This window comes from Ornithodoros turicata, chromosome 1, assembly GCF_037126465.1.
Source record: "Ornithodoros turicata isolate Travis chromosome 1, ASM3712646v1, whole genome shotgun sequence".
Classification (NCBI taxonomy): Eukaryota; Metazoa; Arthropoda; class Arachnida; order Ixodida; family Argasidae; genus Ornithodoros; species Ornithodoros turicata.
Window position 1 is genome coordinate 181,218,039 of NC_088201.1, and position 72,089 is coordinate 181,290,127.

Below are 72,089 nucleotides of genomic sequence, written 5' to 3' on the forward strand. Positions count from 1 at the left end.
CAAATTGGAGTGCACACGAAAAGACGTCAGGAGCCACGCTGTGGCGTTGACAAAAGTTGCATGCTTTCCACAAAAAAAACGGCAACAGTGCGGGGTGCAAGTTCGGAAGCGTGATGTGGGTAAGCTTACGCTTGTCCCATCCTACAGTTTGCAATACAAAGTTCGGTCATGTTTGTGGTGTTTGCGATACAAGCGTTTTCCGTGAGGAATCCATCTCCATACGACTGGGTACCATGCATGACGTCATGCTCGAACCCCAATGTGCAAATCTGGCAAACCGCGCACGCGCACTGCCGCAACAAGACCAACAAGATTAGCCGGTCAGTGAAACCACGTGCGTTTGTTTGTGTGCAGACTACACATGTTTATCTTTGTTTGTGATTAGTGTTTCGATTACGGGCTATAAAGGCCTTTGCTTATGAATAGCGTGTGTGCATCTGAATAAAGTCGAGTAAAGTTGGTGACTGGACCGTAATACGAGTAGATGCATCAATATGGTATTAGAGAAACCGTATTCATCCAGTAACAACATAAATTGAGTTCTCATATTATGATCCAATGACATATCAATATTACTCTCTCCACCTATAAATACATGATGCTGTGACATAAATGTGAAATAATCATTTAAAAATTAAAACGAGCAGAAATATTTGACGCCTGTGGTCGATATACAACAGTAAACAGGAATGAGTGAGTTTTCAGAATTTCATTTAACCTTTCATTCTCGCAATATTTTCTGAACCGTTTTTTCCTGCTTCCCTCAAATACTTGAACCACTTCAGAAGGCTGCACACACAGTAGGCACCCCAGCTATTACCTTGTTCACGTTCAAATGCAACATTCTTGAAACTGGAGTTTTGCCACAGCATGATTCCTCAGCGTCTTAAAAGCTTGTGAACTCAGACGTGCAGTCGTTGCATTTGAAAGGGAGATGGACATTTGCACTGATATTATGCACGTTTGCTATATGCCTTCGAAGCGTTGACTGTCTCGCAAATAACTTGTCGCAAAAGCATTATGTCGTTCACGTCGTCAAGCTCGATGGTTCCGACATAGTTGCCCTTTCCACGATCCCATTTGAATGTGATTCAAACGCACGCACACTAATCACAAGCCTAAAACACAAACAAAGACAAGCACACGTGGTTTCACATGTAGTTTCACTGTCCGGCTAACTCTTGTTCCGGCAGTGCGCATGTGCGGTTTGCCAGATTTGCACATCGGGGTTGGAGCAGGACGTCGCGTATCGTACCCAATCGGAAGGAGGTGCATGCCTCCCGGCAAACGCTTGTTTTGCGCTGGGCTGCGGTTTCGCACCGACGTGGCACCCCCACACGTGCAGCAGCGCCAACTGTTGGCAACGGCGTACCCAGAAAAATACTTCAGGGTGGCTTCTCTTGGGACCGCACATGGAAGAGGAGGATTTGCCGGTATTTCTCACTCCCAAATGCACTACCAAAGGTACAATTTTGGGGGTTGGACACCCAGAACCCCCCTCTGGCTACACCAGGGACAATTGGCCAGGGAGTTCACACAGCAGAATGTGTGGGAGACCTGAAGAAAACAGAAAATTTTTTCTACATGTGCGTGCTCAATACAACTGAACGCAATGCACAAACAATGGGACAAAATGGGACATTTGTCCTGTTTCGCCCGTTATTCCTGAACCTTGCATTTCTGTAACCATTCTGGAGCGAAGATGACTTCATTCACATAATCCCATCTACGCTCTAACAAAAAGGCCATTCACTTTGGCCGTAGAAGGCTCGACAGACCCTTTCTTCCCCAGGGGCTGTTGACCCACAATTTGCATGCACCTTTAACACGTCATACCTAACCCTTTAAGTACCATGCCAATGATGAGGACGGTGCCCCGAAGAACAACAGTCTCTGCTCGAAATATCAGCGGCTCTCGTCCTGGGGCACTTCCCTTCATACTTCCTTACCGATTAGGTGGACTTGTACCCGTCTACGTTCCACATGTGAGAAGCATGTGTACAAAATATATAATTCCAAAACTTCACAGATGTTATTCGAACGAATTTGTTACGAAGCGAGCGCTGCTGGAAGCAACACGTTGCTGACATCATCCGGCATCTTCTCGCAACACTGCTTCATTTGACCTGCTCGTCCTTCAGAAGGATACAACCTTTTTCCAATGCGTGCTCGCCTCTATCCCGTTGCAATCGACGCTGTAATGGTCGGCTCAATATACTGCATCAGTGGTTCCGGCAAGAGATTCCCTACAAGACGGAAACAGCAACTACGTGGGACGTCCTTTTCTGTTTCCTTCAAGACGCAAGGATGAATGCAGGTTTCGAAGCAGACGACAATGCTGCGCGATGTCACAGCACCCTCTTCCGGATGAACCGCCGTAGTATGGAGCTCTGTTTTCTGCTCTTCGCATTTTGGTTTCGGTTTCCTATTATGGTTATTTACGAATTAATTACTCACGCAAAATGAATGCGTATGTTGTATTCTGTATCGAGGGGGTCTGCTAAGTCTCCCTTTAAAGGATAAATACATGAAGTGAAATGAAATCATGTGACCACAAACATGCAGCAAGATGCTGATCGAAAGAAGTGAGAGGGCGCTGACAAGCCTTTGAGCCCTCCTCGTCTCGGGTTCCGCCTCTCTCAAGCTGCTGAGCCATGTATCATCTGTAAAACATCCATTTGGGCTTGTTGGTACATTTCCTTGGCGATAAAAGTGCTGAAAGAGACACAGACGACACAACGTAGAGCACTTATGTGTTCTATATGAGTGCTCTATGTTGTGTCGTCTGTGTTTGTCTCTTTTAGCGCTTTTATTGTCAAGGAAATGTGTCATCTCCAACGAATGCAGGTATGTGCTGCCAGAAAGCAAGATCTCCATTCTAAGTGACTTCTGTTCGTTTGAGCTCTGCTTCATTGCAATAAACCTGCAATGCCCCACTGAACTTGAATTGACGAGATTGCACTGATTAGCACACACTTGGGAAAATGGGTCATTGAAGGGATTTTAAAAAGGAGGAGCATTCTATGATGAATATAATGAAACCAACCGAATGTTGTTGGCAGTCGTGCATCGTGGTCAACAGTATTTTTTGATAAAAATAAAGAGCATGATCATTCACCACATTCACACGCGAGAACACGACACTTTAAGTGTACACCTGCAGCATTCCTGCGTTCACACATTAAATTCATGGTCCATGATCACATACAAAATATGTTACAGCGTTGCTCGATGACCACTGAGTCACATATGAAGGGCTAGTCTGTCATGTGTTTGGACAGGTGACGCTCCAGCTGGGCACTTGTGCCGTACAATGCGGGGCAGAATTCACACCTGAACAGGTTCCCAATAGTGTGCGTACGCATGTGATGAATCAGGTCACACCTGCTCACGAATCTAGCGGGACAACGTGCACACTTGTGTGGCGTCTGTCCCGTTTCCAGGAGGATCTTCAGCTTGGTAGGAGCACAAGGCGGCGCGGAATGGAGGTCGTCCGAGCAAGGCTCTGTGGCTTGTCCCGCTGGGCAACGCTGCTTGACAAACGACGCGAAGCAGCTGCTGCACATGAGCACTCTCGCCCTCGTATTCAAGAGCGTTTTCAAACTGGGAGTTAAAAGGAATGCGGTTGAACAGATGCTGCACTTCAGCGACACAGGTGTTGCTAGTTCGGGTGATGTGTCGGGTAATCGGCCATGGTTCTGGTGGACGCTTTGCTGCTCCTGCAGGGCAGTGTGATCCAAAGGCTTTGGCGTCACTTTGGTGCGCTCACAGCCAATGCCGGCACCAGGCTTTGATTGTGCCGCTAGGGATGGACTGTCACTCGAAGATGAAGAGTCGTAGGTATCGCAAGGTTCTTGTTTTATGCGAAGCACATTGCACAACGTTGTTTCTGAAATGCAATCAACCAATTAATCAAAATAGAACAATGGCAGAAATCCATCAATTATGGGGTCACTACGGAAACTACCCACTGCAGTAAGATGGAACATTGTGTCGACTGCATGTACCGTAATTTCACGCGTATTAGCCGCAGCTTATGAGCAATTTTTTTTCTCACGGGGCACTGTGTTTCTTTTCCACCATTGCAGCTTATCTGACAACTATTTTTCCCTGCTATTTTCCCTATACTCTGGTTTTAGCAAAAGGGGCAGACAGTGTCTCCAGAAACAGCACCTCCCTGCCAATGCGGGAACAGTGCGTAGCAGGGGCGCGTCCACATTCATGTAGACTGACCTTCCTGGTGCTTTCCCCCAAGGAGCTTTAACGAAAGTTTCATTATTCATGTCTTCTGGAAGGCCACTGACCCGTCGATCCATGAAAAACACACAAGAAGGGCACTATCCGATCCTGGTAGAAGACTAGTACAGACCTCCTTTGTTGTACACCATGCCAAACTCGGAGTATGAACCGCAGGGTCTATGTCCTTCTCTATTGTCGCCCTTGTCGCACAAATCAGTTGCGTCTTATCGCCCGTCGCTTATCTGCGAGTGCAGCTTATCTGCCCGAAAATTTTCAAAACATTCTTACAAATGGGTCCTGCGGCTTATCTGCAGTGCAGCTTATATGCGTGAAATAATGATAAAGGATGGTACACTATGAAGGACATTCAATCCTGGTAAATTTCAAAGTGATTGAACATTGAAGCTAAAACCTGTCATGTGAAACCTGTACCCAAAGCTATCAAAATGGCAGTTTTGCGAAGAGGAGTTGAGGGGCTGCTCTCCAGGTGCACAATGATGATGCATTCTAAAATGAGTTTATGTTTGTTGCCTCCATGCGACAAAATGTATTTTGCACAGTGTCTCTGGCTGTACAACGGATAAGTTGGTTGGCTGTTGGTTTGCATTTTCCTCAAATGCTCCTGGAAATCTTTGTCTGAATCTGGAATCTGAAGCCCGGGTAAATGAAAGCAAATTACATGGGAGTGAAATCTGCCCCGATGCTTTTTGTTTGGATAATCCTGACAAGCGAAGTTCGCATAAACGGTGGTCGACTGTTTAGCACCTCAGATCAGAAATCGGGCAGTATCAGTTGCAACCTCACAGCTGAAACTTGTGCGTCAACAGTCATAAAACTTCCAGCATAACATTTTAATCGAAATGTGCAACTGGACGTCGAGAAGCTTCAGTGTTGTGCTCATCTGTGCTGCATAATATGTTGCACAGTCTCAGCTACTACCACATTATTTGTGCAGATTTTTTGGATGCAGGGGCATGTGCAAATATAGTACATGACATGAAATGTACAGGTTGCATGCTGAATATCATGAAGATGCCACAAATACATTGTATCTTTCACTTGTCTTTTGTGTAGTTGTTTCTGGGTTCAGTAACGTAGGTTTTTTGGCTTATTGGTAACATATAACATATGTAGAGCCTGAAGTTTTCGGGAAATATTTTTTCCAAATTCGGGGGTGTAGAAATCGCGGAAATTAACACGTGCTCTAAATTCATGTGAATTCGGGTGGAAAAACTTCGAGTATGCTAAATTTGGGGAGAAATCAGGCTCTATTACTCTAACGAACTGTACTGGTTTGGTAGAAGCGGTGATGTAATTGCGTTCACACCCAAACAAGCTAGTGTGCATTCCTTCAAACGTTTCAGTGATGGCAATTTGCTGGGCAAAAATCGGGTTTCACCCTAAAGAGGCAACCCTTCAATTCGGGGTGCAAATTCGGAGAAGAATCGGGTTAGACCCTAAAACTTCAGGCTCCAAACATATTTATTGGAGAAACAACCAGAGTGCACAGAAAACATGACATGGGCAGAGCAGACAAACAGGGGCATAGGTGGTGTAGGAACCGCACGAAAGTGCGTGAGCTCGTCGGTCCCACTGCGGACCCGGTCTTGGTCCTTTGCGCTACCCACGTGGATTTGTTTCGATGCGTCCCAATTGGCTGCCATGAGGTCACGGCCCCCCCCCCTACCCCGCTCTCAGTACGCCCATGCTTGATACAACTAAATGTTCGGCACAGCAAAGAAATCGCGTTCCCCATGAGTTTCGTTATAGAGTATAGACGTTCGACTGTAGTCATTCTGTGTAACTGCAGTTCCGCTGCTAAAGTAAACACGCTGAGATGTATCACTTTTACCATGTATACCATTGTTGTATTGTAAAAATTGTGACTTTTACAACTTCAAGTTAATGGGGATTTTAAATTGAATTCATAAATTTTTTAAAAATCGTGATAAACTTTTTTTTTTGCAGTTACAGTGGGACTGAAAGGGCAAGCCCGCAACAAAGTCCCACAAATAAATATACATGTGAAAAAAAGATAATCGCTTTAAAGTAATTTGCACTTTGACCAGTACCGTTTTCACAGCTTTTCAGATTTTACTCTAAGTAACGACGATGCTGATTGTGATGTCGCACAATTGGAGTTTTACCATTTTTAAGCGTAGTGTTCAATCTATTTAGGGTTAAACATAGCAAAACGGGCTTTTTGCATCACCATAACTTTGGGTAAAACCCAGAGATCCTTAAGTACAGAACTTGCCAAAAATTAAAACCTTGGCACGTGTATGAGCTCGGGTGAACACTAAATACTTCACACTCTGCTTCCCCCTCGCATTCGTTTTGATTTTTGCTTTTTGAGTCACAAATCTGCTCTTTCACATGGTATCACCAGATTTTTCACTGTTTAAGTATAAATCCTGATTTTTACCCTCAGACACCCTCAAAAACCTGAAAACAGAGAGGCCTACGCGTGCATCATGTCTGGCCTGCATGCTTTGCTTTATACAGGGTGTTTCACCAAACGTGAAAATAAAAAAAATATATATATATATTAAACAATCTACTTGTCTTAATGTTATGAGATCAACGCTATCCATCTCAGAAACCCTTTGCCGTAACTTCCGATCACGTCTGTCAAATATTATTTGTGAGAAATTTAATTTACGCAATTGACGTCAGAAATTTCCCAAGTCAACATTGCATCATAAAATACATTCCCTATTGCTTTAGCAATAGCTGAAGAAAAAAAAACTGAATAAAAGCTCATTTCAAGGCGCCTAAATGGTCAACCACGCTCAGTTCTCCGTCAAACTAATGCGAGATGCGGCTGTAGAAAAACAGTCACCCTTCCCTTCCTGTTTCCTTCTCGCTCTCATTTCAGATAACTGCAGTTGAGTTGCAACCATCCTTTGCAGCACAGTGTACTGAAAGTCGAATGCAATAGGGGTGGACAGTATGTGTCTTATCAATGCTCTTTAGCTTCACGAGCGTGTTCAAGGTCTTCTGCCTACCCGTCCACCCCTATTGAGCTCGACTTTTCAGTACACTGTGCTCCTTGGGCATACTGCCCTTATCAGCAGAAGCCTAGAAAAGAGAAAGTGAAAGGGCAGGTACATGGCCTCCTCGCATCGCTTCTTCCAAAGATCCAGCGAATTGCACACCTCGAAAAGACGGTTCTTACAGTTTTTCCCTGGCTATTACCATTGTGGTAGTGAATGTATTTTACAAGAGAATGCACTAAATGTGGCAGACGCTTGCTGTTTCCATAAAAGGAATGGGAGGTTGACTTGGTAAATTTTGAAGTTCAATTGGGAAAATTCAAATTCTCCCATGTTAAACTTTAAAAAGTGCTCACAAGTGATTGCAAAATCTATTCCAAGATAGATCGCGTTGACCCCACAGTATTGAGACACGCAGATTTCTTAACACGATTTTCCTTCGTGTTAGGTGGAAGACTCTGTATGTTAGCATATCTTATGTGTCTGCCCTGTAGTGCATTTCTGGTGTATTCCTCACCTGACATGTGTTCACTTGTGATTCCCCGAGTGTCTGAAGAATTTGCTACCAAATCAGGAGAGTCAGCATGGGCAGGTTCTTTCTTGATGTAACTGTAACATGTACTTGCACCATGCGTGGTTGGATCTGCAAGGAACATAAGCACTGAGCTTAATTTAAAGTGGCTGCAACACCTCGATAGATGTGGCTCACTACATAATGTTCATACTGTATCACACAATGCAGTATTGAGGGAAAACTAATTGTTGTTCTATATGTCGCACTGTGTGAGATATAAACCCAGAACACACACACTCATCAAGCTCCTCCGGCCATTCCCGTTGGTAGTCTTAAGCATGTGAACTCTCTCGCGCGTCCTTACTGGATGCTGGAGGGGACACCTGCACTGATGTCAGAGCCGCATGAGATTCCGTATCCATGGTGCCGGTTTCCTATGCGTCTAGTATTAGCCCTTTTGCTGTAAAGCTTGGAATACATGAAGAAAGAAGGAAGTCACTGAAAAGGTTAGCCAGCTGCAGGACTAGATCCCACATCCGCTGGATTGCCAGTCCAGGGCTCTGCCAATTGAGCTAAAGTAACACACCTCTCCAATGACTTCCAAGGTTGTGTCATCTGAAGGGTCAAACCACCCACTCTCTCTCATCCCCCTTTCCCTCTTACATGTTTTCTCAATCACACACACATCCATACGACGGAGAGACGCAAGCGGCATCTGCTGAACACAATGTTAGCATCAGAACACCAATTTCCATCGTGTTGGAATGTGTCAGAGTTCCTGAGAACATCCAACTTGTGGAGCGCCTGATCCTTAAAGGAGCTAGGAAAGCACTTTAATCACTAGCATTTTTTTGAACCAAGTGGTTAATAAGCATATTAAAATGCACCATGCGAAGTAATACTATCAACAGGTGCATAAATATCGCAGAATTCGATTTTGAAAATCGCGACCGTGCGCAACGGTGGCAATACCCGAAACGAGCCGTCGAGCCGCTTGCGTCATTTTGACGTCAGAAAGGTGGAGCCCCTGATTGGTTTCGAAGAACGTCGTCTGCTATTTTTCACTCGGAGCCCTGCTGCAACAGTGGAAGAGGTTTCTTTTGCTTTTTCTTTGGTTTATCGGATACAGTAAACGAAGACTGGTCTACAGACACTGTTCAATGTTAGACCGTGAGATTGTAGAGGCCTCCTCATTGAACTCCCCGAGCGAAGTCAACCAAAAATCGGTCAACCTCTCCCCGCTTGACCTTGCTTTCCCTAAAGCGACCTTCCGTAGTAGGTGGATTATGAAAATAAACTTCAGGTGCCAGTTGAACGCTGTTCTGTCCGTGTCTGTGTTTTGTATGCTGTTTGTTATCGTGGTGACTGTTTCTTGTTGTGTTGTTGGTGGCAATACGTATAAACACAGTACGGCACTAAGCGCTGCGTCACTTCACGCCTCGAAATGATCGCTGCATGGCTATGACCACTAATTCCGTCCGCTATGTCATTATATCAATATACGCTATATCACTAATTCGCTATGATCACTAGTGCCCGTCACTTTGACTAGAAACTTTGTTAGCCATTCAGTTAATTCCTTATTCAGCTGGAGGAGTGTTCTTGCCCATACGTTGTCAGATACAATCCAGTGAAATCTATCGCAATACGCCGCCGCCGCCACATCGTGGCATCAGGAGTTGAACATTCATTGCCTGAGTTACACACCAACATAGCCAAGCAGTGTCATAAGACCACAACAATTTATGGTCAACTTACCAACCATCGAGCTAAACGAGAATTGGCCGATGCAGACTACAAATGTGGACGACGCAGACACGCAAGTTTGAGTTCATCCGTGCTCGGCGCCATTTGTTTTGTCACCATATAGTGCATCAGTTTTATCCACCATATAGTGACTGACAACGCCGGTTAAGTTTGCGTCCGACGACATATCAGCGTGCACTAAAACAACACGTGACTAGCGTAAATTTTAGCTGACTATAAAATGCACATGTTGCGCGCGGAAAACTGCCAACGGCAAACTGTGACTAACCCACCCATAATATTGCAAGCACACAACTAACCAACCAACATGCCGCCCTGCTAAGCCAAATGGCTTCTAAATGTGTCTTTCGTTCGCTAAGGCGACTTGAACACACATAGAAAATTCCTGAATTTGAGTGGTTAAATAGTGATGTTATGATCGCGGCATAACATCTTACGAAGCAGCATTTCCTCTTTTCCTTGTTTCCAGAAGATGAATTTTAGAACGGGGGTTTCACGACCATGAATATCGAGGTCCTCCCTTATTCATCGCTTGACAGAGAGAAAGCAGGGTGAAAGAAAACGGAAAGAAAGAAAAGAAAACCAGTCAGCACTGAAGCGCGATCGCCGCTTTCAACTTTTATTACGTCACCAATGACGTTTTTTTCTTTCTCCTCCTCGTTTGACCCGGAGGAGCGAGTCGAGTGGGAACACGCGCGGCGATGTTCAAGTGTCTTTTTTTCTACGAAAAACATCGCGCACAGAGAAAATTTTCGTGTTAATCATCAAGTTAAGTTACCTGCTTCCACAACGCGTTCGGAACGGAAAATTTTTTAGATGGCTTTCAGAGCTCCTTTAAGGACCGACGGATAACATGTCTCAAACTGGCTCAAAAGACGGACCTTTCTGTGGGAACGTTGAACACTATCATTCATGAACACATCCAGTTTCGGAAAGCCGGGCCTCCATCACCAAAGGAGTGCTCCTCCTACAGGACAATGCACGCCCGCAAACCGCGCATCTCACGACACGCACCTTAGAGGAACTTGGCTGGGAGTTGCTACCACATCCCCCTTACAGTCCATACCTCGCTCATAGCGATTCCCATCTCTTCAGGCAACTGAAGGCTTCCTTGGGGGCCGCCACTTCGGCTGCGACGACGAGGTCTAGAATGCGGTCCGATCCTGGCTGCTACGCGCCGTTAAGGATTTCTACGCTGCTGGCATCCAAGCCCTCGTGAAACGCTGGGACGAGTGCATTAGTGCAGCTGGGGATTACGTTGAAAAATAAAACTAATTTCTCGCCTGTAAGTCCATTTTACTTTTGCGAAAAATGAAAGTCCCGGTTTGACTTGAACACCCCTCGTACTCCATCAGGACATTCTGTACCGTTTCACTCCCCTTCCTTCAAAGGTCACTCCCTTTTGGTGTGTGTGGGCACATGGTAGAGATGGTAGACGATAGGTGGAAGAGGTGCCCTGTATCCCCTGGGTGCAAGATATCAACATGTGAATATCAATATTCAGGCCGAATCGAAAGCATCGCCTGTCTTTTGCCATATGCCAAAGACATTTGCAAAAAGACAAAAACATTTGTGCACGGGAGCAACTTTCTGAGACATTATCCTTCTCGAACAGCAGGGTGACGCAGCTCGTGTCGAGGCTGTGACCAAAATTCTCTCACACACGTGCCTACAAATTTCAAGCAGCAAATTTCGCATGAATTTCTGAAGTAACGATCCATTCCTTGTTTCCTCTACTTGAGCTATAAAGAGGTCTCTCAAATTTTTCACGTTTCCTGAGAAGTTTGCTTGGTTCGGTTATCTGGAATCTCGTTATCCGGACGAAAAGGGAAGACTCCCGAGGTGTCCGGATAATCGAGACACGACTGTAGCATATAAAGTGACACAGGGCAGGAACGTGGAGGCAGTAATACGTGCTCGCTAGAGAGCAGATTTTTTCAGCACTAACAGGGAGTGCTCTTTATCACGTAAAGTGCTCTAGGCCAACCAATGATTAGAACAATATCGTTTTGTCACCTAACTGGAAGGAAAGCTGATACATAGTGTGTATTCAGGAGTGACACGCTGCAGAATACCACAGCAAAAGATGCAAAGAAACGTCACAGCTTTCCGCCATCACGTCTAACCGTGGGGAATACCCTGTGACGCAGCCATGTGATGTCGTGTAGCAGACGACAGAAAAGACGCTGAAGGCGTTTTCTGCTAAGTGCGCGGTACGCCTCTCCCAATGTTCCGCACCGTGTGAATGTTCAACATAACACGGGATGGAACTTCGGCTCCTTGAGAAGTGTTTTCGCGTTACCTTCCACTAGAATCTTCTGTGAAGATGTCGCTCGCCGCTCTGGTGATAACAGTGCCTGTCACAGTCACAAGGACACTTCCACAGGACACAGGGAGGACACTTCCGGAATGCTACAAGGGTTTAAAAGGACTCCCTTTCTCATGAACAGTCTTCATTGCATTTTTCAAGCTGATGAGGACACCCGATTAGGCATCAAAACAACCTCTTTGTTATCATTGAATGTTGTTGTTGTTGTGGACGCCAGTGTAACAAAGTGACAAAACTCATCTCCTTGCAATGACGCCCGCGTCTGGGGAGGACACGTGGTCGAGGACACATCGGACACAGGACACATTGAGAAGTCACGTGACACTGATCGAAAAAGGGGAAAAATGGAACAGATATCTTTCCCCTTCTTGTGTTTCCTCAAAGGTCGGAGTATATGTCACATGATAGATCCAAGCCACGTGGGGCTCTGTTAATGAAGTGCAAAGAGTGAGCCCCCTCGGAAGACACGACGAAGGGCAACAACGTTGCCAGGTGGGAGCTGGGCGTTCCGTCGCAGCATAACATGACGTCACAGTTCTCAAAAATAAAAATAAATTCTCTAACTTTCGCATCACGTGCAGGCAAAATATAGTCCAGAAATGTAATGTGAGAAAGAAGATTTCAGTAACATAACTTTCGTAGGATATGGCAGAATTGTGGACAACCCGGGGCTTTAAACACACAGTAAACCCTCGATAACTCGAAGTCGGAAAAAAACAGGAAAAAAGTTTGAGATAAGCGGGGTTCCGACTTAAGCGAACAGCGAAAGTTACGTTGCCACAATGTTACTACAATGCACTATGCTATGAAACGGGGGGGGGGGGGGGGGGGGGGGGGGGGAAGGCGTTCCTTCAAAGTAATGTGGCTCGTAAACAATTCTGAAACCATTTATTTTTCAGCCTCCTCCGAGATGGAAGAACTCGTTAATGGCAGTCTGCCTGCCATTCACGTCTGGCGGCAGGAAAGCATCTTCAAGCTTTTAACGCAACGCATGAGACACTCTTCTGCTCCGCTGCACTCTACCTTGTTACGGAGCAAACCAAGCATGCTTCTCGTCTCCCAACGATGTCGGAACCTTACGGGGCTGTACATCCTCCACATGTGTCTCTGGCACGTCAATAGCGAGGGCGCTCTAGACGATTTCACTGTCGCTCATTTCACCACTCACTGGAACACCGTCATCATAAAGGGCATAGCCCTCGAAGTTCAAGTCCTCTACGCCGCTCTTCCCACAGCATGCGAGGCGCATCACATTGTTGCACAATGCGCCACATCCACTGAACTCGTCTGCTGGCTCCGGTACGGCACTGAAAGACGAGAAACCGGCATGAACGAAACAGTTCACGATAGATGCCTGATGCACTTGCTGCCAGGCCTCGTTGATAAGGTGCACAACACCAAGGAGGTTGATCTCGTACGATTTGCCGTTATCAAATGCCAGCAGGACGCGGCGGAGGAGGCTCTTTCTGTACGGCTTCCGAGTGATTTCAATCGCGCCTTGGTCCATGGGCTGGAGGACCGACATCATGTTCGGAGGGAGAAACTCCAGTGTGATAGCTGCCAAGTTGTTGATCTGGCCATGCCCAGGACAATTGTCCACGATGAACAGAACTTTCCTGTTGTTCCTTGCAAACTTGCGATCCAGGTCCCGAACGTAATCCGCGAACAACGCTGCCGTCATCCACGCAGTTTTGTTGGCCCGATAGATCGCTTCCTTCGGCAGCCGTGCGCCTCTGAAGCATCTAGGATTTTTAGACTTGCCAATGATGAGGAGTGGCAACTTCTCGTCACCAGAGGCGTTTGCTCCGAACAGGATGGTGATCCGGTCCTTCCGTTGCTTAGCTCCAGTGCACGCCTCACCACTTGATGTGAACGTGCGGCTGGGCAACACCTTGTAAAAGAGCCTCATCAAGCCTCGCGGGCTCATCAAGATTGAAGACGTCGTGATCCGGGTACACACTTCTTCGCAGCTCGGCGACCCTGTGGTTGTGCCAGTTTTCCACCGCGGTTCCGTCAACAGCACCGCTTTCGCCGTGTATGCGCTTTGTAGCGACTTTGTTTCGCTTCTTAAAGCACTCGAAGCACCCCTTACTGCATTTGTAGTCAGTGTACCCCATTTGCAATGCCATGGAGTCGGCCTTTTCCATTAGGATGGGTCCCGAAACTGGAAGATTGGCCGATCTCGCATTCTGCAGCCACAGCAGCAGCGCGGCCTCCACATCAGGAAACTTGGAGTCCCGGCACCTTTGACCTTTGTTTGACCTTTTCCTTATTCTTGAGCACGGTGGATAGCGTGGACAGAGGAATTCCAAACTCCTTGGCGATGTGGTCTTTGTCCTTCCTTCCTTCTCCACTTCTTTGATAAGGGCAACCTTCCGCTCCAAAGTCAGGGACTTGCATTGGCGTTGGTCAGCCATCACGTCAGACCACGGCGAAGCAAGAAACAAAACTGATAACGCCCAGACGAATGAGGAGGAGGAGGAGGAGGAGTGACGTTGGGTGGAAAGGGGGTGCGGTGTGCCTGCCACAGCCAGCAGCGTGAGTCACTAGGACTGAAAGGCTTTGACCTTCACCTAGCCTGGGGGGCCCAAGAACGCACGTTATCAGCAGTAGGTACGCTGACCTACCGGTGATGGAATTTCGAGATCTCCGTACTCAAGGGAAAAAAAGCTTCGACTTAAGAGGTCCCAAATACATAGGAAGCATTCAGACAAGGATTGGGATGCAAAAAAAATTCGAGATAACCGATATTTCAAGATAAGCGAGTTCTAGTTAACGAGGGTTTACTGTATTCCTAATATGTCCAGGTTTTGTGAGGTGGTCACTCCTCTCAGTTGAAATCCAGTGTAGCACAAGCCTGACTTAAAAGCATGGTACTTGACAGGAAGAGATGTCAGGAATGTTGTTGGGTGTACAGTAAACTACCGATAACTCGAAGTCGTAAAAACCGGAAAAAATTCCTAGGTAAGCGGGGTTTCGAGTTAAGCGAACAGCGATAATTACGTTGCCACGATCTTACCACAATGCACTATGTTATGAAAAGCATTCCTACAGTAATAGGGCTCATAAACAATTCTGAAGCCATTTATTTTTTAACATCATCTGAGAGGAAATAACTCTGTGATAGCAATCTGCTTGGCATTCGCGTCTGGGAACAAGAAAGCATCTTCTAGCACTTCAATGCAACGCGTGAGATGCTCTCCTCCCGGCACGTCGGACCCCTAGACGATTTCAGTGTCACTCAGTTCATCAGTTACTAGAACATCGCCGTCGTAAAGGGGAGTCTGAAGGGGAGTGCAGTCTGCCTGCCACAGCTAGCGGCGATTTCGAGTGATGCATCTGGTAATCCGAGCGAGAGCGCCCAGGTCCAGTGCATGATCTACACAGGAGTCGCTCCGAGGCAGTCATCACCCGGATTTGTCGGACACTCTACCACTCTTCTACGAGGGTCGCTCCGCTCACTACGCATTGTGCATTCGTCGTATTCGTGAACTTCCGGCAGCGTCGTTGGTGTCGTCGCGCACTTTCACCTGATCACAAGCATAGCTTGCGAGAAGCAGGTCACATCATCCTCTTTGTCATTCGCATTACCGGTGTCAATTGAACTTTCATCACTACTACTTTCGTAAAGATCCATGTCGTCAATGGTAAACACAACAGAGAAACAGATGACAGGCCATGTGACAGGCAGAAAACCACAGGAGCAATACGTAGCGGACGACACTCGCGAGCTGCATATATGCGCATGCTCGCCGTCGAGAGCGGAAGACATGGCGGACGAAAAGAGCTGAGGGCGACTTTGGCTTGGCCTCTTGCAGCAAGAGCCAAAAAAGTGCTCTTGGGGCGAGCGAACTGCTCCGTAGTGCACCATCCAAACACGCGGCTGTTGCTCTGACCGCACCACTCGAATTTACCACTCGGGGCCCCAAATGCATCACCCGAAATCGTCATAGGACCACGGACCATCCTAGGACTGAAAGGCTCTGACCTTGACGTAGCCTGGGGAACCTAAGAATGCACATTATCAGCCGTAGGTACGATGACCTACCGGTGATTGAATTTCGAGATATCCGTACTCTGGCAAAAAAAAGCTTCCACCTAAAAAGTTCCCAAATACATAGGAAGCATTGGGACAAGGACCGAGATGTAAAAAAAATCGAGATAACCGATATTTGGAGATAAGCGAGTTCGAGTTAACGAGGGTTTACTGTACTTGACTTGTTGTAGATACATGGGGTAATTGCAGGGATGCATGATCGTTGCAATGTTTTATGCCCCACTACACTTAGTGGAAGTACCCCAAAACTTTGTGTTTCAGTAATGCTCCACCCAGTGGGATGTCTGCCAGGCAGGAGGGGCACGGTACTTATGTAGTCATCCATGCATCTGGTATCCGACGCATTGAAAAATGTGTACATACGGTGCCGCTGTGTTGTGTACACATGTTGCAAATAATGTTGAAGTCAAGTACATTACAGACGTTTGCACAACGTCGCAGTACGACATTGATGAAATGTTGCCGTACCATTCAGTGCTACCTGGAGTGTATTGAACAAATATGGATGTAACGCTTCGTAATGTTGTCGGAACATTACATAATTTAACCTCTGTATGCAATAAGGGCATAAGTAAAGGCTCCAACCTTCTGTGGTGGAAAATTAATTTTTTCACGGGGCTCCAAAGTCAAATCCGCGGGAGTCCGCGGTAAAAATCGCAAATTCCGCGCCATTCTGCAAGTGTGGCACAAATGCATGTCTGGAAGCAGATGCACTCAGATCAAGCCATTCAGTACCTCAAAGAGATGAACACACTTTTATTTTCTGTTAACCACGTTATTTTCGTCGACCACCACCGACACTGTCGACCCACGCAGCACGCCAAGCTTCGTGTTTCTCGAACAGTTCTGGAATTCGACGGCGAAGTGCGTTCGGCCCCGGTATCGGCCCCGTTGGTAACTCGCGTCTCCAAGAAATTCCTTATTTTGGGGCGTCCAACCTTTTCCAGCGGAATATTAGCGGCAAAGAGTGCTTCCAGAAATTCCGTAACAACGTCCATTCATGCTTCCCGGGCTGTGACCACAGAGTCCAGCGTCTGCAATCTTACATCACGCTGCTACAGTCCAGAGCAACCGTCAGCAACGTTATTGTCTCGCTGCATTTCTTCCTGTCTTCGCTTCAACTTGTCGGCGTTCATGCGGTGCCTGTTGCTCATTACGTGGTCGTCGATCGTAGATTTACGTCGATGATCGACAGACTTAGCACACACCTTGCAAAAAAGGATGCCTCCGTCCTCATAGAATACGGCGTTTCTGTATTCCCGAGTGCTATCCCGCGCAGTTTTCTTCCAAAAGTGCGACATGACATCGTACGAATAGGAAGGCGTTCGTTCTCCACCGTTCCCCGAATGCACGTGCGCACTAATCCTTTCTCATTTCTTTACAACAGCGGGGAGACGAGAACCGTGCCATGTGACTCGCGTTGGTCGCGCGTCTGCTGTCGGCGTCGTTTGCACGCATCGCTCGAAGCAAGGTTTTTTTTTTTCACAAGGCTTTTTTAGCGAAGGGCTTTTTTAGATCTAATAGGCATTATTGAGTAAGGGAGCATAAATTATTAATTGCACAGTGTATTACAGCATTCCGCGGAGTTTCCGTGGAAAAAAGGCGATTCTGTGGTAGATCGTCATTTCCACGAAATTTCGCAGAATCGCGGAAAGTTGGAGGCTTTAGGCATAAGTAGGAAAATCCTAACCCGAGAAAGGAGCCTGATCTGATTGTCTGTCCCACTGACACACACATACTTCCCGTTCCTTACTCTCCTGTAGCGGGCCAATAAATTGCAATGTAGTCCTAAATTTTCTTTGGCAGGCACATACTGGTATGTAGATGTCATTGCAACAACAATAGTAAGAAGGGGTTAAGTCGGCTTATACCCTTAGTGCATACAGAGGTTCTATTGCTGCCTACATGTTGCGTTGTGTTACAGAAATATGGCTGTATCGCTGTTATAATGCAGCGGAAACTGTACCCAAATGTAGCCTCAATATTGTGTTTGTGTTGAAAAATATTGTTGTAACGGTGTCACAATATTGTGGAAACATGACGAAAATGTTGCCTCAATATTGTATTTATGTTGGGGAAACATGGTTCTACTGCTGTCACAATGTTGCAGAAATGTTTTCCAGCAGCGTTGCTGCAACAGATTTTCAATAGGACATTAGTAACGTTTTTGCAACACTCGAGTAAAACATTACCACAACGTTCCGGCAACAAATTGTGCTACTAGGGCAACTACTGGGCAGTTTCCAGGTTGGTAGAAACCCTGTTTATCGGAAATTAGGAGGGTTTGGGTCCCCCACGACCTGCTATTTAAATTTTTAGAAAAGCGCATGCACATATTGACTGCACATGGGTGTCGAAATGAAACAGTTGCAAAGTATTCGGAATTTTATTGAACCTGATGCTCACTGGATAGAGCCTGAAGTTTTAGGGCTTAACCGGCATTCGCACCCAGAATTGAAGGTTGCCTCTTCAGGGTGAAAACCGATTGTTACCCGTCAAACTGGCCTCACTGAAATGTCTGTAGGAATGCACACTAGCATGTTTGGCAGCGAACGCAATTACATCACCGCTTGTATCAAACCAGTACAGTTTGTTTGACCAATAGAGCTCAGCTTCTCCCCGAATTTAGCATACTGGAAGTTTTTCCATCCGAATTTGCATGAATTTAGAGCACATGTGGATTTCCCCAATTTTTATCTTCCGAATTTGGAAAATAATATTTCCCGAGAAACTTCGGGCTCTAATAATGGAGAACAAAGCGGTAGAATGCAAGCTGACCTGGTGGATGTGTGAAGTGGGAACAGCAGCATTTCCTCGTGTCTGAGGTAGGGGGCTTGGACAACACAGGCAACAACGATGGACAAAGTCTCTGCGTCCACTTCATCTGTCGTCGTCGTCTCTCTTGGCCATGACCTATACCTTGTGTTGCAATTTTGAATTTGTGAATCTGATGCGTAATACAGACCAAAGGCCCTACCTCACATTTAAGGGAAATGCTGCCTACTTCACATAATGGAGGTTTTATTCTCCACAATGCACTTTGTGTGTCCATAATGTATTCCATTTTGAACCCTGTACTGTACTCCTCACCTGAGCAATTTTCTTCTGCACCACGGTAGTCGATGTCTATAGGTTCTTTCTTTATGTGGAATAGACATGTACTGAGAGCCATGGCTGGATCTAAAAGGGAAAGGACGAACACACTCCCTGAGAAAAAGAACATTTGTCCGACCTTGCACTTTCATGTAACACTTTAGCAATAATGCCTGGAACCATTGAGCGATATTTCACAAAACGTTATCCAGTGGGGCGTCGCAGTTTTTTTATATCGACAAGATACTTTAAAAGAGGTTAATTGCACAGTGTTAAAAATTCATAAATCCACAAGGCGAAGGGGATATTTTGTGGGACCAGAATCTTGAACAAGGCAGGAGTGTGGGCAGGTCAGTCGATCGTATACTTAGGGTTCTTCGTTTTCACATTAAACCCGATTTTTTATGATGGTTCCCCCGAAACAAGTTTCCATGAATTAGGGTAAAACACAGTGATGGCCACTAACTACTTCTACAGTAGTTTAACTATACTACTAACTACTTTGTGATTGAGTAGTTTACCTAGTAGTTCCAACTACTTTTCAGGGGAGTAGTTAGAACTACTTTTTTAACTACTGCAATATAGTTTAACTACATCTATAAGTACTTAATGTTGTCCACCAACACCAATCCCTTGTAGTGTTCTTGGACAGCTAAATATGAATCACAAGCAATAATAAACTTTGGCTCAAGAAATTGCTACGATCGTCAAATACAAAGCTTGCGGCGGGATTCTTTCTGTGCCTACGCGATAAACTAAGTTGCAGAATTATTTCACAGCAAATGAGGCTTCACTAGACAAGCATTAAAAGTGAAGATTTAGTACACATGCACGACACAATTGCTCTGCACCTGCAACAAGTAGCTCAAGGTAAATGTCGGAAGCACAATCGTGCCGTAAAGCTGGCGGCAAAATCGGAAGTAGTTGGCGCCTTCAGTAGCCTAACTACTGTAGTTAACTACTTAAAATAGTAGTTTAACTAGTAGTTGCCACTACATTTCTGCAAGTAGTTGATAACTACTTTTTAACTACAATCAGGTAGTTTAACTAGTAGTTTAACTACATGTAGTTAACTACTGGCCATCACTGGTAAAACCAAATATCTACCCGAAATCCTTGCAGTCCTTCAACTTGTCGTTCTAGGTAACCCAGTAAACTGCTGGAAAGGTGAGTCATAATATCCCAAAGAGAGCTATTTGTGACAACCTATTTGTCCTCCTTTTATAATCCACTCCCTTGGCGTCAAAGGCGAGCTTTTGTGGAGCTCGGGCAAGTGTTTGAATACCGCAGTCATTCACTCCCCAATTTCGGGGGGGGGGGGGGGGGGAATATAAAGATTCTTGTTTCTCGTCTAGTGTCACAGCAATGGCTTGTTTCATGTGCCTTTCGTTTCACCCGAAAATTCCCGGATGAAATATCAAATAGAGATCGTAGCGCCCGATTACTTCCTGAATTCTGGTGTGTAAATAGCACCCGATTCCTCCCCACCATCCCCCGAATCGGAAAAATTATGCAACCCGAAAACGAAGAACCTTAATCATACTTGCTGAAGCCATTAAAACCCCCCAGTACTGGCAAAACATGCAAAAAGGACAATGTGATCTGTGGTGCGTCGTGTTGTCCTTTTGCATGTTTTCCCGGCACTGGGGGGTTTTAAAGGGGCCGTAAACAGGCCACCAAACATTTCTGAAATAACGATACCCCATGAAAGAACGCAGATCATAATACCCAAATATACATTTCGTTCAGCTCGTGCCAGCTCATTGACCCATATAACTGCTTTCAAACATTAGTAACCAGCGAGCCTCTCTCCACCACGCATACGTCACATGGCTACGTAGCATTTTGCCGTCCAATCGGGGGGCCGAGCTGCGCACATGATGTTTCAAATTACCAGCCAATAAACATACTTCATTATCAGCTGTGAGTCAGAGCGCTCAGTTTGTTTGTGTGAAATGACGTTTTGCACTCCGTGGTTCCGAAATTCAACGTCATGACATCTTCAACATCTCCGGCTGGCGCAAACGTCAACAGTTGGGCTGCTATCACATGACGCGATTCGAACCCGGGTTCCTCCCAGCCACGACGTGACATGGCCAGCACGCTATCCACTGTACCACACGAGCTGGTGACAGGTGACGCGATGGCGCGTGGCTCAAGCCAAAGTACGGCAGCCCAGTTGTCGGAACCATTCGAAGATGACGAAGATGTTCCATCGCGCACCTACATAAGATTCCGGAACTGTAGCCCCGGATATTCATTCGTGCTCGTGGTTTGCTGCGTGCTACTGCCCAGAAAACGTAGTGCGCGTATGATACCTAAATTAAACGCATTTCTTTTTCAGTTTGAGGCTGTAACTGTTTAGATTTTGAATAGAAGAGGATTCACGTTCATGTAGTCCAATTCCACATTTGAAATAAAATCATACGCGGAACACTCGATCGTAATTGGTGAGTACAGCGCTACGTCAAAATGACGTAAAGTTAGAGCGCGGGGCGGAGCTAAAATGCGAAAGAGTGCAGTTAATATTTCATCCGTATGCAAGCGCCTTTTGTTTTTGAGCGTTAGTAATTGCAAGGAGTTTTCACTGCCTAAGTTTCAATAATATACATAACACGAAGAAATGTGCACCTTTTGTACCTGTTTATGGTCCCTTTAACAGTTTTACAAACTTGAGCTTTTGCTATGCATGTTCCATACGCTTGTACCACGAAGCTCAGTTGCATCAGCATGCTGGAAGTCTATGGCTTTGCGAGGATATCACAGCCTCATGGTGCTTCAGTGATACCCACATAGAATGAAACCTGGTGAACTTGACGATGACGATCGAGCATACACTCTCGAGTTGAGAACAACGGTTAAATGATGAAACAATGTTCGAATGAGTGTAGAAATTATGTCCGGTGGTGTGAATATTAAACACTGTTTCATAGTTAACACTAATGTTAGCTGTGCTAAACATGCGCCAAATTATTACTACACCAGTAAGCAGTGGCGTATCTAGGGTGTGGCAGGTGTGGACAGGTGCCATGGGCGCCAGGTGAACAGGGGCGCCATTATGTGGTCGTGCGTGAATGTGCCAGGTCGGGCACTCAACCTAGCACATTCATAAATGATCTAAAGCACCCGCCATTAGAGAGGTTGTAGTGTGAAACCTAGTGCGGACCACACGAAAACGCATCCCCAAGGACATCATGTTAACCATGTTGCCATGGGCGCAGGTAGCTCTAGATACGCCACTGCCAGTAAGTCGCATTCAGTGTATCGAAATTGACTCGCTGGAAATTAAATTTTTTTAGTATTTTGCTACATTTTGTGAGACTTTACATTTGCAGAAATACAAAAAGAGACACATTTGCAAAAAATAAGTAATTGAATGAATAAATAGTAAATGAACAAAAAGTCACTTGCTGTTTCAGTTGGACTGTGACATAAGCACAGGCCACCACCGGACATCATCGTGGCACATGACTAAGGCCCTTGGTTTTCTGCTGCAGCAAATTCAAAATTCTGCGGCACCGACTTCTAAATTCCGCGATTTTCCGTGGCAAGCATTCAACGGCTGCTTCAAACAGGAAACAATTTATTTTCTTGGATAATGTGGGTACGAAAAATATTTTTAAAAATTACAGATACAAAGCACTGTTGCGCCTCAGCGTTACATACATGATATCTTGTGTTCTCCTCTGACAAAGGACGCCGTCCGTCGCCTGTAATCATTTTATACCTACTTAAAGATCATTCGGCACCTACAGAGTTTATAGGAACATTATAGGAAGATTATAGGAAGGAGCTAACAATAGATGCCCTGTGGAACTTACATCTTTAGCACACCCTATTTGCTTCTGGGATGTAGGCGTTATTTAAGAGCCTTTAAAGGCAAACTCGCAAACATAAAATCAAAATCCCCCCACTGCCACCGTTAAACTACACAGAGGAGGGACGCTGCCCCTTCCTGACGTGGAGTAGGCTTAATAGACTTGGAGTAACGTTACCTTAAGCTGAACAACATTCTATGTTGGTCCTGCAGCATGGGCAATTTCGTAAAGCAGGCTTCACCTCATGCAGAGAAGTTCCAAGTGAAGCCCACATTCGGAAGGGGTCGTTCATATTCGGCGAATAGTCAAATATTCGGAAATCGGAATATTGGGTATTCGATTCGTGAATGAAATACTTTGAGTGATTGATATTTGATTCGAATTTGAGAACTCGAATATCCGCACACTCCTAAAAATAAGGGATTCCACGATATTTCGCAGAATCGCGGAAAACCCAGGGCCTTATACATGAATGGTCAGTTCATAATGTGAAAAGCCTGACTCTGTGACAGTCACACCGCATCAAATACTGTAAACGTATTTTTGTTCGCGATTTATTAATTTTCGCAAATCGCATTTGGGAAGTTATTCGCGACTAGTATTTAATTTTGTGATACCAGGTTTGTTTCCTTCCGCGGGATCAATGTCAGGCTCTGTTTGTGAGTACACTTTCTTGCGATTTTATAACGGTCACGAAATTCGCGAAAATTAATACATCACAAATAAAAATACGCTTACAGTACACTGTATGCCCTTGTGGAGCTTTACTATGAGCTCACTTCCACTAAAGTTTAATTTGTACCCCACTGGGATGATTCACCTGAAACTGTAGAAGTGTAAACTATATGTGACAACCTTTCCCTCATCTCTGCATACTTGATGATTCCCTGCATACTGTATAAGTTGTAAATTTCGCGGTCTTAATTATTCACGAATTTCCAAAGGTGTCCCTTCCAGGAATATTTCGCGGGACCTTATTTTCGCGAATCTTTTCTGGTCTACTTGAAGAATTCCGGGCTTCTGGAAAATTCCGGAGCACAAAGCAAGCTGTAACGTACACTAGTACAAAACAGGGCAACCGGATGGCTGCCTTTGTTCTGCCTGCCCCCCAGTGTACCCGGGTCAAAGGGCGTAGTGAATTCTGGGTTTCGACTGGAGTGCTCGGTGACGTGGCAGTAATCCGGTCACTGCCTTCTTGCTGTCATTCTGGCGAACGCACTCGCACGGTAAAGACCGCAGTAGCTGTTGACCTGTTGTGCGTCGGCGACTAGCAGCAGCGATGTCGTTGCTACGATATTTTAAGCTGACGTCGTCGCAACCGTCCTCAACCAACGACCACGTGCACGGACTGCCTGACGCCGGGGTGCTCGCAACCAGAGGTGAAAAGCTTTCCTTTTCCTCCGCCAATGCCAGTGTGTCTTGCGAAGTCGTCACTCAGCAGCTTCGGAGACGGAAACGCGGACCCTACAGCAACTACACTCCTGAAGTAAGGTGCAAGATCGCGAAGTATGCTATCGAAAACGGCAACAAGGCAGCAGTGAGGAAATTTTCGTCGGACCTTGGCGGGGCAATCAACAAAAGCACTGTGCACTCAATACGGGACTCGTTCAAGAAAAGCCAACGTACTTGCATTGATGTGGATGTGGAGCTGTCCGATTTTCCAAGAAATCCTCGTGGAGTCAAGCCTTTGCTTGGGGAACTAGACTGTGATATACAGGCTTACATACGTGAGTTACGAAGGTGTGGCGGGATTGTGAATGCGCAAATATGCATAGCAGCAGCATTAGGAATCGTCCGAGCCCAGAAACCGACGCTTTTGCCAGAGTTCGGTGGCACCCTCGTCCTGGACAAACCATGGGCAAAATCATTTTTGAAGCGATTGGGATTCGTTCGACGAAAGGCAACAAAAGCTGCGCGAAAGCTTCCAGATCACTTGCACTTGGTGAGAGACAAGTTCCATGAGACCGTTACTTCTCTCCGGAAGGAGTTCGACATCCCGGACAACCTCGTGATAAATTTCGACCAGACAGGTGTGAAGTTGGCACCGGTAAGCGCGTGGACAATGGAAGAGCACGGTGTTTCTCAAGTCGGGGTAGCTGCTTTAGACGACAAGAGAGAAATCACAGTCGTGTTGTCATCAACGCTGTCTGGTGACATGCTGCCGCCTCAAGTTATCTACGCCGGTAAAACAGAGAAGTGCCATGCCAAAGTCACCTTCCCTGACGGTTGGGACGTGTGGCACTCAGAGAATCACTGGAGCAACGAAGCCACGATGTCTCGTTTTGTTGATCGCATCATCGTGCCCTACGTGGAAGCACACCGTAACCAGACGGGCAACCCTGGTCAATCGGCACTCTGCATTTTTTATGTTTTCGCGGCTCACAGAACCAAAAGCTTCCTCCAGAAGCTCACAGACAACAACATCAAGTACGCTTTCGTTCCTGCCAGCTGCACAAGCGAGCTCCAGCCAAATGACCTCGTCCTGAACAACATTTTCAAGACGCTACTGCGGGATTTGTTCACGCAGTGGTATGCTGAACAAGTACGCATTGCAATGAACAGAAGTGACAGTCGCGAATTCACGAAAGCCAACCTCCGCAGTAGCGTCATGAAGCCGATACATGCTGGCTGGCTAATTGAGGCGTACGAAAGTCTCAAAGCACGTGTCAGCGATGTGCGTGCCGGGTTCCTGAAGGCCGGAATCAACGGCACCCAGACGGAAGAGAACCACGGACAGCATGAGGGCATCAGCGAGTGACCAAGAGCGGATTGCTATGTAACATAATTGTGACTGCATTGCTCGAAATTCAAGTTATCGCCATTCTATAATAAAAGCGTTATGAGTTACTTTGCTTGTGCATTTCCTTATAGAAAATTTTCATTTTGTTAGTTACCGCCTACGAATTTTTTGCGGGATTTTGAATTCGCGAAAAAAATTCAATCGCGAAATTTAGGTCCTCGCGAAAATTACTACTTATACATAGGGCCTGACTTTTTCGGGTTTTATTTTTGGCCAAATTCAGGGGGTAAATATCGGGTGATATCTTCCATTTGAAAATTCGGGTGTATTCGGGTTAAATCCCATTACGGCATATTCTGTCGTCAGGAATTCGGGTGTATTCGGGTGATTTTTTTTTTAATAAAAATTTGTCTTAACATGGAACTAATGCTTAGCAATGTTATCAAACTTTATTTTAATGCACGCTTATGAGTGTGCCACGCGACCCGGATGTTTTCGGGTAGATTCGGGTTAAACCCGAATTTTACAGATTTTGTTCGGGGGGTAAATATCGGGCGGATACGGGTTTAACCCTAAAAAGTCAGGCCCTACTTATACAGTATTTCTGTGATCATCAAAGTGTAGTTGTGTGTGCTGTATGTGCACATTACAGAAAACAGGGCCGCTCAAAGTCATTATTCAATTTGGTATCCAAAGTCAAATATTTGAAATATTCATATGCGATTCATATTCGACATTTTTACTATTCGCACAGCCCAAGTTTCCAGACTTTATATTTTTCGAAAATCGGGGGTAGAAATCGGGTTATATTTCAGGAGCTGTAAAGTAGACCAAAAAGCAGGTGAGAAAATTGGGTGAAAAAGCATATTTTTGGTTGGAGAACAAATCAGGTGCGTGTTTCGCATTTCAGACAGATGGCAAGAGTGCAGGGGCAGTCGTGATTCTGCAGTGCTTAGTGTTCTCCAGCGCTTGCATCGATTGCAGACTTTGAGGATTTTCCGGTTTTACCCCAAGTGTACTGTGGGGACACCATTGTCTAAAATCGGCACTCCGTGGTTTATCTCATCTCAACTATCCAGGAGTTGCGAGGCTATCTCTTTCAAGTAATAAACACGTGCAGCACATGGTCCACCTTCAGAAACAATATTGGCACAGCACTTGCAAGCGCAACAGTACGAAGTACTGGCAGGCAATTTTGAGCTAACAGTGTCCCCAACAGTACATGATGCGAATAAGGGTTTGTGCCGGGATCAACCCTGAAACACTGGGCCCCGTGTATACTACACACAACACAATTTCGCTTAGGTCAAAATGTATAGGGTTTGCAAAGATAAACTTTGGTGTTTGTAATGGAGATAAAACAAATTTAAATAGTGCTCAGAAGCTAAAACAAATGTTAGAGGACATATTATGCATAGACCCTGATGTTTTAGGGTTAAACCCGATTTTTCCCCGAATTTGCACCCCGAATTGAGGTTCACCCATCTGGGGTTAAACCCGATTTCTACCTGTAAAACTTCACCTAGGCTAGGCACCTCAAGGCATCGACATACTAGTTCCTCACAAAATATGCGACTGCCCCTTACTTCTGGCACTCTGGATAAGCGGTACAGTGAACGTTTATTCTACAATAATGCCCGATTTCTCCCCGAACTCAGTTTGATGGTAATTTTTCTGCCCGAATTTGCATGAATTTTCGACATCAATTTATTGACCCGATTTCTACTCCCCGAATTTGGAAAAATATAAAACCCGAAAACTTGAGGGGCTAATTATGCACCAAAATCTTATATCGGTACTGCCACTTTTCCAGTTTCTGTGTGGGCAAATCGCGGAAATTAGAAAACCGGCTATACCTGTGTTTCCAACCAGCTATACCTGTGTTTCAGCTCCTTCCTGTCAGATGGAGACACGGTCGAATGTGGCACTGCAGACAGTATCGAAACCATATTAACGCAATGTGAGAAGAGAACAGAAACATCACAATTTTACTGCATTGGGGTTTCGGGATGCTTGGGCTCTGTAGCACCACTTGGTTGGCCCTGAAAAGGGCCCTTGTGGCCTATCTCTTATCTACAACGCCGCGTTCGACCGTGTCACCATGTGAAGGAAGGAGCTGAAATACACGTATGATTAGCTGATTAGAAACACAGGTATAGGCGTTTTTTTTTAATTTCCAGGATTTATCCGCAGCGAAACAGGCCAAGTGGCAGTATCGATATGAAATTTTAGTGCATAACACGCCCTCTAACATCTACTTTAGCTTCCTGAGATGGTTTTTATTTGTTCTATCTCAGTTACAAACCCCAAAGTTTATCTGGGCCAACCCTGGACATCACTCAGGATTTAAAATAATGTCTGAAAAAGTGCGTCTTCACCCTGCATGCTCACCTGGGAGGTCCCCTGTTATAAGCTCCTCAGTGTTGTCATCATTTCCTGGCAAGCCACAAGAATCGGTGGGCTCCTTCTTGATGCAGATGCTGGTTGCACTTCTTCTCGTGCTTTGTTCTGAAATAGACAAAGCATGATGAGAATTTCATTTCAGACGACAGATACACAAGGTATGTAGTGAATTAAATCCATTGCCACTTGAACCCTCAAGGGCACTCCATCTGTTTCAATAAAATTTCTGTATGCATTATACACTTGCGTTGCTCAACAACATAGTCACATTGATGGGTATTTGGCTTTAGGGCTTCTTTCTGGCTTTCGGTTTTTTCAGTTCTGAGGCACGAAATACTTCGAAACTTCCGAGCACAAGAGAAGTAAACATTTTGTTTCATTCGTATTTGTTTCCATGATGGTGGATGATATTCAGTGTGTTACGGATTTTCTAGCTGTTATAAAGCCTTATTGAAGCATCAAACACAAATCAAACAAGAGCATACGATCCAATTAGTGGTTGCCATGCATGTTCACATTTTAAAATGTCACGACTGCATTGCAGTTTGCATGCAAGACCACTAGATGCTTCGACTGTTGACAACACACAACACAAACTTGCATGGACACTATCGTACGTATAGAAGGACTGTAAGTGTAAACAGCAAAGCTCTTGTGCATGTGGCAGGCAATTTTCTTTTCTGACAAATCTAGGCATGTTCAAACAAGAAAAACAGAGTGGTATCACTTTGCAATCAAAAGATGAAAAGACCAAACCCAGCAATGCCTCTAAGCGAATCATTAGCATGCAATATACAACGGAATCTCTTTAAACGGGGCCTGAAAATACGCTCCCTTTAACAGGAGCGCCATTTACTGGGGAAATATGTTGCAAGATACAAATGCTGTCTCGGGTTGGTTCCGAAAGTGGACATGCTGAGGCAATCTTGTGCATATTGCTTTTGCAAACATAATTTATAAAAACATAAAATTGCTGGCTTTTTACTTCTGGCCTTATTGGACTTTTATGGACTATTGTTGGATTATTTATTGGACTATTATTGGCTCAAATGCTCAGTTCATCCCTGAGATGATGCCCCAATACCTGAAGACAGGAATTCCACTACGAAGAATGAAGACACGTGCTATGTTGGTGACCGACATTTTGAACGTTACCTTTGTGTAACTTAAACAAGTGGACGTAAACCACCACATTTTTCACTAGAACTGAGGGCAGTTCTACTTTTAGAGGTGTACAGAAGTCCATCTAAAATATTTTCAGTTCAAGAAGTGTGATGAAGGTACATATGTGCATCAATTTGCACAAAAGGCCTCGGTGTATGAGTTTTCCTTCTTTAAAAAACAGCCGCGCACGTTTGCTGTGAACTTGCCCGGCGGAGTGTAACGAGGGGGAGAAGGACGACACACACAAGACCGATGATGGCATATTGGCACATTCCCGTTCGCTGGTCAGTCATAGTCAGTCGAGGAAAGTCCTGCCATTTTATTTTTGTTTTGAGGACTTTCTCCTCTTGTAGTCAGTATACATGTTCCCTCGGGGGGGGAATTAGGGATTGAAAGTGTGACCATGCACATGGAGGATTCTATTGTCCTGCGACAGTTTGCCTGGTGGCAATGCTTGCCCTGAACAGCTGACTAGCAGACAACAGCATTGTAGCAGATGACATTTCTCTGAACCAGTCGGCGAGCGCTGACGGTATAATGTCAGCATGCGATAGAGGATGCTACTACTCTCCACTACTGTTGCTTTCTGCGGCACACTTTAAATTCCAATTCTGCAGTAATAATGACTCTGTGGGCTGAATTACTTCTCATTGTGCCTATTACTGGCCCGCTTAACAGTTGTACGGAAAGGAAACCGCGTGTTGACTCCTGTGCTACTTTAAAATGGGGGTCGTGTGAGCGACAGTGTCATTACCAGTACCTCCACTGAAACACCATCATCGATATTGTGGCAGCAACGAGTGCCACGACGGCCCTGGAGTCCATCGGGCATTGACCGCATCGTCGACAAGTAACCATCTTCCATGTACCCTTAGTTCGGCACTTTACCTCCCAAAGGCTCATACAACACCTCTGTCTTGCCATTCTTAAACTCGCCCGCTGATTCCTTCCTTCATGTCAACATCTCGTATGGCTAAACAGCTTCCACCATCACCGGCCATCAACAACCAGCGGGTCCCCGTCGTCTGCCCGTTTGTGCCTGATACTTCCCAGTAACACTTCACTCCCAAGAAGCAAAAATGTGTTTTGAGCTGTGTTTGAGACTTCGTGTTTGTGTCTGTCCCTTCGTGTTCCCTAGTCTCGGGGTTTTACGTCATGCATCATCTTCACCAGCTCGCTTGCGTCCTAGCCATTTTTTCCTAGCCATTTTTTCATTGCAAAAATGTGCCAGTCTTTGTTTGTCACATTACTCTCTTTCTGTATGATGCAAATTCATGGCTGAGAGGTCATGCAGGAAGGGTTCTGAATCTTGCTTTTGTTCAGAAAATTTGTGAAAAGTCTGCAAACTTTTATTGAACCTAACAACAAAAGACCACAAAAGTTAATACCGTATTTACTCGCATAATTTGCGCACTTCTTCTCCCAGAAAGTCCGAAAAGTTGGGGTTGCGCAACTTGCGCAGGGGCGTTCATAACAATATTCAAACCATGCAAAATTTCAACGTTTTAGAATGACGGTTGGTATAGGCTCTCGGTAGAGCTGATATTGAAGTTATCACTGCATTGTGCAAGCGCGAAAGTACCTAAATACCGCGCAACCGCCGACGGTCGGGACGCAAAATGCCAGCCCACTACCGCTCATATACCGGTGAAATACGTCGAGATGCTGCTGGAAGACGTCGCTAGTCTGTACTTAACAACCGAAAGCAAGCTATGTTTGCCAACTTTTCACTTTGCACTGTAAAGCTAGTCACAGCGTGTTTGTCCAGCATTTATTTCCGCATTTTGTAGTTCGAGTGACAGTAACAACCATCGCGTCACTGGACTATCGCCCGAAAGTGTGCGCAAATCAAACAAAAGCACCGCAATAACTTCGGTAGCACTGACGGCATTGCGAAAAACAATTGCTACGGTCGGAGAGACGCGCATGCCAGATATCCGCGGGCGAAAACGCGGGGGCGCAAATTGCACGACTTCTTGATTTCTTGACATTTTTAGTGCTACACTTGGGGGTGCGTAAATTATGCGCTGCCACAAAATATGCAAGTAAATATGGTAATGTTGACCTTTGTAAGTGTGAGCAGAATCAAAAATAACAAACACGGTTAACAGCATCAACTTTTTACTATATACATTAAAAACAAGACTTTCGTGCAGTATGCTGCACTTCTTCAGGTTTGAGGGCCTGTTACAAGTGGTGAAGCATATATCAAAATCCAAGTCACATGGTACAAGAGAAAAGGGTAAGGGTGAAGAGAATTACAAATGCAATACAAATATCAACAAAAATGAAAAACAAAACGCAATCAATAGGAGGTGGCTGGACAAGGTCAGACAGACATACAGGCGAGTCGGAGTTGTACGTGGAGGAAACCAATGAACATCACATGAATAGGCACAGCAGCCAGTTGGCACAAAAGCTTTAAAATGCGTACGGGGAATTAGGGCTCAAGGGCGAAGGATTGAGGACACACAGCACCTTGATGGCTAAGAGCTTCCAGACTCTGGGAAAGTAACGCGGAGTTGGTGTCTTACTTATTGTGTACCATCGTCAGGGTTCTCCCCAGAAAATTCTGAGTGGTGGACATTTGACGACCGGGTGAGAGAGGGAAGGTGGAGAGGGAAACAGATCGGATGCGTGGTTTGCATGCAAGTACAACGATAACTTTATTCACTCTTTTGACACTCAGCTATCACACTTTCAACCTTCTGTTTTTCAGCTTTGCCCATTTCTCCACCACTATGTCATACGGGAAGTCTTTCACTGCTGGTCCCTCGAATGCAATTCGTATCAGACAGTCCAGGGAATCTTCCTTCAGTCAATTTCGCAGCTGTGTTTTGATGAGCTTCAATGCAGAGAAGTCCCTTTCACAGTCTGCTGTGTGTGGTGGCAGGACTAGGTAGGCACCCGCTATATGTGACATTAAGGGATACAGCTCCCTGAGGTCTGTTGCTACACACAGCAGAAATTCTGCAGCCTCTAACTTCTGCATCCTCTCAGACTCCAGAACAAAATTGGCAAAGCCCGTCCACTCTGCTAGCATGTCGCTGCTATAAGACTTTCCAAGCATGGAACACACTGTCTGAAGCGCAGCACAAATTTCAACCCCATTGCCACACACCATTTGTTGGTAGTCAGCTCTGGCTAGCAGGAGAGAAAAACTAGCCAGTGTTGGATGGTCCTCAAATCTGTCCTTCACATTTTCTATGAGCCTGTCTAGAAATGCTCTTTTTGTGGCCTGTAGCCATGCTTCGGACTCATGAGTTACTTTCACTGGGACATCCTGGGCAGCACAAAATTCCTGGACCAGTGTTTGGTGATTTTTCTGTGCCTCCAATGTCCTGATTGTTGAATTAATCATTCCTTGAAGCAGATCCATCTGCAGTGACCTTGACTGCAGTGCTCGTGACAGCCTGTCAAGAGAGGGCAGGACCTCGCACATCATGAGCAGTGTGCCCACAAACTTCCCCTCCAAGATGAACTTCAGTAGTCCTGCAGCCTTGATGTCGCTCCTTTCTTCTGCCTCTCGTGACAGGCTGACTATGATTGCTGCAAAATTGTTGCGCACAGCTGCACATGATCCTCCAACACTCAACCAACGTGTAGCAGATGGCTCCACAACTTTCTGTTGTTCCATTTCCAGTACTCTCTGGACTGCACTGAGCCCAGCAGTACGCACAGAACTTGAAGCGTAGAAGTTGTACAGCTGCTGCAGGAGGTCCTTGAACTTGGCGACATAAGCAACTGCCTTAGCAGCCTGGTTTGCTGCCAGGTTCAGCTTGTGGGCTGCACAGTGGATCCCAATAGCCTGACAGCACAGGGGAGATGTTGCAGTCCTTTGTTTGTCTGTCAGCAGTTTCACTGCACCACCCTTTTTTCCTGTCATGACAGGTGCACCATCAGTACCAATGCCACGAAGGCTCTTGAAATCAAGACCGTTTTCCATGATGAACTTTTCAACAGTGGTTGCAATGTTGGTGGCATTAAGAGCTACTACTCGTTCGTCACTCAAATGTGAATCGAGGCTTCCCAGCACATCAATCATGCAGAGAAACTTCACTTTCAGTGCACCATTGAAGATGTACCTGCAGTGGATTACCAGCTGTTCTACAGTGGTGCAGTCTGTAGTCTCGTCGAACATTAGGGCGTAATGCTCGCTTTGTCGAAGTTCGTGTAGAATGTCATCCTCGATGACACCCGAAAGGCAAGCTACCATTTCCTGGATCGACCTCTGATTGCAATAGGTAGCGTTCCTTCCAGTTGTTATCTGTGCCTTGACATCCAGTCCCAGCATTGCGAGCAAATCTAGAAGAGGCTCATAATTCGTGGTGTGCGCTATCCTGTGTTTGCAGAGATGGTACAGGCTAGCGAACGCTTGTTTCATTGCGACCCGGAAGTGGTGATGCAGCCACCTTGCTGTGCGCCTCAAGCGCGACAGAATCCCAGTGGGAATTGCATGTTTCGTGTTTGCGGATGCTCTCCAACCGAATCCGTTTGCATGGCTCCTCGTTCCACACGGATCTGTCGAAGGACCGCTTGTCGTACTTTATGCACAGTTTGCAGAACATTCCCCCTCTTGCTTCGTCGTAGATAAGCCAGGGATACTGACGAAGCCATGATCCGCTGAAGGACGATGACTGCTTGTTTCCGGCGCCAGTCTTGGGTGTACCACAGCTCGGCATTCGAGGGTTCGAATTGGCACTGTCCGGCGTGCACGAAACCGTGGGACGCTTCGATGTTGGCGTAGCTTCGACGTTGTCCACGGCGTTCACATTCACTGATGCTGTATTTGCCTCACGCTCAGAGTCACGTTGGTCCGTGTTGCAAGACGCGTGCCCCGTTGCCTTCGATGTGAAGAAAGGAAGCAGGGACACCTGTGACGCTTTTCATTTCATGGCCATAACATGGACGACACAACAACCACGCGGGATGCCGGCACGTGATGGCTGTGACGAAACGGACAGTTAACGAGCGCCTGCGCAGCTCTCCCCACCCGGTTACTGACTCCGCGCTCGCTCTCCTCCTCCTTTTTCTGCCTTTTCTCATGCGCAGAGGCGTAGCATACACGAGAACGGGGACAACGAGAGGAAAGTTGAGGGACAGCGAAGGAGATGCGGGTGAAATGGCTATGAACACGGTAGAGGTCACGATAGAAAGAATGATGACGCATTCTGCATTCTCTTACTGTTTCCCTCTCATTCCCATCTCAACCACCGTTTCGCGGACGGAGAGCACGTGTCCTTGCGCCTAATGCCGGGCGTCAGTGCCAGCCATGTGTGGTTAGCATGTGATCCACGGCGCAAATGGGTGGTGGGCGGGTTGTTACGAGTGGTGGGCGGATGGATGGACTGGTGGGCGGCAAAACCACTGCCGCCCACCGTGGGGAGAACACTGATCATCGTGTATGATGTGAAAAATGGCAGACAAGTGATAATACAACAAATAGACTCATAGTATAAAGGACTGTAATGGGCCGCCGTACACGTTGATACCGTGCGGCTGTAACGTTGCAAATTTCGAAATGAAAAAGGATTCTCGATTTTTGCGTTTGATGTCACGTGTGAGCACACAGCATGAGCATTTCTTTGCTGACATCAATAATCTGTAGGGACGCCGCTGCGTAGTGTCAAGCCTGGTTTCCTGGGCCCAATGACAAGACGCCATGTACTGAGCAACACCAGTTTAATTTTAACAAACGGTGTCATCTGCTTATAAAGAAAAGGCAACAATCAGTTCAGTGGCGACATCGCGTGGCATGCCACCCTCGTGCCCTTTCTTCGTTGTACTCGTTGTCTCCTTGACTCAGGCAATGATGACGATGATGGCAAATACATAACAACGCGCATAGCGATGGCGCCCAGAAACAGTTGGAGAGCACTTCAAAACCAACGACCTGCCCAGTGAGTTCCGTTTTTGGCTTAGTCTACTCGGAGCTGTCAAAATTTTGATTCCAATTAATGGGAACATTTTTGGATTGCGTAAATACAACAGTAAACAACTTCAGTTTAAGCAAGCCTCCAGAAATGGCGTTCTACACGGAGGTCTTGACAGCGTTTCTTGAACAAGTAGTAATGATAAGTAAAATAATTTTGGTCGCACAATGTTTATTAAAACTCATACTTTCATCTCATAACAAATTATTATATTAGCATTGTAGTGCTCCTTTGACATGCTACTATTCACTATTTATGTAATGACAGGGGTACCAACACTCACCTGCAAGGTCAGGTGTAAGAAGCTCCTCAGCTTTTGCATGGTTACTTTGTAAAGCAGGAAGGGTGCTGTCCACAGGCTTGTCATTGATGGAGATAAGTGTGCTCACCACAATCGCTTCTAAGAAGATAAAGGAAAACATCATGTTCATTTCACTTCAGACATATGCAATGAAGAAAAGTATCAATGCTCCAAACGAATACCATATCAACAAGATCAGTCCAATTGAACTTAGAATTACTCCTAAATACAGTAAAATCTCCAAAGTCGGACACCTCCCTACCTCGGACAACTCCCCATGTAGGACAAGATTTCATTGCACGGGCAGGTTCCCATTGAAACTACATAGGGACGAAATTCTCTATGGCAGACACCTCCCTATCTCGGAAGAAGGACAGGGTTTTCCCTGCTAAGTCGGACAAAATCCTTGCCAAATTACGTCAATATGAGCCCATCTTTGCACCAAAAACACCCAAAATGAGCCAGTGGCAGGGGCGGATCCAGGGAAGATCCTCGGAGGGGGCCCCCACTAAAACAAGAGAGCAGACGGGGGGGGGGTTCGCCATGTAAGACGGCGAGCTGCTGCGCTTTCATTTCACACCAGAACTTTATTTATGATCTACATGTTGCGAAGTTTAGCAAGCTGTAGAGGAACGCCACCTTAGTCCCTTACAAAAACATGCTCTGAGTGTTAGCGCTGAGAGGAGGCGAATGTGATTCCTCCTCGCACCACCTGCATCTTCGCTCCTTTTTAGGCAATGAAGTGTTCGTCGGCGAGTATATGTCATGCCCTTCGCGCAATCTTGGGGCGAAAGGCGCACGGGGGATTGGCGGTACAACGGAGCTTGCGGCAGGAAAATCTGCCAGAATGGGGGGTAGAGGTAAGCCTCGAGGGGGGGCCCAGGCCCCCCCCCCCCCCCCCTGGATCCGCCCCTGGCCAGTGGCCTTGACTTTCGCACCCTTTTTCCCCTATACTGGTCTCAGCATTTTGTTGCTTTAGTTTTTAGAGTCCAAAAACAAGTGCTGTCAGTCTACATTGTAATTCTTTGTGTAAGCACTTGTTTTCGGTTTGTCTAGAGGCTTTGAACGTGCACTGCACCAAAGCAATGAAAAGCGGGCTGACGCTTCAGAGACAAGTCCTAGCTGCTCGAAAAGCTCCACCGGTAACGCCATTGAGTGGAATCTGAACGGAATTGAATCTACTAAAATCAGTAATAATTATCAGTGAAGAGTGGGTAGAGGTACCACCACAACCAGTTACCACTAAGGACCATAAATTGAAAAAGGGGGACATTTCTGGCAACACAGCTGTGACCTTTTCCATTTTTTGTTTCCCTCATATTCTGTAACTCGGACACCTCTATAAGTAGGACACACTTCGGCTGCACCACGGGTGTCCAACATAGGAAGTTTTCACTGTATGTGTATGAACTAGGTACTTTTATTTTTAGCCCTTCTAACCTTTTGTCAATGAATACATTCATTGACAAAAGGCCTAATGTAGGGGACCCTGTCCCGATGTGATGCATCTCCCTGTGTCAGTTTGGCATGTTGTCCCCAAGGGGGACTTTGTGCTCTCTTCAGAAGCACTATGCCCACAATTCAAGGGGGGATTCATACGATGCCTTCTAACTTACTCAGCACTTTTCCGCAACTCAAGATCTGCATTTTTGCTCTTCTTCCTCACCAACGAGTCCCTAAGAGCCCAGCTCATAATGACGGAACAGTTGGAGCAGACTATGGAGGTGCAGGAGCTGCACATTCCCCAAAATATTAAGGCTAAACATGGCTGAAGCTTTGGCGCAGTTTGAACGTGCTATCTTGAAGTTTTGGAGTGGAAAGATGCTTAGAACATATGCCACATAGTACATATGCCGCAATAGATTACTGTAATTTCACGCACATGAGCCGCAGGACCTGTTTTTAGGAGCATTTTGAAAATTTTGGGGCAAATAAGCCGCACTTTCATGGATCGATGGGTCAGTGGCCTTCCAGAAGACACAAGTCACTGTCACTGCTTTCGTTAAAGCTGCTTTGGGGAAGGCACCAGGAAGGTCAGTCTATTCGAATGTGGACGCACCCCCGTTACGTAATGTTTGTGTATTGGCAGGGCGATGCTGTTCCAAAGACAATGTCGGCCCTTTCGTTAAAACTGGCATATGAGGAAAACACCAGGGAAAAACAGTCGAGATTAAGCCACAGCGGTAGATAAGCCGCAGAGTGCCCATGAGAAGAAAAAAAAATGTGCAAGAACCGTGTGAATTTACGGTGATGCATAAGTGCCCCATAATTTTACTGGCCGATGGGGGTTGAGGTGTCGAAGTGACCTGTGGCAAGGCGTTGCAGAGACGAGAAAGAGTACGAAGGGGTGCAGTTAATATTTTGTCTGTTTGGAAGGGATTTTGAACTGCCTCGCACCAATAATTTATGAAAAGCGTTCAACCGTCGGCAACACACCCCACTGCACTACAAAAAAAAGCACCTTGTATAGCTCCGGTCAACCCTAATAATAACACTGGAAAAAAATAGAGTCTCGCTACTTATGCGTACTTTCTCTTATGGGTCTGCAGACAGCTCTGAGCTACAGTTACAAAATGTACAGTCACCTTACTGCCTCAGAAATGCGCAACTTTCATTTCAGTGCCCTTTTCAACTAATTTTGGCTTCATTTCAATCACGGCTTTTGGTACTCGTCTCAGGAATGAGCATCCTATTGCCATACGAGCCACATTAAGTTTTCAATATCAAAATGTTTGTGCCGAACTTATTATCGGGATAACTATGTCGAAACTCGGGTCTGAAAGTGTTCATTGCACATTTCTTTTTGTTTTCTCTCGTTTTGTTCTTACCGTGATATGACCGGGATAACAATGTAGAAGGTCTGGTCAGAAAGTGTACATTTATTGCACATTTCTTTTTCTCTCTTCTCTCTTTTTACGTGTATAGAATTGTGTTCTTGGTGTGACAGGACCGTATCACAGGGCTCGCCCTCACGGTCCAATTCAACTTTGCATCTTTTACGTAACACAAATAAAATAAATCTTGAATCTTGAAAAGGCTCTGCTTAAAGAAGCAACGAGGCGAGATTCAACGCTGCTCAAAATCCTGCCTAGTCTGTCAAACTGTCCGCCAGGAGTCACTATGCAAAATATTTGTGCTCTGTGGTGCATTATAGCAATCAAATCAAATTTAAGGACAATCTGTCTTAAATAAATGAATACTATAAATATGGCGGCTATTCCTGTGTATTCCATCAAATAACAGTCGAACTACGCTTCTTTGTATGGGGTTGCCTTCATAAAAAAAATGTAGGAAAGGAAATCTTGGAGGGCTTCCTTGCCGCCACTCAGGAAGAGACGATGCGTGAACGAGGCCACATTAGGTGACGTTTTTCAAAGGGGAAGTGACTTGGAAAAAAAATGTCGAGTTGGTCGAATGATACAAGTGGGAACGCACAAGACAAAAGATGTTCATTTTTATATCGCATGCTCCTTCACCAATTATTTATAGTTATGTAGCGTGCTTACGTACGTCATGACAGGTACGACATAAGCAGGGGTCTTTTAACAGTAAAGATAAGCTGAACGTTAGGGCACGAAACGGATAACGCAAAATACTTGGAGCAGCTTACAGCTGAATTCATGACTGTGCCGAAGACGCACATCCCAGGACTTCACGTTTTTCTATTTGTCAGTGTCCATTGTCGGCAGCGTGCAGACGCGAACTATACGTAATTCCCGCCCGTCCCCACATTTTAAGCGGAACGCTACCGAGTGTGCGCCTAGATCGCAACGCCACGTCTCACTGATGCAAAAAATACATCAAAGTGTTGTAGAGGCTCCGCACATAAGGCTGGTTTCAAGACAACCACTCAATCATTTTCACATCTGTTTGACAAGCGCTGTGCCTGCATGAGTCTTTGTATGGGGTTTTCAAAGCCAAGGTCAGTGGTCCACGAGGAACAGAATGACACTACAGCTTCGAAATCAAATGGAACAGATGTGACCAGCCCTTTGAGCAGGAAAACAAGGGAAGCATAAGGAGGCTGCATGAGGGACGTGTTACACGTACAAGCACCAACTTGTATGTGCCAGGAGGGATAAAAATGCTGTTGATGACAATGGTTCTTCCTCATAGCAGATTTATCATGTTAGATGAAAACATGATGCAAGCCCATTCCAACATGCAGCTTCGCATATACGGCAACTTGATATACAGTATTCTTGCAGTATTTTGTTGTTGTTATGAGCAATTCAAGATGCACATCAATTTACGCTCCAGGTGTTCTATAACAAGAGCGCAGTTGCTCACCAGGCTGCAGTCCCCGCCCAAGAGCCTCCAGGGCAAGTTCTGTCTTGAAAAGATTCTTGCTGGGGACAAAATCTGCCTCAAATGGCCTTTTGGATGGCTTGCCTGAAAGCAGAAAAGCCGGGCAATTGAAATCTCAGGTACCTAAACTTATTGCAAACCCAATTTAAGGTGTGACTCATTGGAGCCAATTTCAAAGGGAGATCAGTCTCAATTTCGGGTTTATGCAAGCAACAAGTGGCTGGCTCGGGTGCATGCCCTGTGCTGCTTTGCATGATTTGCAAAAGTAGTACTTATGCTCAAGACAGTTCATCACGACAGTAAATAGTCACAGAAGAGTAAGAGTAACAGACATCACAACAGTAAAACCACAAAAACTGTCTCGTCACTTTGCAGTAACCGAATGAGCTTGTTAGTGTAACAGAGAGAAAAATCATTTTGTTACTTTCAACCTTTAAGAACCAGTCATGTCAACAAACAGAAAAAAAAAAAAAAGATGAACATATACTTTGCACCACTTAGCATCGCTACACTTAATTCCTTTTTAAATTCCATGTGAGCGCCACGCAACAGCTGCAACAGAGTACGAAGGAGCATCAGACAGTGGAGATTAAGTGTGCATCCTGGGCAAACTTCATGGGACCAAACTGTGCTCACACAGGAGAACCCAGGGAAAATGTCAGCTGGTGATGAGATTTGGCCTTTAGTGTGACCCCAAAGCTATCACCGCCCCCAAGCAGTTGGCAGAGGCACATAAAATTAAGTTACAGTAATGAATTACTTTTCCAGTAACTAATTACCTTTACAGCAGTGAGTTACCTTTAGAGTAATAAAGTACTGCATGCAATTACTTTAAAAAATAAGTAACTGCAGCTGTAATTTAATCACAATTTGCCAGCAACTTGTACTCAAGTCTTTCCGAGTGTTTTACAGAAGACAGTCTTCATTTAATTTCTTTGTTTAAATTTCTGCCTGTTTCTCTCTTTTCAATGTGTGTTGCTTTCCTAAAGTGTTCAAGTTTTCATTCCAGTTTCCCTGTGTCCAGGTCGATGCTTTTTTACAGTAAATATCCTAATCTGCAACCACTTCACCACGCCGCTGGTCCAAAGTGAATGGCTCTCATGCCCTACTCATTCCTCTCACCCAGGACGTTTAGGTTTTCAAGTCGGTCCAGTGAAGCCTCTTTAGACTTTGCAGAATGCGCAAAGCTCTCTTAAAGTTTTGCACGAGCTCAGAGTCACCGACGCTGTCACTTACGTACGCAAATTCGACAGAGTACGTTGCACTAAAACTTGCTGTTTTCAGTACAGGTCAGTACTGTTCAGTCGCCATCTGCCACCTGACCTTTAGGGCAAATTTGTCTGCTGCTACGCGTGGTGCGATGCGGGCGACGCTGGTGCCTGGCTCTCAGACACTCCGGTCGAATTATACGATGTGGGATGCTTTCACGTTTGAAATGACTAATTTATTTATCAGTAGAAAAATATGATAATTTGATGACAGGGTGTCGAACCGAACCCGAACCGAAAACCATACCCCAACCATTATTTCTACCAGAACCGAACCCGAACCACAGTTTTCATGACACTGTTGAACCCAAACCAGAGCAGAACCAGAACAAAATAATAGCGGCAAACCGGTTCGCAACGAAACGGTTCAGACATGAAAGAAGTCAGCATAAGGGTTCAAGTGCCTCTCAATCCCTGAACGAGAACACACTGGTCTCCATGTTATGAATTTTGGAAACTTTCATCTCGCAGCGAAACGAGAACGTATAATATGCTTTCGGCACCTTTTCTTAACATGCTGAAGCGCATTTGTCCTTGTGAGCTAGTGCCCCACGCACGCGATGCGGCCTCTCTTCTTCAGAGAGGAGGCGCCATGCGGGCGCTTGTCAGACACTGCGTTTCCAAGGAAACGTCGCAGTCTTCCTCTGCTAGCAACTGCTGTATTTTCTGAAGGGTGAGCGGCCTGCCATCGTCCACCGAATGAAGCAGGGATGCAGTAGGCCAGGGTGGGTTAAGCAATCGCCCAACATTTCTCTTTACAAGTGAGCAGTAAAATTTGGTGGAGCAGCATATGCAGAATGGTGCCTCTATGATTGGTGGTGGTTTGAAAAGTACATATAGTCCTGCTTACTGGTAGTGCAATTGTGTCCTGACACATTGCCTTTGCGTTGTGGGTTAACTGGTACACTGATGCGACCTCGGACAGAGAAACGCTGGCAGACTTATTTTGGACATGCTTCAGTAGGGTGCCAGATTGATTCCTGATTCCTGATTGATTGATAGAAAGCGAAATAAGATGGCCAGTGTGCCGGCTCAGTACCGTCGTTTATGTAAAACGCTGGCCATCTTATTTTGCTTTCTATCTTGCTGGCACTGTGAAAAAAGTAGTGTTGCATGTAACGCCGTTACAGTAACCGCTACTTTTTTGAAATCGTAGTGCGTATAAAGACACTTTTTTAAACCATTATTGGAAAAGTAGATCTGTTACAAATTTATGGTAATGCGACCTCCATATTGTTAGCGATACTTTTTTGTGTGTGCCACCCTTTCTTCACCGATATTTCTTAGTCTTATTTATTGTCCCTGCTTCACGAAGCGCTCGACAAGAAGCCTGTGGGCACGTCTACGTGCTCCGTAACAGGAGTTATACCAGACACTAGGGGTGTGCGAATATTCGAATTCTCGAATTCGAATCGAATATCAAACGCTCGAACTATTCGATTCGCGAATCGAATATCCAATATTCGATTTTTCGAATATTCGACTATTCCACGAATATGAACGGCACAACCCGAAAGTGGGCTTCACCTATACGCTTCCGTGCATGAGGTGAAGCCTGCTTTACGAAATTGCCCTTGCTGCAGGACCAACACAGGCGGGACGGTGTTTAGTTTAAGATAACGTTACCCAAGTTAGTTTTGTGGACATCGTCTGTGGAAGGAGTGGCGCCCCTCCCACATGCAGTTTAGCGGTACCGACGAGGGACTTAGATTTAATGTCTGTGAGGTTGCCTTTAAAAAGTTAGGACTCTTGAATAATGACTACAGCCCACGAACAAGAAGGGTGTCTTAAAGACGTCCTTTACGTCTAAAAATTCAGTAGTGCAACTTCCTAGTAGTGCAAAGAAACTAAAAGGTGTTCATGGCAAAGCTCAGGCAGGATGCCGATTCATTTGTTTCACAAATGGCCTGTGGTGGTCTGAAACAATTACAGCCTCATCCGTATAACATGCTACTGCCTTTCATAAATTTTTTAAATGAAGGTAACCACTCCAGTACTCCAGTAAGTGTAGGCTCACCTGAAAAGCAGGAAGCACTCTCATGTAAAATTAAAGAGTAGGGGCTTTAAACAGAAGAATTGCGTGTCTCTCTTGTGACAGTTAATGCCAGAAAAATTACACTAAAGCCATGGGCTACAAAATGGGAACTTTTAGTGAGAAAGTCATATATTGTAAATTTTGCACGAATATTCGATATTCGATTCAGTATTCGGAATTTTTTCCCCCATTCGATTCGATTCGACTTAAAATATTTGGATTCGCACACCCCTACCAGACACATGTTCACTTTTTTCTTCGAATATGGAGAAAATAACCGCGGCTCACTATACTGTGGTATTTTCAACTTCAGATAGGTATTCTTGGTCAGGGACTACAAAGTTTATGTGGGCCTGACACTAACGCAATTGTAATATTGGTCTTTGTCAGCTACCTTAGGGACCATGGCAACGATGGCAGAAGAAGACTTTGAGAAACAGCTATTTATAAAAGTCAAGCAAAGTGTCCGAGCTACATAATAAATATGTTGTCTTTTTACTGCTAAACTGTCTCTTCCCAATTTGCTACTATACAAGTGGGATGTTCACGTAAGCGAGATTTCCATCTTACATCATCTTCGTATTTCCAACAAAAATATCGAGCAAAGTACATCTCGTTACTTTTTTTTGTATCGGTAGCGGTACTCCATTACTTTAAAAAAGAGACATCGATATCGGTATTTCGATACGTTTTACTGATGTAACGAGTATCGCTATCGTGTTACCGCGTTACAGTAAAGGGTACAACACTGGAAAAAAACGATTTTGACTACATCGCTTCATCAACGTGGACGCTATTTGGAAGTGTGCATCCATTTCTCCTTTCTCTTGCTAAAGGGCGTACCTGAATGCTAAAAATGTCAATGCAGACAAACAGTAGCAAGCTATTATCCACGCATTTCCTGATAAAAGCAGTTTTATGTGAGACGTAAAGCAGAAGCATTGAACCGGTTCAAAAAACATGTCATGCCTTCAAACCGGTTTGCGAACCGGAATGAAATCTAAGCAACGTGCACCCAAATCTGAACCCGTATTTTGTGCAGTTGGACACCCTGTTTGATGGGGCCTTCCAATTTGATCGAATTAGGCAACAAAACTAATAAACAGAAGTCGTATAATGGAAGCCTACTGTATATGTTATTTCATGGATACTGTCAGCAAGTATTCATTGCTCATGTAACTGCCAACGGCCCAGAAAGAAGAGATTTGAAAAGGAATTCGCTATCACTAATATTCAGAAACAACAGCATGACGCTGCAATAACAATTTTGTTTTTGAAAGCCTCAACGTGAAATCCGAAGTATTTTGAAGATGGAAGGAAAGTGGTTGGAGCACAGCTATACTGCGTTTTTATTTACTACTTCATATTTACCACTTAATACTACTTACCCTCGGAGTCGAAGTAGTATTTGCTGAAAATAATTTTCTTGTGATAACAAAAAATTGTTCACCACTGTACATAGGTACATGTACAACACCTTCAAGACAGTGTAATGTCTGTCCGCAAATGGTGTTCCGACAACTCGTTCAGCCCAAGTGCAGCTAAGGCTTTTGCAATATCCTTCATGAAAAGAGGTAACTGGACTAACTGTGCGTATATATGGCTCAATAATTTAACGTGTAAATGTAATCCTCGTAATTTGCTATCTTTCAGTCTTCATGTCAATTACATAACATCCACTGCCATGAAGAAGCTCAGTCTCATTGAGCATATTACCTAACCCTTATCAAACTCCTCGTGTTTGCTTCGCTTGTATGTATAAATCTCTAGAGATGAGTGCAGGTACTAAAATTCGTACCTGCAACCGCACCGCACCCGCGGAGCCACGGCCCTCCCTCTCTCTCTCTCTCAAAGAGTAAGCGTAGAACGTGGTTCCAGTAAATGGCGAAGCTGTCATCATCTCGCACACCACGGAAGGACTGGATATGGAACGTCTTGTAAATATTTTGGGCACAAGGTTCGCGGTAAATCGGGTTGTACGCAAAAGCCGACAGGCTGGTTTTGTTCCTGCGGGTATTGCAGGTATGCCCGCGTAATCTGCAGAGGCAGTGCATGTCTACCCGTACCTTACCCGCAACGACACATAAATGTGCACCCGCGAGGAGCAAACTTGCTCGGATACCCGCAGGTATACCCGCACCGCACTCATCTTTATAAATCTCTAATGTTACCGTAACTTGAATTTGCTTCTACGTACCGTATTTTCACGCGTATTAGCCGCGGCTTATGCGCGATTTTTTTTCTCTCACGGGCGCCCTGCGGCTTATCCACCGGTGCGGCTTATCTGATGACTATTTTTTCCTGGTATTTTCCCCATACGCCGATTTTAACGAAAGGGCTGACAGTGTCTCTGGAACAGCACTGCCCTGCCGATGCACGAACAGTGCGTAACAGGGACAATTCCACATTCGAGTAGATGGATCTTCCTGGTGCATTCCCCCAAGCAGCTTTAAGGAAATTGGTGACAGTGATTCACGTCTTCTGGAGGATCACTGACCCATCAGTCCACGAAAAACACCCGGCAAGGGCACAATCCGATCTTGGTAGAACTCCAGAACTGACCTCCTCTGTTGTACACTGTGCCGATCCCGGAGTATGGACCACAGGGTTTATGGCCTTCTCTATGGTCTCCTTTGTCGCACAAATCAGTCGTCTCGTATTGCCCGCGGCTTATCTGCGGGTGCGGCTTATCTGCCAGAAAATTTTCAAAACGTCCCAAAAAACACGTCCTGCGGCTTATCTGCGGTGCGGCTTGTACGCGTGAAATTACGGTACTTGTTGGAATTCGATCGAAGCCACGTGTCAGCAAATTACTGAAACTGTTCAGCATCATTTTATTAATTTTTTTTACGGCAGGCACATTGTCATCACCACATATTTTGACTATTATCAATTAAGAAACTTGGACTTGATAGTTTGTTTTCTCATCACCGATACCACAACTTTATTTTACTTAACATAGTTCTGTCTTTTGTTCATTATCCCGATATTCTCTCTCATCAACTTGTTTTAACGTCCCAATGAAGGCGCAAAGATACACCCCCGGCATTTTATGTTATAATGTATCACGATCAGAGTCCTTTAACGTGTGGTATGACCGACTTTGATGATATTCATCGACAACACGATATCAACATTTTTTCAAGTCACAGGTTTCCTTTTTTTTAAATCTGACATTCAGATGCTTCTTTATGTTTTTCATGGTTTTGTGTAATAGTGTGGTGCACCGTCATTAAGACTATGGTTGTTCATGGTCACTACGAAAATAAAAATTGAATTGAATAAGTTTTACTTCCCATTATGCAATGCCCATGTAAATCTTCAGAGCACCACGTACAGGAAGGAGCCCGGTGTGTACCAAGGTCTTTACACGGGTGTCCCGACTCCATCTACCCCTCAAGAAAGGGGCAGATTCGGCACGCATTTGGGAGCGCTCTGAGGCTCGTACAACATGAGCAGATTGGGTTCACTAACTCGATTTGGTTCCATCTACGTGATGCTGTGAAGACTGGGCCACTGTCTATGGTTAAAAGGGTTGCGACATCCCAGGTTGTTCGAGGTAATGTAAAAGACTGTTCTTTGCACCGACGTGAACCTGCCTTGAAAGTTTCACAGCGAAGAGGGTAATAGAAGCGGAGAAAACGGGCACCGCCAATACCGGAACTCATCTGGCTTTGACATCACAGCCCTCGCTGTCCGTCATGTGCTTACGGACGCCAATGGGGATGAATGCAGCTCTGAGCTATCTGACTTCTCTTCTTTGAAAGAAGGAAGTAACTGAAAAGGTTAGCCAGCTGTAAGACCCAAACCCGCATCCGCATCTTCAGGGCTGTCGGTTTAGGGCTCTACGAACTGAACCTCCGTACGCAATAAAGGGATAAGTCGACATATCCCTTTTTTTACTATTTTTGCTGCAATGACATCTACATATATTCCAATTTATTGGCATGCTACAGGAGGGTAAGAAACGGGAAATGCATGTGTGTCAATGGGATGGACAATCAGATCAGGACACTTTCCTCAGTTTGGGATTTCTCGGCTTACCGTATTTCTCGATAATAAGACGACTTTTCAAAATCCAGTGTTCCAAAGTCTGGGGTCGTCTTATATTTCAATATGCGCTCCACAACGAGGTCACGGGAGAGGCGGAAGTGGGTGACAAGATCAGCCAATAGCGTGGCACGACCGATATCACATGTTGCAATGTCAGCGCGATGCAAATACGGCAAGACGGGCACAATGGCGACGGCCGGGACGGCGTTCATTTTCTGTCATGGCGTCGGTCTCTGGCATTTTGATGAAAAGTACAGTCAAACTCCTTTATAGCGAACACCTTTTTAACGAAAATACCACTACAGCAAATTTTTTTTGCGGTCCCGCTGGAGCCTATAGGTCCAATAATAGACATCCTTTTTAATGAAAATACCTTTACTGCGAATTTTTTTTGCTGTCCCCTGAGTTTCGTTGTGAAGGAGATTGACTGTATATCCTTTCGTAAATACAGCAACAATTTAGCGGTGGCAAGGTGGTTTCAAGTATCAAGTGTTACAATGTGGCTAAAACAACAGGGAGAGATCAAGAATTGTGCCAGCACAGTGAATTTTGGACACTTGGTGCAATGTGCCTGACGACGTTGTCAATGTTAGTCTAACTTTTTGCACGGAACGGAGGACAATGAGCTGTGTGCAGTCAGCAACAAAGAACGCAGTAGCGCAGAAAGTGACGACAAATAAATGGTATCATGCATTGATACCAATTACTATACGGCCTCCCAATCCCTGTTTACCTTTTTTTTTTCAAATTCGTGTACCCTAAACTCAGGGTTTGTCTTATATTCGATAAAATACGGTATCCCCTTATTGTGTACAGAGGTTCGACTGACCTAGGCTAAAGTCCTTTCTTCTCTGTTCCAGCCTCGGAATGTCAATTTCTATCGTATCTGTGCTTTGCTTGGGAGTGCGTTCGAGGGATTGTATCTCACTAAGTACGACACACAGTACAGTCGAGCCCATTTATTACGATCTTCGATAGAACGATAACTCCGATATTGCGATCGAACTGTTGGTTCCCGTCAGCTCTCCCATTGAACTACATGTAAACATAACATTGACATAACGATCGCCGCGAAAGCGCTTGCTCGCATATAGCGATCGGAATTCTCCCGGCGGCCGCTAAAACGCGTGAAAATTAGAAAGCAAGATTGCACCATTTCACTGAAAACAAATTACACTGGCATTTTCAAGAGCCTTCGCCTCCGTGCCCGCTAGGTGAGAACGCGATGCGCTTATCCGCGCATGACTGCCGGGGATTAGACGCTCGTTGCAAGGCGCGCGACTTCGAAAGGGCAGAAGAAGCTCGCGATAAGTAGACGAGGTTGCACCCTCTCCACATCGTTCTCTCGTCTTCATGCTTTTCCTCTTCTTTTGCTGCGTGCTTGCTACGATGGCGTCCGCAGTTCTGAGACGCTTTTTGACGAGGAAATACTCGTGGCTCGACCCTAAGTTACATGCGCTCTACGGGTTTCGTACTGGTGCAAAACCACGTTGTGAAGCACCGCGGCTTCGAAAATGTGTATTGGCAGATAGTAGCGTGTCACCACCCAAACACGCGTCGACCCGTGGCGGAGGCGCATTCTCATGGACCTCGCAGTCCCGATCGTGAGAATGATGATGACTACGGCATTGGATGACGAGCAATGGATGAGGTCGTCGATCTCAAAAAGGTGTGGCGCATCACACGATATCGGCGGTTATGTTATCAAAAGCTTTCGACGCGCAGCTGCGTCAGTTTAAAGCTAGATAAAATGTTTCTGCGCTCACGACAAACGCGCATGTTCAGCGGCATTCTACTTGTGGCTATCTACTTCGTTTACGCAAACCCGAGCGGCAATTTCTCGAAAGCTCGTTTCTAACGATACTCTGATATAACGATCAGATTTCGCGTTCCCGTCAATATCGTCATAAATGGGCTTGACTGTAGATAATTCTTTTTTCTTGAGTATTCTGGCGTACAGTAGAACGTATCCACGATGTAATGAGCCACATCTATGAATGAAAGTGTCCCAACCCCTTCACCTTCTGTACCGTTGTTCTAGGACCAAGCCGCTTACCGGTTACAAAGTGGCGTCCGCAAATACGAGTACCCACGGCCGGCTCCCAGTCTTCACCGTTGACAGAACGAATGATTCGAATCCAGTCCCTCCGCTGCCTCCGTTTTGCCTCCCCCGGTAAGCGGTGGAAGGTGACGTTGTCGGCGCGGTTCTGGACCGCCCGGCAGCACAACAGGGAGCATCGGCACGGCATCGCTCGGCAGCATCAAGGCAACACGTGGGGATCATGAGGGGATTCAAGTTGGCAGACGACGCTTCTAAAATGACAAGGCAACACGTGCTCATGAGGGGATTAAAGTTGGCAGACGACGCTTCTAAAATGACAACAGAACAAACGTGTCACACGATTATTGCATGATTATCGTTACCTGCTTGATGCACAGGTAGGGTTGCCACCAGGCCGGTATTATACCGGCACGGCCGGTTATTTGCTCGCCCTGCCGGTTGCCGGTAGGGAGGTGATACCGGCACCCTTTTGCCGGTATTTGTGACTCAAGACCTTTCATGTGGGCTTTTGCGGGGTTTTCCCTTCAACATTCCACTACAGCTTGAATAAATCTGGAGCATAGCCCCAACTCCACAGTCACCACTTCTTTCCTTAATTATTCATTTAAATTATTATTATTACACACAGGAACATATGTTTCCTCGTATTATGTTGAGCTCTCTCTCTATCTCTCTGTTTTTTGTGTGTGCTCTTCCACCCCTCACCCACTTCCCTTTCCCGCAAGCCTTTCCCCTTTCCCTCTATTCCACCTCCTCTCCCTCAGCCGGTATTTTTCACTACGAAAGGTGGCAACCCTATGCACAGCTTGCTCTGCATACTTTCTGTATTAGATGTTGCTTCTAGCTGACGCAAGGCATCCTGTTTTTACTTGTCAGTGCATGCCACTGTGAGGTGAGCTCAGTTACCTAACATGCAATGTGGGATACAGGTCGTGTGGGAATATTGGTTGGCCCTCAACACTGGAATAACATTTTTTTTTTTTTTAGGTGAAGAGTTAACGTTTTGATTTTAAAAAAGTACTCATCCTCAGCTCAACCGTAGCTTCAAAGTAGCTTCAAAGGAGAACATGACGGAAATGAAATAAGGCTCAATAACAATTGTAAATAATAAACAGGGAACCGGGTTTCCGGTGTTCTCATTGGGCAAAACTTGGGGTGGTCTCTACCAGAGTTTTCATTGTGTCTTCGGAGGTTTCAAAGAATGAAAACTCCAAAGCACTCCGATTTTCCCATAAATTTTAACATTCAACTACACACCCCGAACTATATGCCAACTGAAAACACTGCGAAATCGGAGCCCTAATAGTAAACAAGACGGTGACCTCTGCCACCTACTGTTGCGAATCCCATAGTTAATTTTTAGTTGAATTACAATGGCAAGAGTATCGGACACACTTCGTGCTACTGTGTTACACTGGATCTGCAGGATTTTTTGGTGCCGACAATAAATTTTGCTCTAAAAATTTGTTTTCTTCCTTAGCGCTGCAAAATCACTGACTACAGTTCATAGAGGTTTTTAGAAGTTCCCACTGTGTCCCTTAGAACAAGGGTGAGGTAAAAGTTACCACAGGCACATCCTGGGCAGCGTAAGGCACCACATACACCTGGATTTCTGTAACTGCCAAAGACAACGGTAGACAACATTTCTGCAACTGCCAACGCTTGCAGTACTTAATGTGATGCTCTAGAAGTACTTTAAAACCCACAAGGCACATTTGTAAGCACTCTAAAAACATTACAATTGACAGGTTGCAACTGTACACATAAGTAACACGAAGTTGAGTTAAGGAGCAACAAGAAGAACAGCCTCTGTTCGAAATATTGACGGCTCTCGTCCTGAGGCAACTCCCTTCATACTTCCCAACCGGTTCGCTGGATCTCTACCCGTCTGCATAAGTAACATGTCTTTCCTGACATGTATAGTTTCATGAGCAACAAGTATTTGCATACTACCAAGATTTTGCACGCACGTTAGAGTTCTGTTTAGAGAGCCAGTAGTTGAAGTCATCACGTCACCTGAGAGTGTTTGCTTTGTCTTTGCATCTATTCCATATTAGCTTCCCTTGTGTGTCGAAGCTAGAAAACAATGGGCATCGAAGTCGAACCATCTTCCGTTGTAGGCGCTCGTCTAGTTGGTTGGTTTAGTCCCGTGCTTCGCACGTTACGGATCGCGGATTACTACACACTTCTGCCCTCGACATTGTATGCCAGTAGCCAACATGTACATACTACCCCTTCCAACCTTAAAGGGAGGTGTCAATATATCAGGACATCCAATAACAGTACGGTGAAATGAGGGGTTACTACCTCATAGTTACGCGTTCTCCCGATTTCACCGTAAGAATTTCAATCACACAATGTCGGTTGCGAAAGGTATCACCATTGGTGCGACTACACTTGAGCACTGTTGATTTATATCCAACTAATTCATTGCAACACCAAAGTTCAGGTCCACCAATTTCAACATACTGCGAGCCCGAACCATCGCTTCCTCACAGGCATTCGCCATCTTTGACGCGCGGTTGCCAGCAGACTAATGTGCATAACGACAGATACCCCTTCGCCAATCCGCTGTGCATAATACAAAACAAATTCATATAAAAGTAAACCACTTGCACAGGTTGAGGTAATGCATAATATCTGGAGGAAGTTATCTCATGAAATAACCGCCTGTGTCACCTCACACCAGATTTTGTCGACTTTAGTGGCACTCTACGCCAGTGCCAAGAGACCTCTCCCTGTTTGTAAACAAATGACGTCATAGTGTTCAACAGCGCCACCAATTTGGTAGAGTTGAACTACGCTCGAAGCTAGAAGTGAAGAAGGTCGTGCCCGAAAGCCGCGGTTTTGATTGGATTACGATGGTCCCAGGAACGCGACCTTCGGCCCATTGCTGGAACCCAGCCTTCCCTTTACGATTTGTTCAGTTTTCAGTGTGTCTAACAACGTCATGATGAGGTTTCTCGGGTAGAAGTGTAGTGAACACGGATAAGTTGCACCCGAGCTTTAGCTGCTAGACAAAATTCGTGTCGGAGTTCAACTAAGGTGCTGTACAACAGTGTTGGGATTTGAGGGAACAGATCCGATTTAAATCAAATCCAGAGCAGGGATTTCCCTACACCCCCCTCAGGGGGGGTGTACACCCTCCCTGCATTTTTGCAGCACCCCCCCTGAAATTTCTCAGGTGACTCCACCCAGCTCGGCCACCAACACGTTCTGGTAGTGAGTCCGGAGCAGCGAATTACATCCTGTGCTGTCAAACTTGGGCTGTAGGACCGCAGTCATGCAGATGATCGTACCATGCATTTGTCCAAAATCATTTGAAAGTGACTGTGCAATGCATATATTGCGCGTATGTACGAGCAAAAATGCGTGTGGGCACGCAAACTCAATGTGGATCATCAAGAGCCATTTGCGCAGAACTCAACCAAGCGAGGTATTCTAAGGTTTCCACCGTTGATTGCTAGGTGTTCGTTGACAAGATGGTAGTCTCTTATCTTTGTCGGTCGTGTGATTATGTTGAGATGCCGTTCACAATGAATCTCTATTCTAATGTACTGTGTTCTAAAGTAATAACGTGTACAAATAAACCGGGAAAGCTGTGCAGATATGTCACCATTGTGCCACGATTCTTTCCGTGTCTAAGAAAAATTCCGTAAGTGGAACCACACCAAGCATGACCCCCCCCCCCCCTTGAAAGCTCGGCACCCCCCCCCCCCCCCAGTAGTGAATTTCTGGGGAAATCACTGATCCAGAGTTTGCAGAAGACGCTAAATCATACCCAAATTAAGTCCGGATTTAAATTTATTCGGGTAAATCAAATTACTTTAAATCCAGATTTATTTTCTGCACGCCAAATCAAATCCCTTTTTAATCCCGGAAGAAGAACTAACACTGCTGGGTAGCTGCGACCGCAGTTTTTGAAGCCGGGATTTTTACACAGAATGCCTAATTCCTAACACGAATTCCTAACAGTTGCGCAACTAGGAAAATGACATGAAAAACATCTACTTCAGTGGAGCTCAGTGAGCAACTGCGGTAAAAAGAAATGGTTACTTGATTATTGGACGAATATTGTGCTGCAGGAAATGCACCACAATCTTCGTCCTGCCATACATTTCCTGATACATTTCCTGATGTACTGTTCGTACGAACGAATAAAAGAGTTGGGATACAGCACTTGGTGGGGAGTTGGAAGGATAGTTGAGTCCTGGCGCTTTTTCTTCGTTTCTTTTTCTTTTCTTTTTTTTTCGCCCATGAAGTATAGGCCGCAAATTGACGTAAGCATGCAGAGTGCCAAACCGTCGTTGCAGTGTTCTGGCTGTACCACCGAATACCAACCTTTTCTCTGATGGGTCGCCGAGCTTTTCTCAGTGACCTCTTCGCCGAATATCGAAGTGTATTGGATTTAGTGTCAGCATTACACAATATAACAGAGGCAGCCAGAGCAAGCGTTGCGCCACAGTCGCGCAAGCATGCACATTGTTCATACATATAATTTCGTGGCAAATTATGTAAATCGAAATCTTTGACAAAAAAAAAACAAAAAAAAACACACACACAATTCAATCCAAACCGAAATCTATAAAAAAAAATATGGGTCAATCCAAATCCGAATCCCTGAGCAAAAGTGTGATTCAATCCAAATCCAAATCATGTTCTTATGGCGAATTCGGGTGGTCATTTCGGAGCAACTTTTTTTGCCAGATCTCGAGCAGTCGTGTTCGCTTGGTCAAAATGAAGCAAATCTCGCATGTTCGCGTGGCGCTTTCCGAGCGCTCGGAATTTGCTAGCTAGCACTTTTTTTGCCCGGTCTCAAAACGATCGAGCAGCAGATTGCTCAACTGTATCCGGTGTCGTCACATCCGCACTGCAACGGTGGTGAGTGCCCTCATTGGCCCGCATGTTGAAATCACGTGGTTTAGCAGACGACAGAACTCGAGATTTGCGACCGCGACGCCCCTAGCGTGATCCAAGTACCTAAAACCGCTAGATCTCTAGCAATCATGTTCGGGTTGCAACGGTCACGTGATCCACCTCGGTCGCCGACCTAGCAATTTCCGAGCGCTCGGCCGTTTTGCTACGAAATGACCACCCGAATTCGCTATTAGCACGACCGCCTACACTATACCAGGGACCTGGGCGACTGGCAATCGCCTATATGGGAGAGCCGGGTCATGGGTTAGTTACACTAGTGACCGCTGCAAGCGCCACATAGCATTATTGGGGAGAGGGAATGACACTATCACCCTTGCCACCGTCGTTCGTCTGCTGGCTACACTAGCTACACAGGCTGTTGCTAAGCACGCGCTACCCCCTTCCGTACCTCTTCGTCGTTGTCAACACAGCCCACCATACATTGCCGCGATTTCGTCAAATCACGTGGTAACGAATAGTGCTAGCTAGCGTCAAATCCCAAAGCCAAGCGGCGATTGCCAGTACTACAACCCCGGTGCTGGGAGCTTTGCGGATGTCCTGGTCTCTACAGTATAGTAGTAGGTCGTGGTTCATAATGAGGCCGCCAATCAAATCCCAATCAAATCTGCCAGTCTCTTTTGTGGATTTAAATCAAGTCCAGGATTTCTAGTCCCCAACGCCGCTGTACAAAAACCCAGGTGTCAGAGCCTGCAAGGTGTTGCTAGACTGCACCCTATTCACCCTAGACTGCTTATTCCTGCTGTCCGCCAAGTGGATGGAGAACAATCGCCTACATCTGTTTGTACACGACAGAGCCGTATAGCGACGGGGGTGCGAGAGGGGCAGCCGCCCCTGGCGCCCTCACAAGAGAGGGCGCCGAACGGCAGGCCCTGGCAGGTTAGTTGGACAGCATAAAGCGGGAATGAGGACAATTCGAATTTACGATCTCGGCAGTGCAAATAAGCGTTCTGTTTTCTTTGTTTATAGAGCTTTTGGCGACTCGCGTCACGACGGCGCTTGAAAATATTTTTTCGATGCAGAACATGATATACAGTAGTAACATGAATAAATAAAAAATACAATGCTTCTACTTTTCTTTTTCTTTTTTTGACATTTCAAATTGTTCAGTCTCACCACATCGAGGCATTCGAACGCAATAAAGTAATTGTCACATCACGCAGTTCTTTCTGAATAGTGGGATTGCGTTCCTTTCCAAATACGAGTTTGTTCAGAATAGACCTCTACCCGAGAGACGTCATCCTGACGTTAGTAGACAGACTGAAAACGAGACAAATCGGAAGAGGAGGGCTGGGTTCCGCGAAGGCACTTGTTCGCTGCCTTCTATTGAAAGAAAATTAGGACCGATGGTCGCGTCCCTTTCAGGGACCATCGTAATCCCCTCAAGATCGTGGCTTTCGTGTGCGACCTTGTTCGCCCCTACACTCTTAAAAATGAACTTCACCACATAGCACGCTCCTAGCCAACCATCACCTCGAATGACAACGTTCTCGCCTCTGATTTGTTGAAAACGGGAGGAGGAGCCTATTTTGTGCCGTGCATAATGGGCACAAAATAGGCTCCTCCTCCCGTTTTCAACAAATCAGGGGCGAGAACGTTGTCATTCGTGATGATGGTTGGCTAGGAGCGTGCTATGTGGGGAAGTTCATTTCTAAGAGTGTAGTTTTGAGCGTAGTTGAACTCCACCAAATTGGTGGCGCTGTCGAACACTATGACGTCATTTATTTACAAACAGGGAGAGGTCTATTATTACGGACAGTCATATTGGAGGTGAGTGAAACTCTTCATGGTACTGGGTAACCCCTCCCCCCCCCCTTTATGCACAGAGATCGGGCAGAATGTCTGGAATTCCGTGTTATGAGGCATGCAAAAAAATATACAGGGTGTTTCACGGTGATAAAAAATTTTAACTAGCTATGTACTCGTCGGAGGATTGTCGGACTTCCGGCAATTACATTCTGGAAACTTTTGCCACCATTGAGGAAGGCTTTGTACAATTTTTAAATGCGGGAAATTTATTTTTTCAATTGAACTTTGAAAATTGCCAAGCGAACCTTACTTTTTGTTTTACAGAAATATGAAGTCTTCCACGGATAACAACACACCCACCCGAAACTATCCGCAGTATCGCAACAGGAATAGTCTAAGAAAATTAGTAAAAATTCGGCTTTAGCCCCGCCTAGCAAAGAAAAGCGCACGGTATTTGCGTGGAGAGGAGGAAGTGTTCCCTCATGTTGTTTTACCTTTTGCGCCGCGTTGGCCTTGATGCTTGTGACAACCGGCTTATCAACTGTCTAAACAACCGTCCTATCACAAAGAATCCAAGACAAATGAAGGCGGGGACACTTTCTCGTCTAGACCCAGATTTCGCGCGCGCTTCTCTGCGAAAATCAAGCAGGCGGGGCTAAAGCGTAATTTTTAGTAATTTAGTACTAGGGGGGTCTGGATAAGTCAATGGTCTTACCCACATGCAACAATCACTGCATATCAGCAAGAGCAAAACCGTGCTCACACCACGGCTTACACATCCAAGTGCATAATCTACTTCGATGGAATCCAATCATGTGAAAGTAAGTAATTAAGTATTATGTGAAAAAAAGAAAGAAAGAAAACATTATTGGAGAAAGTTTTCGTTCAATAAATGTCTTGTAGGCGGCAGCATCGTAAAAATAAAGCTATTAGACGGGGGCGCTGCTGAAATTACTAGTAAGCAAATGTTTGTGATTCCGCGCCTCGTTTTGGACACCTTTCTGAATTTCGAATCTCTCTTGTTCAGCCGCAAAATTATTTGGATGCTGGTTTAAATCATGCCGAAGATCAGTGATTTAAGTCACGAATAAAATGTTCTTCTTTTTGTCGGAATCGTTTAAATGATTTCATCCTGGTCTCGAGTAAGTACGAGAAGAAAAACAAGGGCCTGGCTACACACGTGGACCTAGAATGGCGCCTCACATCACGCCATCTCGGACGCTCCTTCTCCTCCTTCTGAACTCCTTCCGGTACCGCCAGTATGTGCCGCTGACGCTACTCTTCGCATTATGAGGTTCGACGTAGGTTTGGAAGTGAGCGGCGGGTGTGTGTGTGCGTGTCGTCGGAGGCAATGTGAATCGCATTTCGTTCAGTTAACAGGTAAGGTGTAAGAATTTCTCATTGTGTCTTTGATGAAAGTGGGGTATCTTCTGCTTCCATAAGTTTGTGTCAAGCATGAAAACGGCATCCTATTTTGACGATATCAGATCTAGGCGGGAGGTGTCCTGCATAGTTTCGTTTTAGCTCGTGATGCGTCAGATAAACCTATAGAAATGCCAACGGGCGCGGATTGAAGGGACGAGGTCCGGATATCCTCCCCTCACCCCCCGAATTTGTGTTATCGCCGTGTGCCCCAACTATAAAAATCTTGGGAGGTGCATATGTTGCACGCTGTATCGAGTAGGGTTGTCTGCAGGGCCGGCGTCTGCCTCCGGTCTCCGGAAGGCGGCAAGTGTGAAATATGCCACCCCCCTGTATTTATTAATTTTGTTTCTCACTCTTCTGCCGACATGAAGCCGCTTTTTCCTGCCCGAAATGTGTCTTTTCAGCGCCCCTTCATGCGGACTAAGGTGGGGGATGGGGGGGGGGGGGGTTCTGCCACGCGCTAGACGTCGAACTATATTTCGTAATTAAAAAGTTATCAAGTCAAAATTAATGGGGACGACATCGCAGGAGATTCCTACTGGTATCGTAGGATATGGCCAACTAAACCAATAATATGTCGCTTGTTTTGTAATTAAAAATCCCATTTTGTTTAAAGCAATATACATTGTTAGCGCGGTTGCACAGCATATGATAGTTAATATCGTCGATTAAGAATTCGGCGGCATTAACATAGGAGTGTAGGAACGTAGTGGCAACATGGTAGCCCCCCCCCCCCCCCCCCCCCAGGCTGTGGGGACGGAGTCACCCTTTCATATATTGAACGTGGACACGGTACCAGGTATTCCGACTTATCGTGCCCATTTTTAAGGGATTGCTATGCTCACTTTGCACGATTTCGGATTTCTGTAGGTAATGTATATGTATCGTAGAATACTAGAATAGAAATGGAAGGCAAAATCGTCATCATTGTATCATCATCGGTGCTGTTCGCCAGGGCTTGCCCTCTCAGCCCAATTTTCAATGTATTTCAACTATACTGTTGCTTAGCAATAAAAAAAAAAACATCTAAATCATTGTATCATTATGTATTATTTTACGTACTTCGGGTCGTGTTGTTATTATTATTAGTATTTTTCTGTAGTGTACGTGGAACACCTGTTATTTCGCATAATACGTTCACGAATATGCCTGCACTTCCCGTGTGACACAACACATATGAACCTCTCCTTGTTTGTAAACAAGTGGCGTCATGGTGTTCGACAGCGCCACCAATTTGGTGGAGTTGAACTACGCTCAAAGCTAGGGGGCGAACAAGGTCCCACCCGAAAGCCACGGTCTTGCAGCCTGGATTACGAAGGTCCCTGAAAGGGACGCGACCTTCGGTCCTACTTTTCTTTTAATAGGGGGCAGCAAACAAATGCCCGTTCGTGGAACCCAGCCCTCCCCTTCCGATGTTTCGGTTTCAGTCTGTCTACCAACGTCATGATGACGTCTCTCGAGCAGAGGTCTATTCGTTATCTCAGAGATGTCTGTATATGTTATTCGCGTATTAAATAATAAATTAATGTTGATTAATATGAATAAATAATGTTAAATAAAAATACTTGTAATCAATAATGTTGATTAATAAATACTAGTCACTGCCTAATTGAGCGAATACCAGCGGTCATGGCCGAGTGAACTCCCAACTTCCCCCGAATGCGACGCCCCTAAAATTGTTCGAAGCTTTTGCCGCCGCGGGGCAGCGTTCGCGTTACCTGGTACGCAGTGTCGTGCGTTAAAAGGGAGTCTGGTCACTAGGAGGAGCCTAAAAAAGAGGCTCGACCTGTCAATCAAACTTAGGCTCCTTTCCACTCCTTTCATTGGTTGCCGTTTTCCATGGGGGCCGCCATGACACCGAATTTTCTCCGAAATGGAGGATGGTGCTTGGAACGGCCAAGCGGAGATTTCTTGACAAAAACTTTTCGCAACCTGCGTACTTTAATTACATAGCTGTGAGTATACAGGGTGTTTCAGTTAAATCCCCGGGCTAAATAATTCGCGAACCGGTGCACCAATCGCATAACTTTCTTTTTTACAAGTATCTGTCCAATACCGCCTACAAGATGCGCACCGCGTGAATGAGCGGGAGGCGCTCATTATTTAAATAAAAATGCAAATGAGTTTCGTAAAATAGCGTAACTTCTAAAGCAGGGCGCTGTCGGTATTAAAATGGGTACTACCCCTTTTGGGACCTTCAGTGGACACTTTTCAGAGAAAAATCTGCCACCGAAGCGGGTCATTTGTTGCAGTAATTAATTGGTTTCGGTTTACGTATTTTTGTCGCGGCTGGTCGCGGCGAAGCGCAAAAGGACGTAATTCATTGGTGTAATTCATTGGTGTAAGGACGTAATTCATTGATGGATAAGGGAGTGAAAGAGCGTCTTTTTGCGCTTCGCCGCGACCAGCCGCGACAAAAATACGTAAACCGAAACCAATTAATTACTGAAACAAATGACCCGCTTCAGTGGCAGATTTTTCTCTAAAAGGTGTCCACTGAAGGTCCCAAAAGGGGTAGTACCCATTTTAATACCGACAACGCCCTGCTTTAGAAGTTACGCTTTTTTACGAAACTCATTTGCATTTTTATTTAAATAACGAGCGCCTCCCGCTCATTCACGCGGTGCGCATCTTGTAGGCGGTATTGGACAGATACTTGTAAAAAAGAAAGTTATTCGATTGGTGCACCGGTTCGCGAATTATTTAGCCCGGGGATTTAACTGAAACACCCTGTATATCCTCATGCACGCATCTGGAAAATCAGCTTCAACTTTCGCTCCGCCGTCATTGTTTACCCGAAAATGGGATGTTTCGTCGCCAACGTTACGCCTAGGATATGCATACGTAGGATTATGCATTATAATATAATTTAATTTATACATCTTTGCTCATTTTTGATTCGATGTACTTACATTACGTGATTTAAAACTTCATTTCGGCAGTCGTCAGCTCTGCACGGGTACATGCACGGGTGATTTGCACTTGGTGCGACGTAGGAATGACCACAGCGACGGACACCTACCACATGTGACGTGCGCTGCTGTGAAGCGCACACTTGAAGACTTGCAAGACAGGGCCATTCAAACGCGAGAGACACCGTTTCAAGTCATCGCTGTAAGGACCTCATTTCAATAATGCTTTAAGTACGCTTGTATGTAAAGTAAAGGAAAAGTTTGCATAATATGCTTGCTGTGGAGTGACGGTTGCAAGAAAAACATCGACTTCGCTCGAACCAGTAACCAGAACTATTTCCATTTCTGCTGTGCTTACCTCCTCTTTTCTTTTTTGATGTTCTTCGGAGCTCGCGATACCAAAACAGAAATCTGCTCTCTCTAAAACGGTATTCGCTAAAACGTGACCTGTTCTCTAAAACGCAAGGGTGCATATTCTACATAAACTGACCCACTCCCCAACGTGTGAAACACGTAAAAGGCTTTCCTGACCTAACCTTGGTCAGTGTCGACAAGTACCAGAAGTCCATTTTCCTCGTCAGCCAACTCAAAGAATGAGACTTTGATTGGCCTGTCCTAATGATTTTTATTAGTGCCCAAGAATGAATAAATAAAGCAGTTGCAAAAGAAGAGGCAAGTATCGTGAATGGATAAAATTGAGTAAGGCACTTTTGAAACAAGTGAGCGTGGCTACGTTTCTGATATTAATGAATTCCATGCCTTAGTGGAAAAGCGAACAAATTGGAAGACACCATAGCTGGTCCTACAAGTTGGAAACCCCCTCTCGAGTTCCAATATTGCGCTTTGTCTGCATACTCACGTGTAGTATTTAGAGCATTACGGGGAATGGAGTCATCAAAATACAAAAATAAAACAAGAAGTCACTCAAATGTCATCGCACAACAGTAGTAGCCATTCTCCGAATTCTTTTATGAAAAGGTTTCTGGTACCATCAGACTAAACATCCAAGGATTTACTTCGTTTCCTATTCCCTTGTGTAGTCCATCCTTCGTTGTCATGTTCAACACCTGAATTCCTTGGAACACCACTAAAGGTATAGAGCTGGACCCTGCAACGCTGACAGTCATGTTCGCCGGGCGCTCAGTGCGACGGGTAACATATGAAAACTTCGCAGCAACGGCGGGTACCACAGGACAGGGTGACGGTTGTTGACGCAGGGTTAAGGCCCCTGGTATTTCTGCTGCGGCAAATTCAAAGTTCTGCGGCACCGACTTGTAAATTCCGCGATATTCCGCGGTATGCAATTAACGGCTTCTTGAAATGGAAAACACTTTATTTTCGTGGGAAACACGCTTTTCTTGGGTAATGTGTGAACAAAAATATTTTATAAGATCACAGATTGAAAGCGCTGTTGTGGCTCAGCATTACATACATGATATCTTGTGTTTTCCTCTTCCAAAGACAAAGGTCTGCAACCTACAATCACTTCATACCTGCTGAAAGACCTGCATCTGCAGAGTATAACGTTATGGGAAGATTATGGGAAGGAGCTTACAATACATGCCCTGTGGAAGTTACAGGACACCCTTTGTGTTTCTCGGCCGTAGACATTATTTGAGAGTCTTTAAAGGCAAACTTCCAGACATCAAATCAAAGTCCCCCACTGCCACCGCTAAACTGCACAAGGGAGGGACGCCACCTCTTCTTCAGACGAAGTATGAGCAATAAACTTGGGCTAGCATTACAATCTGTCGTACTGGTCCTGCAGCATGGGCAGTTTCGTAAAGCAGGCTTCACTTCATGCAAAGAGGCTTCACGTGAAGCCCACTTTCGGGAGATGTCGTTCGTATTACGCGAACAGTCGGATATTCGGAAATCCGACTATTGGATATTCGATTCGCGAATGAAGTACTTCTATCAATCTACACTTGATTCGAGTACTCGAACATCCGTACAACCCTAAAAATAAGGGAATCCGTGAAATTTCGTGCCAGACGAAGGATTCCGTGATGAATTCCGCGATATTTCGCGGAATCGCGGAAAACTCAGGGCCTTATGCATGGTATGCATCACCAACTTAATGGAAGAGAGCTCTGACTGCAGCTTTCCATTTACAGATGTAAGACGCTACACTTCTTCAGTTAATGCATCAATTGGACGACAAAGCTTCCAAAAGCCTCAACATTAGCGGAAACATTCCCTCCGGCGTTCCGTCAGCCGACTTCGCGGGCGTTGCCGCAACGTTTGCCTGTTCCCGTGAAGCCAAATCTTCCACCGTGTGACTTTTCTGACCATATGCCATACACTTGTAGGTCGAAGTATTTGATTTCATATGAATAAATTGTATTCTTCTTTCCCCACGCTGACACATTTGTAATGAAAGCACTTGAGGCAGACAGAGCAAATCAAGCACTGTTGTTTGCCATAAATGGGCAAAGAGCAGCTCGCACAGTCGTCTCTCGTAGGCGCCATCTTGGCGAAATGCGGAGAAACAGCTGAATGAACCCAGCAAACCTCCAGCGATATCTAGAAGGCCTCTAAAACTTCTCTAGCACCGCCCGCTTCGAAAACACCCGCTAAACAGAGGGGAGCATCCACAGGCCCTACGGTGAAGTGCAAGGTGTTCTGATGGGGGTAGCGGTCGGGACAGACACCCTATGTTCGTTAAACAGCGCTCTCACAATTCGTTTTAACTCCATGAGAAAACTCTGCTTTCCCGTATCTGGCGCATGGCCAGCACTGAGCCACGCGAGCTGATCATACACTGTGTTTGTTTCCATTGTTTCATCAAGTTCACCTATTCTCCACTAGGCTATACTATTAGCACGAGTCTGACTCGATGCTTGGAAAGGTCGCTTCCTCCTCTTTCTTTTTTATTTCAGTTTAGCGCCGCGAATCGACTGTGGCTACGAGCGGCGAACAGATGTGGACGGATGGAGAAAGGACAGCAGCAAGGAGTGGGGGACAGGGGGATTAGTATGCGCCCTGGGCCGACTTCAGGGGGAACTGTGCCGACATTCGTCTGGAAAGTATTCGGAAAACCCAGGGGAAAACCCTCAGACAAGCGCAGTCGGTTGATGGATTCGAACCCACCGCCTCCCAGTCTTCAGCACAACCTTGGCTACCACTAACGAGCGGACGCCTTAGCCCACTCGGCCATGCCGCTGGTCCTTTCTCTTTTGAGCTGCGGTCCTAATATACAGGGTGTTTCACGAAAATCCCCGGGCCGAATAATTCGTGAACAGGTGGCGCTATCAAAGAAATTTCTTCTCGGTAAAAATGTTTGGGACATCGCGGCCATGAACTGAGTAATGAGCGGCTCATTTCCATACGCTCACTAATTAGATAGACATCTTAACTCTTAACTTTTACTTCGCACGCTTACGGAACCTCTGTTTTACGCATCGGGACCTTCAGCGAAAAATATTGCAAGAAAAAGACCGCATGGACACTTATTTCTTTTTTCGAGTAATTAATCGGTTTCGGTTTACACATGTCTTGCGCGGAGCAGTGCACCAATGCGTTCTTTGGATCAGCTATCCGACTGTCAATTTCCTGTTCATCCGCCTAGTTGACACACGGGGGTGACGGAAGATAAGAACAGCCGCAATACCGCAGGAGACGCCTTTGATGTTCCCTTTCGTTCTCTACACTCTTAAAATGAACTTCACCCCATAGCACTATCCTGGCCAAACATCATGCCGGATGACAACGTTCACTCCTTGGATTTGATGAGTATGCGAGGCGTGCGCCTTTCTTCTTCTTCTTCTTCTTCTTCTTTTTTTTAATACCAGTGATGCCGTACATAAGGACCACGGAGTAAGAAGACTAGGAGATGAAACTTCACTCTCTTCTGCGACCAGAGAATGTACGAGGAGCGCGCGCTCGGCGGCCCGGCCCGCACTGCCATCTGTTACACGAGGACGCAGAATTTCCGAAGCATGCGGTCACGTGATACTGTCGCTTGTCAGGCGGCGTGACTAAAACACGTGAAAGCACGTGAATTAAACGCTAGGAAAGAAGAAGAAGATGAAACGCTTACGCGATCACCGTGCTCCTGTCGTCTGCTCAACAGAACCGAGAGACAAAAGAATGAAATTGTTTTCCGTTGGTTTCGCGAAACAAGAAGCGTTATGTAGTTGACAAGCATGATATTTATTGCCAAGACAAACATCGGTCACGTTCGTTAGTTTGTCATCATCCGTAGAGGCTGCTGTACGACTCGCGAAAAGCACTGTTTTCCCCCATAGCCTTCCATGTAAAAGCGCAAATGGAAGACAGTGCCGCCGTGCCATCTGTCGCGTGAAGTCAGCAACTGCCTTTTTTCTCTTCCCCAACGTGACAGTCTCTGGTCGCGCGCCGGCGCTTGCTTCTATGGGCAGTGTCATCTCCTAGTCTTCTTACTCCGTGATAAGTACAAAAAGAAAGGCTCCGCCTCCCGTCTTCAACAAATCCGGCAAGAACGTTGTCATTCGGGATGATGGTTGGCTAGGAGCGTGCTACGTGGTGTAGTTAATTTTTAAGAGTGTACCACTAGTTCACAGCGCCCGCGGTGCATCCGTCATCATCCATGATAACAGCATGCTATGTCATCTACGGAAACACAGAACCTGCAGTGCTGTTTACCAGTCGCTTTGAGAAGGAATATCACAGCGTCTCTTGCGGCTGTCCTTAATCTTCCGTCAACCACGCGTGTCAAGCAGACGGATGAACCCGAAATTGACAGTCGGATAGCTGATCCAAAGAGCGCATTGGTGCACTGCTCCACGCAAGAAATATGTAAACCGAAACCGACTAATTACTCGAAAAAATCACTAAGCGTCGATTCGTTTTTTTTTTCTTGCAATATTATTCGCTGAAGGTCTCGATGCGTAAAACTGAGGCACCGTAAGCGTGCGAAGTAAAAGTTAAAACTTAAGATGTTTATCTAATTAGTGAGCGTATGCAAATGAGCTGCTCAATACTCAGTTCATGGCCGATGTCCCAAGGACCTTTACCAAAAAGAAATTTCTTCGATAGCGCCACCTGTTCACGAATTATTCGGCCCGGGGATTTTCGTGAAACACTCTGTAGATATACATATATGCTATTTACCCATGCTGATTGCGCCTGTAATTTCTAATCCAGTTTTATTTTTATTTCTTTCAGACAGTAGCACGTGAATCCTCTCAGAATGCGCCGCTATCCAGCCAGAGGTACAGCACCATGCACTGGCGACCAATTCAGACCGCCCTCATGGTGCGAAATACTCAAGCGCCCTACCGGTCTATCGGATGATCTCTTGCTCGACTCACTGTTGGACCCCAGAAGCGGTTTCAAGAGCTTCCTCTCCACTTGCAATCGCGACTCCGAAGCCATTCGTACCGCCGTCATACTCCTGGAAAAAGCTTCTTCAATACCTTTGCCTTCACAGAAACTGATGAAGCTCTTCAGCGCCGTAGCATTTTCTGAGTCATTCATGGTTTTCCAACTACCCTTGCTGTTTTCAGACTGCAAGGCTAAAGCAGGCCGGGATAACGTAGATGTTATTCAGAAGTCGATCTCTCTGCTGACTCGACTTCAAGCCTCACTTCCAGCAACGACAGCGCAGCATCTGGTAACACTTTTGCCATTAGTAACAGACCTCGTGAGATCCACGGAAGAAGCGTTGCCCAAGGAACTCGGAGATACACTTTCCGAGCTGGAAGCTATGAGGGATTCCTTCCTGACAGAAACACACGCAAGGGAGATGGTAAAGCAGGAGCGATTGCACGCATCGTCGCCACCGGACAACTTCAGAGATGTTCCCGTGATACCGTTAGTGTCTGAATTGGTCGCCTCCACGAAGCCATTCTTGAGGCCGAACATCGTCCGTGGAGCTTACGCTGACATCGACCATTACTTAGATGTCCAGTACAGACTTTTGCGGGAGGACTTCGTGAGGCCCTTGCGTGAGGGGCTGCAGAAGCTCGTTCGGGCAGGCATGCAGATCAGGCGTACGGATGGCATGAATGTTTACCATAACGTCCAGGTAGGGCAGTCCGAGATCACAAGGATTGGTATTGTTCACGAACTCTTGTTCAACGCCTCTGCTTTTCGAAGGGTCAACTGGGAAAGGACAAAACGGTTCATGACCGACAACTTGATTTGCTTGTCGAACGATGGCTTCCAGACTATCTTCTTCGCCACAGTGAAGAGGAGAGATCCCGAGAAGTTAAAAGTAGGAAGACTCATTGTGATGTTCGAGGATCCCTTCGTTGAGACTATTATCTGGAACCGCTACACCATGGTGGAAACACAAATTTACTTTGAAGCGTACAAGCACAACCTTGTGGCGTTGCAGGCTATTTCTCCATACGCGTTGCCATTCTACAAGTACATCGTAGAAGCAACTCCCGAAGTAAATAGTCCAGCGTACATGGATGGGAATACGACGTACGACATAAGTCCCCTGTGTAAGAAATCATCCCAGCCGAGGCCTGTAACCGTTTTGGACGAGAATCAATGGCCATCTCTCGAAGACCTTCAGCTTGATGCATCTCAGCTGGCTGCTGTGAAGATGGCTCTGCTCAAGGAATTTTCGGTAATCCAGGGCCCACCAGGCACTGGGAAGACTTACATCGGTCTGAAAATTGTGGAGGTGCTTCTAAGGAACATCAAGTTGTGGCGAAGAGACAGTCATCCCATTCTCGTTGTCTGCTACACTAACCATGCTCTAGACCAGTTCCTGGAAGGAATTCTGAGAACAACTCGTGCCATTGTACGCATTGGTGGGAGATGTAGCAGCAAATCATTGGAGCCATTTACACTGTCTAGTAACAGGATGGCCGCGGCGTGGCTTGACGATGAGAGTGAAGAGAAATGCAGAGAATTGCAGGAAAAGCTCCAAGTATTATCAACAAGGATGTCCGGAATATATGCAGTAAGCTGCGATTATTTTGATCTCGAGGAACACATGTCGCAACGTGTGCAGGACAGTTTTAGTCGGTATTATTCCGTTGTGGCAAAGGGATTTGGAACCTGGCTTGAACTCAGTGCCTTAAAAAGGGATTTCATTGAGGAATTGGAACATAGGACACAGAATGAGAAACCGCAAGATGAACTTCGAGATGACAAGATTGAAGAAGAAGAGTTAGATGAGGATCTTGAAATGGATCGGTACGATGACGATGAACTCTATCGTAGAATCGGAGGTCCTGCGGCAGCTGGAGCCTCTGCCGCGTTGAGCCCTAATGGAGCAAACAGTGCAGAGATAGAAAAGGAGCATGCATGGTGCCTTCATTTGTACCAGCTAGTTTCGAATGGCGACAGGGCTGAGAATGACTTTCAAGTGACTGATGTGTGGAACCTCCATGTCCAAGAACGTTGGAAGCTTTACCGGTACTGGGCGTCAGCGGCTATAGGTGCCATGCAGGAAGTTGTAGCTGAGGCCAGGGCTGGTGTAGCAGAAATAAAAGAAATTTTGGTGCAGGAGCAGTTACATGAAGAGCTCTCTGTTTTTGCAAAGGCTCATGTCGTTGGAGCTACCACGACGGGAGCAGCAAAAAATCGTGCTTTGATTCAGCGGTTGCAGCCAACAGTAGTCATTGTGGAAGAGGCGGCAGAAGTGTTGGAAGCGCACGTGGTCACAAGTTTAGCCTCGACTACGCAGCACCTGATCCTGATCGGTGACCACAAACAACTAAGACCCTCGAGCGCTGTGTATGAGCTTGCAACACGGTATAAGATGGAGGTCTCACTCTTCGAGAGGATGCTAACAAATGGCATGGCTTGTCAACAGCTCGAGGTTCAGCACAGGATGCGACCGGAATTTACGAGGTTGCTTGTTCCACACTTTTACGAGACGCTAGAAAACTTCCCGAGTGTTGAACGCTACCAGAACATCAGAGGCATGGACAACAATATATTCTTCGTGACTCACAAAATCTTCGAGGCCGACGAGGCCGACACAAAGAGTCACACTAACGTTCACGAAGCCGGATTTGTAGTGTGTCTAGCCGAGTACCTTCTGAACCAGGAATACGATTCGGCTCAAATTACGATCCTTACACCATACAGCAGTCAAATGTTTCTCCTGAAAGACTTGGCCAAAAACAGGGCTTGTCGCGGTATTCGCATAACAGTGGTGGATAATTTCCAGGGTGAAGAGAACGACATCATCATCCTTTCCCTTGTTCGTTCCAACCCAGAAAAAAAAGTCGGTTTCATGAAGATACCAAACAGGGTTTGCGTTGCCCTGTCGAGGGCAAGGAAAGGACTGTACTGCGTAGGAAACTTCGACATCATCGGTCAGTCTAGCGAAATATGGGAGAACATTATGAAAGAACTGCAAAGTCTACATGCGACTGGACCCGAGCTACGACTGCGCTGCCCGAACCACCCGGAGACTGTTACCGCTGTGAAAACAGCAGACGACTTTGCGAAGGTTCCAGGAGGTGGTTGCGGCATACCATGTACGGCTCGCTTGGACTGCGGCCACACGTGCGGCTTGCTCTGCCACGGATACGACACATTCCACGAGGCGATCACGTGTGAAAAGAGGTGCGAGAGGAAGTGCCACAACGGCCACGACTGCAGATTGCTCTGTTGGGAGAATTGCGAGGATTGTACCATACCAGTCCTTACGCAGTTCCAACCCTGTGGCCATTCATGCGAAATTGCTTGCTGCGAAACCCGTGCACAACTTTGTCCGTTGCCGTGCGACAAGATATTAAAATGTGGTCACAAATGTCCCGCGGCATGCAGCATGTTGTGTGATAATATGTGTACAGTTGTCGTAACCGTAAAGGGTGATTGTGGCCATGACATCCACCTCCAGTGTTGGTACTTGAGGAGGGGCAGCGTGAGCGCCAGGTGCGAGGCACCCTGTGAAAAGACGCTGTCGTGCGGTCATCGTTGCTTGCAAGAATGCGCAGAACGTTGTCGCTGCACTACGAGAGTAATGGCCACAAAAACATGTGGACATAAAACTGAAATCGATTGCACCCTATTGAAAAGCTCTACTACTACTGCCTTAGCTCTGAACAGCTTCCGCTGCAATGATCCTTGTGAAAAAACGCTTCAATGTGGGCATCGCTGTCCCCGAAAATGTTTTGAATGGTGTTGGGCTGATTTGTGTGAAGTACCGGTAACTGCAAAGTGTGAAGGAGGCCATTCAAACGAAGTTCCGTGCTTCATGTCAGAAAGCTATAATTGCTTGAAGGAATGTACCAAGACGCTAGACTGTGGTCACCAGTGCACACTTCCGTGCGGAGAACTCTGCAGTGCCACACCATGCAAAGTAAATACATTTGCAGATCTGCAATGCGGTCATCAAGTGTCCGTTCCTTGCCACGTGAGATTCGGACTTGAATATTTGAAGGAGAAACCAGGTGATCTCGAAGCATTCTACGTGGAACACAAAAATGTACTTACATGCAACCAACAAGTACAGGCGACTTGCGCAGCAGGACATAAGATAAAGGTACCTTGCTCTTCAGTGGACGGCAGCAAAGTGGTACCCAGATCCCGCTGTCACGCTCCTTGCAACGTTACTCTTGCTTGTGGCCATCCCTGTGCATCTGCTTGCTCCAAATGTGCTGAGGTAAAGGATCATCCGCCATGTACCAAGCGCTGCGAGAAGAGGCTGCCATGCGGACATACCTGCACTGACACGTGCACACGGCCTTGTGCAATATGCAACGAGAGCTGCTTGTTGATTTGCGTGCACAGACCATGCAGCCTTCCTTGCGGCTATCCCTGCCTCCCGTGTTGTCTGCCTTGTCGGTGGAAGTGCGAGCACGCCCAATGCACCGCTACGTGCTCGGAGCCATGCAACAGAGAGCCGTGCAGCGAACCCTGTCCGAAGAAGCTTCCGTGTAAACACCCTTGCTTAGGATACTGCGGTGAGCCATGTCCGAACGTGTGCAGAACCTGCAGATGGTATAAGTACATCAAGGGTGATGTTCGCTTCGTTCTTCTGCTTGACTGTGGTCATTCAGTGCCAGACAACGTCCTGTCGAAGCTCTTCGAAGAAGCCAGGAGGCACCAAACAGGTCCAGTGAAGTGTCCGGTCTGCAAACGCAATATCACATTTAATTTCAGGTATGATATATGAGTGTTTTGAACATCGTTTTTCCCGAACTGGGTGTAGTTCTGTACGCGCCCTTGTGAATTAAAAAAAAATTCGAATAATTCGCACAGTTGAAAGAGCCATACGTACATATACGAGGGGTGTTCAAGTCAAACCGGGACTTTTTATTTTTCACAAAAGTAAAATGAACTTACAGGCGAGAAATTACTTTTATCTTTCAACGTACTCTCCAGCTGCACTAATGCACTTGTCCCAGCGTTTCACGAGGGCTTGGATGCCAGCAGCGTAGAAATCCTTATCCGGCGCGTAACAGCCATGATTGGACCGCATTCTTGACCTCGTCGTCGCAGCTGAAGTGGCGGCTCCCAAGGAACGCCTTCAGTGGACCGAAGGGATGGAAATCGGTGGGGGCGACGTCTGGACTGTAAGTGGAATGCGGCAGCACCTCCCAGCCAAGTTCCTGTAAGGTGTGTGCCGTGAGATGCGCGGTATGCGGGCGTGCATTGTCCTGTAGGAGGAGGACTCCTTTGGTGATGAGGTCTGGCCGCTTTTGCTTCAGCGCCTTATGCACATCCCTGAGAACCTGGCAGTAATATGCACTACTGATCGCACTATATGCACTATTGATATCGAGGCAGGTTATCCGTCGGTATTAAGGATCAGGCGCTCCACAAGTTGGATGTTCTCAGGAACTCTGACACTGGGCTCTGAGCCGCCTCGGCCGGGATCGTCCTGCACTGATGTACTGCCGTCTCGGAACCGTTTGCACCACTCAAACGCTTTGCTGCGGCTAAGTGTATCGTGACCATACTGAGCCTGAAGTCTTCTGTGAATTTCAGATGACTTTACTCCTTCATTCACGAGAAACTTCATGACAATGCGCTGTTCTATGTGCGCGTTCACCTCGTTGTCGGCCATCTTGTCCAGCACGTGTCTTCTGTTTTGCACAAACTTTGTACCACCACGTGGTGAACGCGGAGGCGTGTAGCGTGTGAAAATGACGAAAAAGAAGTAGCGCGAGCCATTTGTACACTCAGGAGACAGAAAGTCCCGGTTTGACTTGAGCACCCCTCGTATGTACGTATCGCTCTGACTCGCATCAGATTGTGCCGCCTCTCCATATGACGGATTCCGTTGTAAAGTTGAAAATACTTGTACGGTTAATTTTGTTTTCGATTATTTATTTTCTCACGTTCTTCGGTGCTCTACACACTAAAAAAAAAAAGGGGGTGTGAAAAGGTGGTCACTTCTATACTTAGCGTCTGATAAAGGGTGTAAAAGGGTGGTAAAAGAAATTATCATACATCCAAATTGCTACAAAAAGGCGTACGCCTCCCCCCCCCACTCCCCCTCGCTCACCGAATCCGAAGCGATAGCCCCATAATTCGTTGCAGTGGTTGGCGGACAACGTGCTGTGCGGTGAAGTTCTCTTTTGAGGGTGAGGTAGAACTTTGCAACCTTTTAGGCACAACATGTGCGACAACTATTACCTCCTGAAAGGTGTAACTGCTCCATCCTTTTTTGTAAGAGTGTAGGTGTCAGCAGTTCGCAAGCGTTTTGCACTTTCAGGTTGTGCTTTTCTTACTTTTTGTCTTGAAATTTTTGCAGTTCATAATTGTGGATGCGGAACAGCATCCCGCGGATTTTGCAACAGACATATAGTCTGCTTGGCGCGTTGCACAAAGTCACATAAGTGCAGATTTACGCCCACGCTGGCGCTCCAGGCAATCACAGAGTCATAACTACGCAAGATACGGGAACTGCATAGCATTAGCATGATTTCCTCTGCTTTTATGAGGTGCAATCATGATAGATTTACGATGGAAGATTAAAGTTACTGAAAAGGTTAGCCAGGTGTAGGACTCGAACCCACATCTTCTGGATTTACGGTCCAGGGCTCTTGAGGCCTTTGAGGCCTTGTATGTATTTGTCCTTTC

At 45.9% G+C, this 72,089-nt stretch overlaps 2 protein-coding genes across 7 annotated transcripts in view; one reads left to right on the top strand and one right to left on the bottom strand.

Moving 5' to 3' along the window:
* Positions 1-3,069: 3,069 nt before the first annotated feature.
* On the bottom strand, positions 3,070-51,595 carry LOC135378852 (zinc finger protein 35-like). Of its 5 annotated transcripts, none has more exons than XM_064611991.1 (8): positions 51,388-51,595; positions 49,075-49,331; positions 39,645-39,746; positions 35,337-35,453; positions 27,945-28,061; positions 18,993-19,082; positions 7,753-7,878; positions 3,070-3,889 (listed from the first exon to the last, which is right to left on the bottom strand). In XM_064611991.1, the coding sequence occupies exons 2-8, from the start codon at positions 49,265-49,267 to the stop codon at positions 3,258-3,260; spliced, it is 1,377 nt and encodes a 458-aa protein (XP_064468061.1). In that variant the 5' UTR covers positions 49,268-49,331; positions 51,388-51,595; the 3' UTR covers positions 3,070-3,257. The 5 variants fall into 5 exon arrangements, with proteins under 5 accessions (XP_064468061.1, XP_064468059.1, XP_064468060.1 ...); XM_064611989.1 differs by having other exon boundaries at positions 51,097-51,595; XM_064611990.1 differs by having other exon boundaries at positions 51,051-51,595.
* Positions 51,596-57,043: 5,448 nt separating this feature from the next.
* The window catches only part of LOC135378853 (NFX1-type zinc finger-containing protein 1-like), a 17,360-nt gene continuing 2,314 nt past the window's right edge, over positions 57,044-72,089 (top strand). Inside the window, exons 1-3 of one of the 2 annotated variants that reach the window (XM_064611995.1) lie at positions 57,080-57,144; positions 60,132-60,303; positions 65,250-70,163. In XM_064611995.1, coding sequence (XP_064468065.1) covers positions 65,275-70,163 — 4,889 coding nt within the window. In that variant the 5' untranslated portion in view covers positions 57,080-57,144; positions 60,132-60,303; positions 65,250-65,274. Of the gene's footprint in view, positions 57,145-60,131; positions 60,304-65,249; positions 70,164-72,089 lie in introns of both variants that reach the window. The other variant, XM_064611994.1, reaches the window with a different exon arrangement.

Bases quoted from the DNA above. Each gene is read 5' to 3' on its own strand.
- LOC135378852 (XM_064611991.1), bottom strand. From the start codon at position 49,267: ATGCCGTGCCGATGCTCCCTGTTGTGCTGCCGGGCGGTCCAGAACCGC. The intron at 39,747-49,074 runs GTAAGCGGCTTG...TTCTGCTTTCAG, and splicing joins CGGACGCCACTTTGTAACCG to GCAAGCCATCCAAAAGGCCA. The intron at 35,454-39,644 runs GTGAGCAACTGC...TTATCTTCTTAG, and splicing joins TGGGCGGGGACTGCAGCCTG to AAGCGATTGTGGTGAGCACA.